Source organism: Nesoenas mayeri (genome assembly GCF_963082525.1).
Source record: "Nesoenas mayeri genome assembly, chromosome: 1".
Lineage (NCBI taxonomy): Eukaryota > Metazoa > Chordata > Aves > Columbiformes > Columbidae > Nesoenas > Nesoenas mayeri.
The window spans coordinates 33,705,795-33,777,883 of record NC_137541.1 but is presented as its reverse complement, the minus strand read 5'-3'; the positions used below and the strand labels follow the sequence as shown (position 1 = coordinate 33,777,883).

General features: G+C 38.1%; 2 protein-coding genes across 6 annotated transcripts; one reads left to right on the top strand and one right to left on the bottom strand.

Annotated features, from left to right (window-relative positions):
* Positions 1–26,036: 26,036 nt before the first annotated feature.
* On the bottom strand, positions 26,037–32,006 carry ATP23 (ATP23 metallopeptidase and ATP synthase assembly factor homolog). Of its 2 annotated transcripts, none has more exons than XM_080363758.1 (6): positions 31,819–32,006; positions 31,217–31,262; positions 31,028–31,109; positions 30,620–30,757; positions 27,484–27,567; positions 26,037–26,529 (listed from the first exon to the last, which is right to left on the bottom strand). In XM_080363758.1, exons 1-6 carry the CDS (start codon positions 31,997–31,999, stop codon positions 26,326–26,328), a joined length of 735 nt encoding a protein of 244 aa, XP_080219884.1. In that variant the 5' UTR covers positions 32,000–32,006; the 3' UTR covers positions 26,037–26,325. The 2 variants fall into 2 exon arrangements, with proteins under 2 accessions (XP_080219884.1, XP_080219885.1); XM_080363759.1 differs by having other exon boundaries at positions 31,217–31,315; positions 31,819–31,835.
* A 226-nt stretch (positions 32,007–32,232) lies between these two features.
* RPAP3 (RNA polymerase II associated protein 3) lies at positions 32,233–49,547 on the top strand. 4 transcript variants are annotated; one of them, XM_080348825.1, is made up of 17 exons: positions 32,233–32,310; positions 34,574–34,732; positions 35,321–35,461; positions 35,942–36,064; positions 37,162–37,289; positions 37,861–37,982; positions 38,352–38,422; positions 39,385–39,516; positions 40,836–40,963; positions 42,620–42,741; positions 43,168–43,238; positions 43,386–43,502; positions 44,065–44,276; positions 45,477–45,672; positions 46,344–46,441; positions 47,835–47,935; positions 49,029–49,547. In XM_080348825.1, the coding sequence occupies exons 2-17, from the start codon at positions 34,580–34,582 to the stop codon at positions 49,121–49,123; spliced, it is 2,010 nt and encodes a 669-aa protein (XP_080204951.1). In that variant the 5' UTR covers positions 32,233–32,310; positions 34,574–34,579; the 3' UTR covers positions 49,124–49,547. The 4 variants fall into 4 exon arrangements, 3 of the variants coding, with proteins under 3 accessions (XP_080204951.1, XP_080204950.1, XP_080204949.1); XM_080348823.1 differs by lacking the exon at positions 32,233–32,310 and adding an exon at positions 32,463–32,597; XR_013922436.1 differs by lacking the exon at positions 49,029–49,547 and having other exon boundaries at positions 32,253–32,310; positions 46,351–46,441.
* Positions 49,548–72,089: the final 22,542 nt, after the last annotated feature.

Sequence of the window (72,089 nt, the reverse complement as noted above, 5' to 3'; positions counted from 1 at the left end):
AACACAGGACATGGTTCATGAGACTGTTTCATTTCTGTGCCATGTCAGAGCTCCTCCACCCTCATTCTGTCTATCCAAAGCAAACATTATAAAACTCCTTAATAATACCTGTAGGAGAAGGAAGGGAATTTCCAATCAGAACTACAGCTACAGTCTTGGCTTCTTTACCAACCACTCTAACCAATAATAAGGAAAAATATAAAAGATGGAATTTCTGAAGGCAGCATTGAAAGAAGTTAATATGTCTTCCCTAGTCAGTTATTGTAGGGATATATTAAGTGCCCAGACAGCTGGCCAGAGGAAGAATGTCATATAGAATGTCAGACAAATTCTTATTAAAAAAAAAAAAGGCATCATATTAAATTATCATGTTAATGATTCGTCTCTCAACAGTTTCTTGTGACTGATAAACCTGAGCCAAGCTTTTCCTAAGTGTCACATTTTTGTATAAAACTGTTTTGTCATAATACGCCATGCTACCTTTGTCTATGTCAGAGTTCTTTGAAATGAAGTTTCAGGTTCAGAGACTATACGCTTAGGAAATCTTTTATCAATTATAGGAAAATGGTCATGCAAAATCCTGCCTGATAAAAGAGATGCAGATTTAGGTAACTCCTCATGGAGTTATCTTCACTGTGATCATGATGGACTGATAAAGTCTACTTTTAAAAGGATGTGCACTGAGAAACCTCTAGTGTTGATAAAGGTTTCCTGAAGTGTGCATGTGTGTATGTGTACAAAATAAATACCAAATCAGTAGATAGGGACTATAAATTGCTTCTTAATGTAGCTTTGATCACCCCTTAATATGTGATCTTCAATATTTAGAGCTTATTTACATCTATTTGAAATGTTTATTTCAAAACAAAGCCAGTCTTGAAGAATGCTGTTTTTATGCAACTATGTCCAGCTAGTAAACTTGCTGGCTTGTAATTCAGGTTTTGGAGTACCATTGACAACCAGCTAAAAAGTCAATTTTCAGTTTATCATTCATTGTTTGATTCAATTAGTGGAATCTAAGCTCATTTTGCAGCACTTTTTTTTTTGTTGTTGTTTTGTTTTTTTTCAAAATACACATCTGCTAGTCACTAGACAATAACTATTCTTTAATAACATAATTAGTTAGGCTTTGATTTGCATGACATATAACTTGAAACCATACAATTTCCAGGATTCCAGTAATTATTTTCAGTTCAGACTATAAAAATTCCATGCCATATTAACCAGCAAGACTGGGAAAGAAGCCAAAGATGCAGTTTAACTTTTTATGATTAAAAAAATCTTGTTTTCCAAACTCTATTCAACTCCTGGTTTAATAGACAATTTTCTATGCAGATATTTCAGTGCTAAATCTGTGAAGGCTAGTCAGCACAGGATTAATATGAAACAGAATCTCACAAGTAATGTCTTTCATGGGCCAGCTGCTCTACGGACATGGTATGAGAAGGTTTAAAAGGCTCCAGCTCCAACACAGTCACTTGAGGGACTCAGCAAAGCAGGTCACTGTAACCAGTGAGTTAGTGAAGGCTACTTTGAAAGACTGGGCTGAATTCAGCAGATATCAACAAAATCAAGATTGTTGCATTTCATGTCCAGCCTTGAACAGTGTGTCAGGACATCTTTGTCAGCTAAGGAGAGTTCCCTTAGATCTGTTGCACATACATATTTCATCAATGCTTATTGCTCTTAATCTTCGTATTGCACCTCAGCCTTTGTTTTCTCCAGCTTAAAAGAATAAAATAAAATAAATAAATAAATAAATAAATAAAGGACTTGAATAGCATTTCTCTTTAGGGAAGTACTGAAAACCCAAAACTGAACTTTTGGTTACAACTGGGCATTGCCTCAACTATTCCTTTAGGATGTAAAGATAACAGATCTTTACTTAACTCAATCAAAGGCAAAATTCAGAGACGCTATTTCTCCTGTGCAAGAGAAACTTGATGTATTGAGAGACCTTTGATATCAGCCAATATTATCCATTTTAAACAACCCAAAGGAAGCAACTACTCTGGATCTGAGGCAGAACTGCTTGACTTACCCTGCAGGGTTTTTCAGTACTCAAAGAATTTTAAGGGAGATGCCAATTCCTTGCATAGGAAGAAACCACTGCTTTTGATACATACTCATTAATCAAATTTGTACAAGTATCATTGTAAATACCTCTTTGATGTAAACAATTAAATTTTTGAGGAAAACCATTTGTGTTTTCAATAAGCACTATGTGCACAGAGATGCATCCTGACCTACTAAATTCAGTTGATTTATGTGGAGCACACACAAACTGAAAGTCGAGCAGAGTTCTGCCTATGAATGCATGACTTCCATCCATGCCTATACTAGTCAGCTGCAATTTTCCTGAGCCCACTATGAAGGAACTGTTATTTACTTCCAAAATTTTTAAGCAAGTCCATCTTATGCATTCACTCATTCACTAAGGGGCTTTGTTCACTCACACACTCACACCCACTTACTCACAAGCACCATGCATTTACTCCCAGGTGGTTTGTCTACAGAGGATGGGGGACAATGGCTGTCAGGACGTCATTGGGACTCCACTTGATTGGCAATGAGTAACTAGTGTTTGGACAGATATTTCATTTCTTTTAGGAGCAGTTGGCGGTGATAGTGACTTTCTTACTTAAAATTTTTGCTTAGTCCATAAATCTTAGACCATGTTGTGGCACATTTTCTGTTTTCCCTTGTTTGGAAAATATGTTTGAAATATTATCCCATAGTTAATTTTCATGTTGAGCTAGGGGAAAAAGCAAACATTTAACAGGACATGCTGCAACTTTGTCACCATCCTCCTGGCATGAGGGTGCAGACTCCCATTGACATGACATCCGAGCTGGGATATTATCAGAGTACAAGCTGTGTGACCTCAACACAAACATCACTTTCCTCAATCTTACTGCTTTCCATGGACTTAAGTCTTTTGAAATGCTGTCCAACATCTAGAACCAGGAGTTTATTGATGGTTAGAAGAGCATTTCTTATTCTAATCATCTTGCAATAAGTCTACCTATTTTATTTATTTTATATCTTACTGGAGCCTGCTTTTCAATTCAAATTGAATTTTTAAAATTTCTTGTTTATTTGTTTGATTTTATATGTTACTATTTTATTTTTTAACTCACACTAAAACCTTATCTTTTATAGTCTAAACCACTGATTTATAACTCACTTTTCATGAGCAAAGATATTATGGGTTTCCAACTCCATTTTATTTTCTCTTAATTATTAACAACTTAGACTCACCACCATAAGAATGCATATAATCTGTTGTCAGGTATTTTGGCTTTGGTGATGACAATAGAGCACACCAAATCTCTCGGTCAATTTGCATGTTAAAGTACGGTACTCATACAAGTCTTGTTGATGACCAGAAAGCTCCTCTCCAGTGTCAGTAAACTTTCCTGAATCACAGAAGCTGTCAGTCTAAGACATATTAAATGCACTAAAATCTTCCTTCTCTTTGTAACATAAATTGGTAAAATCTCTGTTACATAGACCCTGATGTATGATACTGTCTTTCTTCCCTCAACTCCAGGCAACTCAGTGGTCTTCAACATATTTTCTTTAATTTTTGAAAGTATGGCAAAAGTCTTCATGGCTGTTTAAAAAAAAAAAAAATAATTTGTCCCTGTTTTCCCAGTTTTAGATAGTACCTGCATATCACTTTCTTACTGTATTTGTTGAGCAGAACTGAAGAAAAGTGTTTGACTTTATGCACAAAACTTCTCAACATGAACTTTGTGATAAAGTGCTTTATATTATTAAGAATTGTGAAATTACTACTGCACATCAGTTTGATTATGTAGCTTATTTTAAATGGTGCAGAATATTTTAACAGTCCAAGGAAAGACATATTTTATAACTTACAACTGGAGATATATCTGCATTTTTTCCATAAAATATGCATGAATGATTTTCAGCTCCATTTAACTAATGCATTTTGGGAAAGTCTTTGCAATAGTAAATTAAACAAATCTCAGGCAAGATGGGAAGCAATGTATAAGTGTGGTCAAGAGTAACTTTTCATTTTACAGTTCAAATTTTGGACCAAATATATCATTATGTAGATAGCCTCAGGAGAAGCAAGGGTTAGTTGGTACTGCCCGGTGCAGATGAGAGCTGTCTACAGTCTGTTAAAGTCTCAGAATCCACAAAACATTTAGGCCCGCAAGACCAAACTGTCCCCTGTCCATCTCTCACACATCTGCCATACAAAGTACCTCACACCTTTCCTTTGGTGTTATCCAGACAAAGATCAGCAGTACCAGGACTGAAAGTGTTCCCACACTCTGAAGTCAGTAGGAACAAGCCTGGTTCCTAAAACTGAACAAAGTACAACAAATGTAACTTTGCAAATAATTGATGAGATACAGCAAAAGCACCTTAAGGATGCTGTTAGTAATTATCTGCTCAAAACAGGGAAATTTGTCACAACAGGAGTAGATTGCTAAGGTTTCAAAACTGCAAAAAAAATTCCTGACCCCAGAATCATTCAACTTAACTCAGGCATATAACTCAATGGAACCAGCTCAGGAAATGAGCATCGCAAATGCTCTCTAAAGATCAATAGGTAGAGCTAATCACCTTCATAGAGTAAGTCAGAACACCTAAAATCTTAATCTGCCAGTGCTCGGCCTCCTGGAAGCGAACTGATTTTTAAAACAGACCATGGGAAAAAAATTAAAACCTGTTCCAGACAGAGGGAACAGAATGCCAGTTCTGCTTCAACCCTAGTGAATTTGTAAACCACTCACTGAGAAATAAACCCCCCTTTACCTGTTTCTAGGTCTGTGGTTTTTTTCACTTGCAGTTTCTCAGAAACTTAGTTTCAAGAGACAGAATGAAGCCTATTTTTGCTCTTGATACAGTAAGTCCCATAATTCTGGAACTTGATGAAGCAGCTATTCCTGGAAGCCATTTCCAGGCACATTAAGGAGAAGAAAATAATCAGGAATAATCAGTAAGGAGAAGCCATACTTGACCAATTTGTTAAACTTCTATAATGAAATTTTCTAGGTGAAAGAAGAGGAGTGGATATTGCCAACATGGACTTAATGAGGTCTTTGACATTGTCTTCCAGAAGATCTTCAAAGGGAAGCTATTGATGTTTGTGCTGCATGAACACACAGTGAGCTGGATTGAAAACTGGTCAAATGGCTGGGTCTGAAGGGTGGTGATCAGTGGTGAGCAAAGTCTATTTGGAGGCCAGTCACTAGCGATATATCCCAGGGGTCAATACTGGACCCACTCCTCTTTAACATGATGGGACATAGTGTGCCCTCAGCAAATTCACAGACAACAGCAAACTGGGAGGAATGGCTAATACGCCAGAGGGTCACCCTGCCATCCAGAGGGACCTCAACAAGCTAGAGAAATGTATTGACAGGAACCTCATGAAGTTCAGCAGGGAGAAGTGCAAAGCCCTGCACGTGAGGAAGAATGACCATGCACTAGTATGTGCTGGAAAGCAGCTTGGCAGAAAATGTGGAGAGTTTTTGGGCTGTATGCTGTGAACAAGCCAGGGCTTGTTGTGGCTGTGGTGCACTAGGACCATGCGGAGATAAACAGAAGCTGGTCTGCCCTCGACCCAGGCTGCAGGAGGGCGCCGTCGTCGTCGCTGCGCATGTGGACGGTGCCCTGCAGCTAATCACCATCGTGGGATGGGAAGAGTGACTGCATGTGTAACCAATCGTAGCCTGTGCTTGCTGCATGGCCTTTTGGGTATAGAGTATATAAGGGTTGGAAAAACGTGGTTTCGGGGACATTGATATTCAGTGTTGTTAAGAGTTCATTAAAGGGTATTGATGGTAAATTCATATTGAATTAGATTCTTTACTCTCGCGGCCCGCCCGTCGTGCTCAAAGAGGTCCTGCCGGCAGTTTTGCATTCTCCACGTCGTCTCACGACAAGAAAAGGCACTGGGAGTCCCTGGTGGTCACCAAGTTGGACATGAGTCAGCAATGTGCCCTTGGCTGTATCAGGCAAAGTATTGCAAGCACCCACTTTTGCTTGTTGTTCTCAAGTTAGCTAATGGCAAACAGCGTTATCAAATTTAGGAGATATGTCCTAAAGAATAAACAGTTCTTAAACGTAAATATTCATGCATAGGACTCAGATCACATCTGCAATTAGCTAACGTGGCAAGTAAAGAACTCTCAAAGTGTGCCATCCTTCAGCTCTGTTCTATGGCCAAATATCACACAATTTTCTCAAGAGAAAGCCTTTGACTTTAAACCAATGCTGTTTAACTAACACAGAATCACACAGAAGGTTAGGGATTGGAAGGGACCTCGAGAGGTCATCTAGTCCAACTCCCTCACAAACTTTGTACATCTGCAAATATTGTCAATATATACATTTTTTTGGTGTTTGAAAAGCTGCCTTGATATAGTCCTTTTTTGCAGATATTATAACAAATAATGGAAAAAAAAGTATGAGAAGCATGACATGATACTTTACATGACTATTAGTATTGAAGTGAAAACATAGTTATACAGCCATCTTACTTCACTTTAAAAACCTGAACATTACTATTCATGGAAAGGTGAGATTGAAAATATAGCAGAGAGTAGAAGAAATATAACATATGCAATGGCAATGCACTATTTATTATATGCTAAATTGCCCCATTAACATGACTTTTTCCAACCTTGAAATATCACACTGAAGATAAAGAGTAGTTCTGCATCAATGCTTGTTGGTTTTTGCATTTTGTGTGGAAAATGAAATGATAGCTGGGATAAGTGTATCTGTTGCTACTCCTTGTCAAGAACATACATTCAGCATAATATTCAGATAAGGAATGTGTGAAAGAAAGGTCAACTAAACAATATTTGAGGAAGTATAGACTAGAGATTGATCTAACATTCCATTTCCTAGGACGAGAAAAATATCTGAGGATTAAAGGATTATAAATAGGTGTGCAAGCTATGTGTCACCTCTGCATGTAACAGAGATTTTAAGATCCGAAAGTAAAAGCCACCACTACCTGGAATGTAGACCTTACATTTGTTTTCTTATACTAGTGGCAGATCAGGTTAGTACATATCCAAAAGTCTGGTTGTTCCCCAGAAAACAAAGAAACAAACAAACAAACAAACAAAAAACTATGACTCTCTTTTTTTTTTAAATGTCCCTGCTATAATTGATGGTTGAGCTCCATCCTATCCAATTTCTCATCAATACAGTATTATCCACCTCAGTGTTTCTGATTTAGCTGTTTTTTCCAGTGGGAATAAATCAAATGGCTAAGAATTAGGTCAACAATGTTAAGTATTTCAGTGCCCTGATAATAAAGGGATGAATGGAATAAAATTATGGAAATATTTTTAACTAATTAATTTTACTGTCATGTAGGATAGGTGTTGGTGGTTGATAATTTCCATTTTCTTTTCCATGCAGTAGGAACTCACACCCGAGAAGAGCAGCAGTCTTGAGGAACATTTGGCAGATTTCCCAATATTACTCCCCTCTAAAGGCAAAATTAACATCAACAAGTTAGATATAGTGTATGACAACAACTGGGATAGAGCCAAGCCAAATGTTCTAGGCATATTGCCTGGATATATTCAGATTTCAAGGAGGTGCTGTCAACATCACTGAGTATTTAGTCAGATGCTTATAATATGTTAACAATTTGCTCAGATAAGAGCCCTGTGTAGCAGACACAGAAAGTTTCATTTTTTATTTCCTATAAAAATTATCAATAAAAAATTCTGTTTCATATTAAAATTTGAAAGCACTTGTTCAAAATCTTGCAGCACTAGAACTGCAAGTTAAAGCTTCAGTCCAACTTCCAATTCAATATTTTGAAGATCTTATATGGATATGTATATCTATGTATCTGTGTGTGGGAGGGAAAGAGTGTGTGTATGCGCAAACACACATCGCTGCATGTAAAATAAAAGGTACATATAATATAGAAAATGACACTTTAAAAAATGGTGATGTTGTACTGTTGATTTGGAACGCTGAAATAAAGTCTTGCATATAAATATATCTTTTATACCAGATTAGTGCCAATACTTTATTCTGAACCAAAACCACACACAATGCAATGTCAGTAACAAGACATTTCATTTAAATATGAATTATATTCCCTCTCTTCCCCAAGAGAATTATCTTTTCTTTTTTTTTTTCTTTTTTTTTTTCACTAAGGAAAAGATTTCAAGGAACACAGTTTGCAAATGATATGTTAGAGGAGCTTTTCACAGTGAGAGTGAAAGATATTAAAGACATTAATTATCCTCAGATTAAGGTATGGATTTATAGAGGATATAAAAATCAATTTGGTAAGAAAATGTGAAGTTAGTATGAAAGTTGGATATGTATCTTAAATTAATTTTTTGCTATCTTAAGTATTACTCTAACATTGGAAAACTGTGATTACTTTCTAATATGAAATTGGTATACTCTTATTCCTATTTAAAGTGAATTACTGGGCTTCATTAAAGTCCTTCAGAATTTTTATTCCTAACTTGAATTAGGTCATCTCTTCACCTTTGACTTTTCTAAGATACATTTGATCAAGTTATTATAAGTCATACCTTTTTCTGTTATCGTATATGTTAATATGTCAATAAAGAATTATAGGAGAGTAGTATTGTTCTCTTTCCCCAATTTCCTCTGTGACATTTGGTAAAATTTAGTTCATCACTCTATAATACACTTAAGGAACCACATGAGTAACTTTGTTCTGTCTTACCATGCTCTGGTGACACCCTGAGTTTTATATAATATTTCTTGGACCAAGAGAGGATAAGATGACAAAAACTCTTGACATACCATCACAACAATGAATGTAGAGTTGAGATTCACTAGTTACCTGGTGATTGCACGAAGGAGCAATAATAAAAAAATTTAAAAATAGTAAGTATGTGTTTATCATTTCTCTTTTATCCCTAAAGACACCTCAGCTTGCAGCATTTTGTAACCACATTGTCATTCAAATCTCACACTCAGTGAAATGATCTTTACCAAGGTTCCATGTCTCATATGAATGACAGAGCATAAGAGCCCCAAAATGTTTACCTTGTGGCAGAAAAGGATCAGCTTGTTCTTTGATTATGCTGTTAAGTGAACTTTTCATGCCAAGAGTGGGTTCTAAAATATCTTGGGATTTTTTTCCTCATAACCATTTTTTGTAACTGAATATTAGGAATGCTTTTCCACATTACATCAATTATATAAAACCTGATGTATTTCTTGAAAAAATTTCCAAATAAATTATATGCCTATAGCCACCCTCCAAGAAATCATAGACAAAAATCATGTTTCTTTCTTTCATTATTTAGACTTCAGGTTGAGGAAAGAAGACTCACTTTTAAAGGTATGACTTTCTTTTTACTAATAATGAACACTTTCACAGCATGTTTCATCTACAGTTTGTTCTCCCTTTGCTGGGGAAACAGAAGTGCAGAGAGCATTCCATCATCCTCCCCCATCCGCAGAGCCAGGCCATGGTAGCAGCACAGCTGGAGCCCACATCCTCATCCCTCGGTTACTAAAGCATTCTGCCTCCCAAGAACCAATTTTTGGAGGGTGAAATATATACTGCACCTATCAGCATATAAGAAGATAATTTTCATTGATCTTTCTTGTGACACAGTTTTGCTTCAAGAAAAAAAAAAAGAGGAAACAATTACAATTAGTGAATGTCCAGTCCATCATCTTGGAAAGGCACCCTAAGGTGAGGAAGATGTCATAAACACTTCCTAATTTACCTAATAGACTAAATGAAGTAAAACTCATGCTCCACTTTTTTTTTAAGAGTACAAAAACAGATGTAGAGTTTATGTCAAAATGGTTTAAGTACAGGCTAAACACAATACAAGCTGTGCTGTTATGTGTGTTGAGCTAAGAGTTTTGGGATCAAGTAACATGGTTCATATCTAAATTATTCATGCTCCACCTTAATGCTTCTCAACCCCCTGTACATGGCAGGTAATATTGCATTATTAACGATCTTTTTCATTTTTGCTTTTATCTCAATAGTAAATTGCTGGCAAATCTTTCAGATAGTCTTAAAAAGATACTCTTAAAAAATAGATTTAACATGCATGAACAAATACAAATTGCAAGTGTTTGGCCTTGAGAGTATTTCTTTTATGTATAACTTTCTTGATGCCATGAAGAAAGATAAATTGGTGGGAATATTTAACTCACTGCTGACAAATTTATTCATCCAAGTTTTAAATGAAGAAAGCAGAAAATACTACTGTCAAGGACTGAAGTCCTAGCCACTTTGCATATCCATATGACACTAAACTTTCATTTAATTAAGGTATTCTATTCACAAACAGTGAAGCTGAAACCTCTGTAAAGCAAGAAAATAACTAATGAGAAGCACACAGCGGCTGAAGCCTGGTTTCCAAATAATTTGTCTTGGCTTTACAATGCACAACAACAACAGATCTACATCTCCCTACATTTTCCATGAACATTTTATTCTCCCTTTATCACAAAGCTCTCAGCTTCTTCATCTTCTACCTTCAGCACTACCAGCAGCACTCTCAGGGCTTCCATGTAATGCCTCCACTTTTCTGTGACCCATACAAATTTATTCTCAGCTACCTCTCACATTCTCAATTCTCCAATTCTCTCGCTTTCTCAAACCTTTTGGAACACGGGAAATGGATAGAATGGATGGATGGATGGATGGATGGATGGATGGATGGATGGACGGTCACACTAGCAGCATGCACTCATAAGCTGTATGAGCCCATTAGAGAATTGGGCTGGATGGGGCTGCCCACTCAGTATTTTAGAGGCACCCAATTCCACAGAACAGAGGTTGGCAGCTGTACCTCAGACCCCACTTACAGATCCATTTCCTCCAGCAGTTTATTTAAAATTCCCAGGCTCTCAGTTCAATGCACTTCCTGAAAACTCAGGGTTCAAAGTGTGTGCATCTTGCAGACCTGATGGCACAACCCTTCTTTTGTCCATATAGACCCATAAATATCTTTCAAATAAGTGCATCACAATAAAACCTGATGTTACCTGCAATATCATGTTATTCAACACATCACCCAGGGAAAAGACTGAAGTAGAAAGTTGCACCATATCATTACAGCATGAATTTGTCCACTTCCTCTCTGATTTGTTACACAAGTTAAAGAGTGGATATGCTGGAGTATGCTGGGTGCTGTGTGGGTGCTCTGTGCAGCTAATCAGCACACGCCTCACAAGCCTTACTAAGGACAGTTTTAGCACATCCACAATGTGTGAGCAGACGGGTTCTGCAACACCTACACAGTGGTCAACACATTCACAATTCAAGTGCATACCCAAGGGCAATCAATTGGACTAACCAAGCATGCAAAATATAGATGACCTGAACACAGACACCTTTCATTTGCCCTGCTACAGTTTTGCGTGGACTGCTGGGCACCCAGAAATCTCAGAGAAAATGGCTAAAGCTGGTAGGAGAGCAAGAGGTGAGACATAAAAGCAATCAGCTACTGCCAAAAGCAGTGACATTAGCAGGTGCATATTCCCTCATCCACTCCTGAGGCAACCTGGAGAGGACCATTGTGAAGTTATAGGCAGGACACACTATGAAGCTGCAGCACAGTAATTACTGTACAATACAAAATCTTGTATTCAGTCATTGTCTAAAGCTACTGTGGTTCTCACTATAGAGAAAGAAGTCATTAAAAGTTAAAGTAGGTAATAGAAACATTGCCATCAGTTTTGTTCCGTGGCAAAATTACTACATAGGACCTAGTTAAAGCTCTTCATGGCTGTCTAAGAGAAGAATTTGGCCTATTATGTCTCTAACAATTATTTGTCTGTGCTCTCCATGCTTATTGTTTCACCTTTTCAGATTGATTTTTTCATTTACTTTAGTGTTCACTCTCAGACAGGTCTTAGTAACAGCCACCATAAAATATTTCTCAGAATTTGTTTTGTTAGGTTAACCATTAAGATCATTGTGATTCTTCCTATTTTCATTATCAGAACCAATACTGGGATGCTAAACCCCAAAACACTCTGGTGTGCATGACTTAGGTATTTGTATGCATATTAATATGTTTTTCACATGACACATATTGAAATGTAGCAGATCACACACAAAATATGGTAACATACTCAGAGATATAGTATCTATTTTTTAAAGCATGCAAATTGTGTGTTTGTCTCAATAGGTCACAAACAGATGGATTGTTGTCTTCAGCACATTTCTTCAGAGTTTCTAAATCTGCCTGATGGGAATTCCACTACCTGCACCAGCTGTACAGGTGACCTCTTTGACTTCCACTTGTCAGGCTCTGAATATATGAGGCAGTGCTGGCATGTTTTTAAAATAAAGTATATGCAAATTTGGACATATTTGACATGTTGCTGTAGTGCCTATTTAAAATGTATGCTATCTGTTTTAACCCTTGCACTCATAATTATAAAGTGTTTCAAACTGTCTATGCAAAAAAAATGTTTTTATGTCTTTCTCTTGATTAATCTACTTTAGGTTTTTGTTGTTGTTGTTTTTTTCTCTTAATCAGAAGCAATTAAGATTTCATCTTTAATTATGAGTCTTTTTTGTTTCATTTCACTATGAAAAGTTACTACTGTACTCCTAGGGCTGAATTTTCCAAGCACTGAATGCCTACTTTCTACTCTAGGTGCAAATGCTCAGGAAGGTCTTCAAAGACTTCCAAATTAGGAGATTTATTATACAAGAAACAGGACACATTTCTTGCTTTGGTATAGCATATATATAATACAGGACATAAAATATTATCATTTACTTCAAAATACCAAAGGAACACATCCACTATATAATGTTTCAAAGATATAGTAAGGCCCATATTGAAAAATGACCAGTAGTTGTGCTGGTGTCTAGTCATTTTCTGGCTAAGAGCAATCAGACATTTGAGACTGTCCCCCTATTACACAAAAGACAAAACGGTCCTTTCCTAGGAGTATGAATAACCCGCATAAGTCAATAGGCCCGATTTTAAGAAAACATATACCTGAGTCCAGCTGATTTTGATGGGTTTCAGGTGCTCACACGAGTATGGTTTTGAAGGAGGTTGTATGGCCCCAATAAGGTTATGGTTGATCAATGCAGTACAAGTTAATGAAAACGTAATGGGCCCCAGCAAATGGACCAGCCCATGGAAGAAGGCTCTCTCCCTCTACATGAAGCTGGCCTCTGGAAGGACTTTTGAAAGGTTAGAAAGCCACAGTAATAAGAAGACAAAACCTCATTAGTTCCTGGAATTCTGCTTATGATCTTTTTCCATTTCCAGTAGTTAGTGTTGCTATGCTCAAATTTTTGTCTACAAACAAAGGGAAAATATATCTCATATGTAAAACCAAGAATTTGCTCAAAACCATAACAGTGTAATCCCAGAAACATTATTGCATTTAGATCTAATTATTGCAGAAACAGAAAGACTCATTTTCTATTGGGAAAAATGTCTCTCATAATAATAATAATTTACCACTTTTATACTCTTAGTTCCTACTCCTTTTTCTAGTGATATACACACCCTCTCCCTGCTCCTGCAGGTCCTGAAGTCAGTGATTTCAGCCTAGTGGCAGTGGTGGGTATTATGATGAGTGTTGATACCTGGAGTCCTTCACTGGGAGGAATGTTGGTGATATGTTCTCCCTTTCTCTATGATATTACTAGGGACTTTTCTGTATGTTTGCCAATACATTTTATCCTTTGTTCCTTCTCCACTGTTCTGAACCTCCATGTTAGAACCAAATTTACTATATATAGTGCCTATGTTAGATACTATTTACTTGTTTTCTTTGTTATTGCTAAAAGCAGTTTTATCCAGCTCCAGGCTTCCCTTTCTTTAACTGCCCACTGGTGAGTTGTTTATAGCCCTGGAGTCTCCAGTGCCAGCCTGTGCCCATGTCTTACCATCCCATGTCTTCCCTCCTCTGTGCCACATCCTGTGGCTCCACTTCTCGATGTTGCTGCTATCCTACCAGGCTGACATGTCTGTATACTATGTCTTTATGGCAGTTTTAAATACCTCATTCTACAGAGAACAACAGCTTAGTATTGTTATCTCAATAAAACTATGGTCATACTCTATGAAGAAAAAGGAAAGTAGAACAAATTAGTGACCACTACCTAGTTATTGGGAAAATTGCTGTTAAAGCTAACCCAAGTAAAACAAGAACAACAGTTCAGACAAGGTAAGTCTGACGCATTTCTATCCTGGGCCTTGCAAACTCAGTTTGAAGCCTATGGCCAGGTAATGGCAATGTCACTACTGAAGTGCAGGTCTGCAAGGTCACAGAGTTAAATATGTGTTTTGTAACTATAACCATATCTCATGAAAACCCACCAGAGATTTTGTGTCATGACAGTTGCCTCAGATCACTTTGGACTGTGTTAAATTCCTGTGCTGAATTATTGTCTGGCAAACTTTCACACTCTGGATTTTAACACAGCTCTTCTGATCAGTGTGCAAAACACATCCTGACCTAACATACCCCATTGCTGCCTCGAGTCCTCTTCTGTCTCCAATACGCAGACTGTGAGACACCTGCCTCCCTGCTGATGCATCAACTGGGACTAGAAATTTGCACAGTAAAGTGAAGACAGATACTCCAGGCAACCTTAGGAAAGAATTGAAAAGAAAGTGATGTGGGGCAGAAATAGGACAGAAAAAAGGATTAAGCAGGTTTTAGGAATAGGATAGTGGGAAGAACAGGAGGTGGCAAAGAGTCTGAGCTCTCAGGAGAGGAAAAGACATGATCAGCAAGAAAGCAGCTAAGTGTCTGTTACGTATGAGGGAGAGAACTCATAAATGTAGAATCAGCAACGTGTTCACCTTCAGCTTCATGATTGATGTCACTGTGCAAAGTATAGGGTTAATTTACATAGCAGTTGCCAAATAATCTTCATAAAATATCTAGATGAAATATCAGATTTATTTTCTACATGAACTGCAACAAACTCTACAGATCTACCCATAACCTGAAACATAATAGATTTCCTCTGGCTAGCATTAACCCTCTATTTATGTTTCTCAGCACTAGTGAATTTGAAAAATATATTTACTTTCAATGTTAAAACTCTCAGGCAGTAATAATTCTAATCTAAATTTACAAGGATCAAGTAACTACTTATGGAAAGTGCTCCGTAGGTATTGCAGAAATCATTCATAGTTTACAATGGTCCAACAAATGCAACAAGAAGCTATGCTTGTAGACCATAAAAATGAAGTAAAAATTTAAGCTTGCTGCTATGAATTTGAACTATTGATATAAAATCAATCTTTAGCTAGTGTGGTCTAGAAAAGTGATTGTAGCATTTTTATTATGAAGTCTAGATATTGCAAAAGTTTTGCACAGTTTGATATCTAAAAGTAAAAACCATAATTCTTTAATTTACTTCAAAAAATATTATTTTCTATCAAAAACCATCTGAAATGTGCAAGGATTTATCTACCTTTAAAAGCACCTTTAAGCAACAGCAGTAATCCTTTCTTAGATGAAGAACATTGAAGCTACCTGTAAACCAAATTGCATTTTCCACACATGACAAGGCAACTCAGTATAATGGAACCCAGGTGTTAGACTAATTTCTAATTTAACCATAAATGAAGAAAAGAGAAATATTAATCCTCAATGCAAGTTGTTGTGGTATTACAGAATCCATCATAATGAAGAAATGACCTCACTTTGCACAAAGGTTAACTGTACAAATGGTACTGCATTGACAAAAATGTTAATGAGTTTGTGTGGCAGCAGGTAAGCAAGAGCTGGCAGAAGGAAACTATTGTGATAGGCAGATAATTACAATGGAAGTCATGTCTTTGGTAATGACTAGGATTCACATCACATATCTTTTCAGTCACAGTACAATTTTGCTAGCTCTGTTTATGGTAATCTATGGGATTATTTGACAGCAAGGTGACACTTTGACTTTGGAACAAATTTCTTTCACAGACAGCACAATTACTGATATTGTGACATTCAATTAGTTACATCACTGCTGTATAATTTTGATTTTAGAAAATATACAAACATGAGGTATATTTTCATCAGTACATGAAGTTCTTTGGTTCTCAGTTCAGGTTTCATCATGCTAAATGCTTTGATCTTACTAATGTGCAGAAACCACGAGAAATTTAATAGCTGTGAGCTGTTAACCATTCAACTGCAGGATTAATAAAGAAAAAGGAAAAAAAATCCATTCCAATTATTTAATTATCTTAAAGAGGAGGAATATAGATTTCCAGGCACTATATAACAAGTACAAAATATGCTTTTTGGAAAGGAATTCTCTGACAGTAGTTACAGACATTATATCACATTTTAGGCCAAATCTCCAGCTAATCTATTTACCTCCATCTCACAAAACAGCTACAAATAGGAAAATATTCAGGTAAATAATCAAATCTCTGTCGCTCATTCTTCCCTTTATGGAAGGAACGTGAAATAACAGGGAGAGGATAAGACTGACAGCAAACATTGTGAGTGGCTCCTGAAGTTTCACCATATCCCTGGTCCATGGTGATAAGCAGCACCTTACTGTGAGCATTTCATTGCAAGAGCAGAGACTACAGCAACCCATCAGTACTTGTGTGTAAGTAAAGTGTTCTGAAACCATAACTGATAAAAGATGTGCTTCGGCAAACAGACAGCAGTTTTTAAGAAAAATGTTTTCTGTTTGAAATTGTTCAAGAAATGCTTTGTGCCAACAAACTTTGGCTTCTGGGATGCTCATCAATGTTTTCTCCTTGTGTTTCATGTGCATGTTTCAGTGCCTGAGCTTGTGTGATTTGTCACCTAAAGTACATTTTGTTACTTCAGTTCTTTCAGTGGCTGACATAATCTTCCACAACTGCCTCACCTGAAGTCTCTCTAGCTTCACAAAGTTGTATCTTCACAAATGTATCATTGTAAATATTAATTTTACGGAAGAAAAAACATAAAAGAAAGTAGAATATAAAAAGAGGTATGAATATATCAGAAGCAAAAACTTGTTTAGAAGACATAAGAATTTCTACAAATACATTGCATTACTATTAGCACGGCTCTTGTTTTACTAGTGATTTCCACTCCCACCTTGATGTAGGTTTTACAATCTAAAGTTTATGTATCCACCTTCTTTGTAACCCTCAATCTATGTGAAATATTCAATATCTTAAGATATGTGAGGTAAGCATTAATCAAAGAACAGCATTAAGGAGCAATAGCCATTCTTACTCTGCATGATGTCTGCATCACTCCTTCCATTGAACTTAGGTGTAAACTTTTATTCTGCAATTGGATTAGAAAAGTTGGCTTAAGTAACTTATTTATAGTCATGATGTGGAAAAGAACAATTTGCTGTCAGTATTCTATTATTTCCAGTTCTGCTCAGTAATTTGTGACTTGAATGAACAAAACTGAAGGCTTTAATGGGATGAGAATGTTGCTAAGATTTGTTAGTGCAGTCACATTTTTTCTCTCCAAAGAGACAAGTTGCAATCATAATGATCTTACATTTGTAGAGTGGTTTTCATGCCAAAGGACCCCCCAAATGCTTTAAAAAATTGGCAAATTACATACAGGAATCTTACCATTCACCACTGAATTTCAGCAGCCTCTGTTGTGAAAGGTTTTTAACAACGCACAGTAAAGTTTAGTTCACTTTAGGACAAGATATGACTACTATAAAGCAGGAAGACTCTCAGCAGGCAGGCAATAACACTTCAAATGGAAATGCAGAGAGACCACTGAAGTTAACATACTACTTAGAAAGTGTGGCACATAGATTTAATGACCTTCCTTTTGTGTTTCAAGAGGACCATCCATTCAATAACTCATTGAACAAGTCCAAGTGCACTTGATGCACTTAGAGCACAGTTCTTCAAGGTGCTGAGTACTGTGGTTCACAAGACAACAAATGGTAAATCTGTAAAAATGACATGAATAAATGTAAGTAAGTGCTTAAGTGCTTTACTGATGAGAACTTCCAGAACTGTATGAAAGAGTCTGTGTCCCTGAGAGCCCAACTTCACATCTTGAAAGCAAGATATCTGAAGGAGAGAAACAGAAGCAGTAGAGTGGTTGGTATTTTTCACTGGCACAGTTTACAAGGACAGAAAAAGGTAATTCCCCTCTCGTGCATTCTTTGAGAATTGGCTTTATGATGCTACAGCTGAAGAGGACAAAGGTTCTGTTATTTTATTTTTTTTTTAATTAAAAGTACTAAAAAAAAGCAGAAGCTATTTAGACAAAACCCAGATCTCTAAAAACTTCTACCCAGTTATTAATCTAACTGTGGAGATGCCTATTTCTATAGACATCTCAGTGCTGCAGTGAAGCTTGTACATGAGGGACGTCTACCATAAACAGTAGTTTAAGAAGTATCTCAGATGGAAGCAAATGTGCCTGAGGACAGATATCTGGTTCAGACATGGCTGATGAAGGCACATGGTGATGGAAAGAGCAGGCAGCATTCTGATGAGACTCTCGGGAGATAATAAGCATGTCTGAGGGTCTCAAAGAAGCAAGAAGGAGGGTCACCACAGGGAAGGATGATTTTGAATAGGAAAATCTGTTATACTAGTATTCTTCTAAAGTTCACTCATAGGTGACTCAGCCACACTTTGATGATCTTGGGCCATCTGTCCTCAGACATCCTGCCTCTGAGACCACAACCAGCGAAAAGGGAAAAGAAGGGTGGGCATCCTTTACTTATACACACACGTGAAGAAGTCGAGGAGGAAAGAGGAACAAGTGTCGTGTGTTCACTGAGAGGAAACTCCCTTAAACAAGGAGAAAACAGCAGGCTGAAAATGGAAATGAAGGAAAACCGTTCAACTATGAAGCCTTTTGGGGAGAAGGAACGGTGTCCCTGAGGCTGCTCCACTGCATGGGGAAGGAGGGAGGAGAACCAGCCAAAGTTGCTGGATACCAGAGGCTTCCAGCACCCTCTGCAGCCACCACTTTGCCCAACCTGTCACCCAGGTCTGCTCAGTTTACAGCTTTTTCCCTGGCTGATGCCTGCAAGTGGGGACCGTGGGTGTAAATCCGGCAAGCACTTCTGTACTTTTGAGTAGAGCAGGAGCTGAAACCAAGATCTCTCTTCATTTATTGGTTCCTTACCCACCAGCACATAGAGTCCTTTGTACATACCCTTCTTCTCCTTTTTCTTCTTCCCATCTTCTTTTCAAGGAAAGTGGGAGTAATGGTTTCACTCTCTCCCAAGATCTGAACAAATTCCGCATGTACCATTAAAGAAGTACAACATCAATTTAAAAAACCCTATTGAATAAATAGATTATGTAAATATGTGTTTTCTAGTTTTCTTTTTGATCAAGCTTACAGGCAAGCTAGAGGAGGAAGGATTGTCCATGAATTTGTGTGGAGTTCTGATGAATTATAACCTCCTGGTGCCGAACTTTTCAGTTCTAACAAGAGAAAGCCCTGAAAATTTCTGAACTTTTCACTATATCAGAGTTGTACTTTTATGCTTACTGATTATTTTTGTTGCTTTCACTTATAATTACTATTCTCTAAAACAGTTCTGAAAAACTACAATCAACAGATGAAGGCTTCTGTGGTAACTGGCACACATCCATGCAACTGAAAACTAAATACTACAAACTTTAGGAATACTTCTGCCAAGGAACTATTCAGGGAAGTATGTCATGGCTAGCACTTCTTCTCTAGGAAAAAAAAACATCTGGACTCTTTATTAGATTACTCTCCTTCGTAAAATTGTATCTCTTTACTATTTGGACAATGATGATCTGTTTTCCCTTCTTTTGGTTTTGTCAAAAATTTGAAATCTTTCAGATATAAAAGACAAAATTAAAATGTGGTGGAAATTCAGGCACAAGGAACAAGGAATTGAGCTAATTTAAACTGCATGATTCTGATTACTGATGATGGGTCTTCATAGCTTGATGTTTTATTCTGCTGAATAAACCCCAGCATGTGCCCAGCACAGATGGCAAAAGTACTTCCATGTATGTTTTGAGGTGGTCTTCTAAAGAAAGCAAATATTCTGAAGAAGCAGAATAGTTATACTGAAATATGTTTAATTTTTAACCTATTTTAACATTAGACTTCTGCAAATTTGATTAAAACAGAAATTTAAACCAAAACCGAACTGCACACTGAGCAACAGCTGTGTATGATCTGCAGGTGGTTTTCCACAGCAGCACACTATTCCACAGTCCTTCAGCTCCCTCTGCTGCTTAATCAGTTCCCTTATTTTTCAAATTTGCCATAAGCTTTTTTACTCATTTAACCTTTGTTTTGATGATAAAAAATGATGCAGATTAAAATTGCACCTAAAGCAAAGAAATGATTGCTTGAATCGATAAACAGTGTGTGCAAAGTTTCATGTCATTATTGTCTCTTTTCAGGGAGAGGCAGAAAGCTCATCAGATTCTTCTGATTGCTTTTTGGTGACTTGTAGTGCATATATTCTGCCATTAAAATTTGATTTTATGTAACTGGAATGTATCTGTTGCTTAAGCTGACATTTCCTGGTTATGCAATTTTATTTCATACTGATCATTTTTTTAAAATAATTATGCCTTTATATACTTCAGTGTGCTCTTTATTACGAATGTCTCTTTCTGACATCTCTCGAATACTTTCTTTCCCAGATTTTGATGGTGTTCACTTATCAACAATGCTAAAGAAAAGAAGCAGCAGCTTGTGTGTTTGTATATTCTAGACTTTATTGCTGTATTTTCTATTTCTAAATAGACTTGACAAAGCTTATCCCAGATAACAGACAACCATATATATTCAAACAATGTGTTGGTCAAAATGCAATATAAATGCAAAAGACATAAATACACACACACACACATTCATTAAAGTAGAACTTTGGTTAATGAGGTATAAAGAAGGGAAGGAATTATCTGCCAGAATATTTGTGGGAAGTATTATTAAAAACCTCAGCATCACACATCATACTGACTAAAATGGGGACCTGGAAAACAGTAAAGGTTAAGGGAATATTAACACGCAAGATTATGCCATTCCAAGGCACCTCTGATCCTCAGGGGATTTTCAAAAACCCAGTAGGTCTATCTAGATTACATCAAAGATGGGAAGCTTAGAATTCAATGTGTAATTTTCTCCATAGGTATGTAGGGTATTATATCAATTTTTCTATTCAGTTATTCAGCCATGCGATTATATCAGTCGCTGACAGAATTACCCCAGGAAAACAAGATTATGAATTCTCCATGTGAAATTCTGCAAAACTATTGAAAGTGCAAGTTCGGGGAATCTTGGCTAAGACTTTACTTCCTCCAAGACAATGAGGATGACTTTCTGAGAGATCTGCATTAATGCTTAGCCCCGAAAGCAATGGCACCTGTGTGTATGTACTATGCTACACCTGTGAATAAATGCAATCCATCTGTAGCCCAACATGCACAGAACAATTCAAACAACTCAGGCTTGATCAGACTCCTCAGGCACTGTTTGGATGCACGGCTTTGTCCTTTGTGAGGACAGTGTTTATATTTGAATCTTTTCAAAGTATTTGCTGCTGTTCAGGAAATGGTGACATGCTGCTGCCTCTGCTCAGGGGACAGGAAGCGGTTGTCTTCACTATCACCTTCTTCACGCAGCTTATTTTAGAGTGACAACTTAGGAGCAGGACCATTGGACTGGAGATTAATTACATGACTGCATACGTCTCAGGAGGACATTACAGAATGACAGTCGCATCCAAAGGATACAGGCAAGTGGAATAAAAGGATGGATGGCAGGAGCCCAAAGCTGAAGTCAAACAAGAGTACTTCAGAGGATGCCGAATTTCAGAGGTATTTGGGAGGACCATCCCATCTCCTTCCAGCCTTAGAGTCTGTTAGGCACTTGAAATCCGTGCATGTCCTGACCTTCCCTAGGCAGTTCAGTGCCTCACTCCTGCTCAAGTCTCACCATGGAGTCTGCTGCTCCACAGCAGCTAAACCCAGCAGTTATATATCACCTGAAAAAGCTTCATACATTGACAGTCCCATTGTCACAATATATATAGGGACACAAACAGGAGAAGGCAACACTGATCATCATGTCCAGTACTCCACCACCAGCAACAACCAGAACATAAGCAGCAATTCAGGCCACAAAGGAATCAAAACATAAAAGCTTTCCCATTGTTGACAAATATTAGACCTGCAGTAAAAAGGCCAACGTCCCAGCTGGCACGTCCCATAGTCAGGAAAGAGAAAACATTTGAGGTCACAACAATGAGCTTCAACACAGCAACAAGAAGTACCATCACTTACCATGAAATATTTGGGCAATTCAGATGGCTTCTCCTTGCAGGTCTGCCTTTCTCTTTGGTCACTATGGGCTCAGGAAACTTAAGTTCCTACTGACACTCTGACGTGCAGGGCAGCTCTTACTGCACAGGTGTGACTGCCTACTTCAGAGCCCCTGTCAGAGCTCATTTCTGAGGGCCAGACTCACACAACCTTGCCACTATCTCAGTTCAATTCTGCACTGAGTCATGCAGGACTCTGTTCAGAGCAGGAGTATCAGGCTGCAAATGTAAAGCTGTGCACTGCTGCCTGCACAGCACGAAATAACATCCAGCTGCTCAACAGCTCAAATTCAAAGAATTCAAATCAACAGCTCTTTATTATGTGCATTTAATTAGGTCCTTATATGTTATATCACACTGTTTATCCTACTATTCACAGTCCCCTCCAGGCAATTCTGCTCTGCTCACACCTAAGTACACATGCAGACATCAGCCATTAGCGGCACTGCTATGTTCCACTCATGCTATATATTGTTATATGTGAATGTCTTCCTCTGCTCAATGTTATGGGCGACTGGCATGGACCTTAGCTAGCCCTTTAATTTAACTGCTTCCCTACCCACACATTATCCAGTTTCTCATTCCTTCACTAGAACAGTTGCAGTAACTATAGTAGCTCTTCTTCAAACCTTTAGAGTACTTCTTCTGTCTTCTTAATACTACAGAGTAATGGAAAAGAAATATGTCATCCCTGTCAAATTAATAAAGGAAAATTTTGTTTCTGATCTCAAATTTGGTGATTAGTTTAACTCTGAACATGTGAGTAAAATACACCAAGGTGGCACTAAAAGAGTTTAAGATCTCAAATCCATCAGATCATACTAACTCAACTGTACTCAGCTTATCACTGCAGCCTCCCCACTGCTGCAAGGGAGGGCAGCAAAAAACTGGAAACCAAAGTCATACATCTTAGGGGATGGAAAGGACAAAAGAAGCAGAATAGCTCTTTCCTTTACAAACATTGCCAATAATTAGGAGAAACCCTGAAGTACGGGAGGATTACTACAACAGAAATAAAATGCAAATAAATGTGAACACACTGCAATTTAGTTTCAGTTCATCCATTTTGGAATACTAAAGGATTTAATGTTTTTCATTCTGAGATCAAACCTTTCACTAAATTTTTCATCCCTATTACAAACAATGCATGTTCCTTGTCCTCTATCTTACTTAGAATACTTTTACTCTTCAGATGCTTATGTATCATCTTCTCATTTCCTATTTAAATTAACTGTGATAATTTTATAACTGTTTGGTGTTGTACCACGACTTAAATTCCCTCTCCCAATATATTTATAGACATCACTTCCACTCTCATACAATTTTTCTTGCTTTCTTTCCAGACATTGTAGAGAAAGAGAACTGAGGAAAGCAAAATGCACAGGGCCAAGAGCAGAACCACAAAATTATGGCCCTGTGACAGGGACATTCTCTTGGGGGTGGGTGAGTGAGAACCTGGGCATCAGGACCTGGATGTCCAGGTCTCCCAGGACTGCTTTTGCATTTTTATAATAAACAGAGAACAAAAGAAAATGTCTGTACATACACAGCTGTTCTTCCAGGTGGTTAAGTCTGAGCTCTGGGTTCAAACCGTGACTTTGCATGGTGACCTTACACACTGTTTGCGCCTCTCCAAGTAGCTGGTGTTACTCTACTGCTATTTCCAGATAGTTTTAAAACTCAACAAGTAGCAGAGCTAAGCAGGTTTTTTTGCCTGACTGAACTCAATGTGAACAAAACATGAGCTGATTCTTGTTTAGGGCCCAAGTTCCAGGTACTTAACATATAATTACACCTACAGCAACAAATAAAACATGCCTGGAATGGTTTTCTGACACTTAAGGTAAGCAAACAGAACAATTCACATTGATATTTTCAAACTTTTTAAGTCACCAGACAGCATGTATACAAACTACTCAGCTGAAATGTTCCAAAGTCCATCTTGATTCTTTAACCATATCTAGGGCTTACTCACTTAAGTGATGTGTTCCAGGTATTGGTACCAGGGTCAATGCTGTTCAACCTCTTCAGTAACAACCTGGAACACAGGAGTAGTGCAACTTCTCCAGGTTCACAGACAATTCAATACTGGGGGGCATGGGAGATACACTAGAGCTTTGTGCTGCCATTCAGAGACCTCGAGGTGGCAAAGAGAAATCCCAGCAAGTTCCAAGGGATCTGACAACTACTTCAGTTCAGGAGGAATAACCACAAGCACCAGCACATAACACGGACAGATCAACTAGCTGGATAAGAAGCTTGGCAGTAAAGGTCCTGGCAGTGTTAGTGGACACCAACTTGTATTAAAGTAACACAGCCTTGCCAAAAACAAGGAAGAGTGTTGCCAGCAGGTCAAAGGAGGTGATTTTCCACTCTCCTCAGCACTGGTGAGACATCTGGAGTGCTGGGTCCAGTTCTAAGCTTCCCAATACAAGATATGAGCATAGTAGAGTGAGTCCAGCAAACTGTCATAAAGATGATAAATGGATTGGAACATGTGACCTACAAAGAAAGACTGAGGGCTAGGACCCTTTAATCCTGGAGAAGGGGAAGTTCAGGGAGATCTTATCAATGTGTACAAATACCTGATAAAGCAAGGGTGGAAGTAGAGAAGACTGAGTCAGAGTCTTCTTGGTGGTACCCAAAGAAAGAACACGAGGCAACTGTCACATTGAAATACAGGAAACTCCATTTACACATAAGGAGAAAAAAAATCCTAAACAAACCAACCTGCGAGGGTGATCAAATGCTGGAACAAGTTATCCTGACAGGCTGTAGTCTCCATCCTTCTAAATACTCAAAACCCAACTATGCACACTAATCAGCAACCCGCTTTAGGTGATCCTGCTCTGTGCTGTGTGGTTGTAACAAGCGTCTCCAGAGGTCCCATCCAACCTCAGCAATTGTTTCTGCAGTTGTGTCTAAAATGTTTTGCAGTTTGCATGAAACAGCAACAATCAGGGCACCATTTCATCTTCTGTGGAACTAAACTTCCCATGTGAGTCTGGATCCAGTAACTGTTACAGCAGCTATACCTACAAACCTTCGACTGGGGAGCCACATCTCCATTACGTTTGTGAACTGCAGCTGTGGTTGAATCTCACCTTTAATCTCAAGAACGAGAAGAAAATGTGTTTCTCTTGCATTCCTGTGTAACCTCATCTAGGTGTTCCCGCACTGGCAGGAGGATTGGACTAGATGATGTTTTGAGGTCCCTTTCAATCCCTAACATTCTGTGATCCGTGACAATTATTATAATACCTTATATTTGGAAATAATAGAGAAATGAGACAACTTACCTCAGTCTTAGGATGAAGCTAGCAGCTCCTTGCTTTCCTCAGACCCACCTAACAAGTACAGGAAGAAGACGATAAGCTACACCAATGTTTTGAGCACGGCTCAACCTGGTGAATGGACTCTCACCAGTGCTTATCTAGCTTGCAGGTTTGATCTGGTAAGCAAAATTGTCAAATTCCTAAAAAGCCAAAGGGTATTATGTACTTGTAAAGTTAAGATTAGATGAGCTGGAATTCCAAGAATTTCAGGAGATGCTCAAAAATAAATGTGGTGGTTTATTAAATTTGGGTTATACATAGCTATTAAACCTACACCTGAGAGCTGTAGTTCAGGTGTCCATCTTTAAAAATGGTATGATGAAGATCATCAGGTTTGTGACTGTGTATCAAAGATAGTGGAAATGTAAAGATTTTATGAAAAGATTTATTTAGCAAGAACAAAACTTCTAGAAACCAAGTCCTAGTCAGACTGAGCAGAACTAAATGTGCATTGAAATGTGCAGATCATTATTTAACAAGTCATTTGGTGTACTAAATTATCTTGCTAGAATAACAGGTGAGGAAACAGTTTTTAGTCTTGTTCATTTACTTTGTTTACTTTCATAGAAGCTGGTTCCTGGAAAATTTACAAAAACAATTGATGCATTTGATAAAATTACCCCTTCCACCAGAACTTTGCATGCAGACTTTAACTCCATATGTCACAGAACAATCAAATATTAAGGTAATTTTTAATGTTTTTTTGCTTTACAAGTTAGCATTGTAACGATCTCTGTTCTGAAAGTCTCTATAAGCACGTTTTGCATCTGTTTTACTGTGTGGGATTCTTCCAAAAGGTTCCAGATCATTGAAGCAGGCATCAAAAACTTCATCCACAGCTTTTTCTGCCGTTTCCTTGCTAACTTTTCTAACAGCCAGAATGGATCGAATTGCTCTGTCTCGTACACACGTCTAAAGTGGGAATTAGATAAAGAAAAATGTCAGTATTAGTGTAAATAAATTTTTTTTCAGATTTTATCAAGTATCAAGTCCTACTACGTATGCAATAATTTTGTATTACAGAAGAGTTAAACAATGCCTGTAATAAGCTTTAAAGTACACTTTTGTTCCATCTGGTGTTAACTGTGTGATTTAGTTTTCCAGTCAGGTAAGTAATCGATGTTCCTTAGAAGAGGAATTAAAATAGAACTTGGCATTTGTTGTAGGTATCAAGAGTTTGTACAACTTAACTTGAACACAAGAGAAAAATATGCCAGACAGAAATAGAGAAACGGACAAATGCCAGTTAGTACTTTTCTAATTGAAAGGCTATAAAACACAAAGGAACGACCTCTCTACTGGCCTTCATTCTGATACCACTCTTTACGGCTACTTTTGCTTACATGGTTTGTCTACTAAAACATGAAAAAAAAAGATGTAAACATCCCCAGCTACAAGCTAACTGCCACTCTAGCATGAGCAACTAACAGGGACTCAACCCATAGTTTTTATTACTATAAAAAAAATTAATTCCTTTAAGACTTAACACACATGGTTATTTAGAACTCTTGTCATCCTCCTTCCTTCAGTTTTCAAAGACTTTTTAGAGTTTTACTCACTAATAGCATGTAAGGTATTCCCACTACATTTCCTGGAAATTCTGGGGTATTTTTGGTTCTTACTAACCACCCACTGTCAGGGTAACACTCTACAATATGACTAAGTATTCAGGAATTTCATTCCAACAAAAATAATAGTAAAAAAAAATTAATATGAATTATTAAAAGTTATGAAAGCTTAATTAAGAGGAAGCAGCAAGTCCATGGCATCTACTTCTTCTTCTTATATTTTCAGCTATGAAAGTGTATAAGGCTGAGATTAAGTAAGTAAAGATGGCTCATGTACTTCAACAACTACAGTCTTTACCTGATGGTGTCCTTTTAATCCAAATTTAAACCTGGCTATTTCATTAATCAGTGTACAGTCTCCACTGAGATTAGCAGCTCGAATCTATTGAGAAAAAAAGGCACACAATCAGAAAACCACATGGAAACACACAATGAAGAAAGCTGTAAGAAATCTTTTTCTTCACTATCATTCTGGAAGCTGCTGGTAGAGAATATTCCCAGGGCCACATGTGCTTATTAAATACATATTAACCTTCCTACCTATCCTCTCGGGCTCAATGAACTGCGAAGTATTACTATAGAACCTGTACGTTTCTCCAGGGATCTAGTCTCACATATTCCCGAAGCTTAAATGAATGAGCAGAAGAGATCGTATGTATGTGTATACATATATCTATGAACTGCTAAAAGAACATGGAAAGTAATATTCTCCCCAGACTATTTATACCAGAAACTGATACAAGAATCAGTCATAAAGGCAATTACCTTTTGAAGACTACAGCTTCAATACCCAGAAGAACACTAATCCACCTGTTTTAGGAAATGCCACATTTAAATAAGCATTTATGTTTCAGCTTGTTAACTATCTTGTCCTGTGCACTGTGATTTCTTTCGTCTGCAAACTGTACCACATCCTGCCCCCTCAGTGAGGAAACGTAACTAAAACTAGACTTCCTGTAACTAAGAATCACATTGAGAATAAATGTATGGAACATATGAAATGGAAGAATTAAAAAGCTAACAATATAAGTTGTAAACACCATGTTTATATAAAGTAAGTGCCAAAGAACTGAAGCAAACAATCTCAACAAAAGCAAGAACATGCACAATCTTGTTTTATAGATTTTCTCTAATTTTATGTTTGAGGCTTAAATGTTACATATGTCACTGTACAAATGCTCAGAAAAAAATAGATAATCATTAATAATTCTGAATTATTTTACTGGGTTCATGTGGCAGGATGTTGGCAGCATGGGGCCTGGTGGGATGACTTCTGTGAGAAGAGACAAGGGGCTGCCCCCATGTCAGACAGAGCCAGTTCCAGATGGCTTGAAAATGGATCCACTGCTGGTCAAAGCTGAGCTTATCAGTGATGATGGTGGTACCCCAGTAATGACATATCTAAGAAATGGTAAAAAACACTAGATGGCAGCTGTGAAAGAAAGGGGTCAGAAAAAAATGATACAAACAGCCCCACAGACACCAAGGTCAGTGAAGGAGGAAATGGTTCAGGCACCAGAGAAGAGATTTCCCCTGCTGCCTCTGGAGAAGACCATGGTGACACACGTCATCTCTCAGCAGTCTGTGAAAGAACACAGCAGAGCAGGTATCCTGACTGCAGTCCAAGGAGCAGCCCATGCCAAAGCAGATGGACACGAGGAAGAAACTTTTTATAATGAGGGTGGTAAAACACTGGCACAGGTTGCCCAGAGAGGTGGTAGATGCCCCATCCCCAGAAATATTCAAGACCAGGCTGGGTGTGGCTCTGAGCAACCTGATCTAGTTGGCGGTGTCCCTGCTCATTGCAGAGTCGGGGGACTAGATGACTTTTGAAGGTCCCTTCCAACCAAAACTACTTTGTGATTCTATGACATGCTCTGAAAGAAAATGCAGCCCACAGAGAGCCCACCTAGAGGTTTTCTGGCAGGAACTGTGGCCCATGGGGAACCCAAGCTGGATCAGGAGTGACCTCACACTGGAGCTGTGAAACAGCACAAGGAGGAAGCAGCAGCAGCAGAGACAAAGTGTTATGAACTGACCACATTCTCTATCCCTCACTCTCCTGTGCAGTTTGTAAGGAAAGGAGATAGAAGAGCCAGGAATGAAACAGCAAAATTGAGCCTAGGAAGAAGGGGAGGTGGAGGGAAGGTATTAGTTTTATTTCTCACTACCCTACTCTCTCATTAATAGGCAATAAATTACATTCATCTTCTCCAAGTTGAGTGTATTTTATCCATGACCTCCATGCCCTTACCTTGATCCACGAGCTGTTTAATCTTATTTTTCTCCCCTGTCCTACTGAGGAGAGAGAGTTGCAGATTGGCTTGGTGGATCCAAGCAAGCCAAGGTCAACCACCCCCTGGCCCCAGTTATATAGAATGGCTTTACTGATACCCCATAAGGTTACTTCATTAAGTTTTATCTATAAAAAGATAAAGATAATATGTAACTGTGTCTCTCTTCCACAGCAAATATGAATTCAAGTAACTAATTAAAAATTTTTATGAAATCCGATTTTTTTTCTGTACCAAACTCATAATTTTGCTTCTCTCACATACTATTACAGGCAAAACCTGTGCACATCTTAAGACTGGAATCAAATATGTTCTCATTAAAAACAAAGAAAAAAATCCTACAACTAAAAAGAAAAAAAAAAACAAAACAAAGCTAATGTAACATTTTAATATAATTTTATGTATTTTTTAAAAACACTTAAAAAGCCACCTAATTCACACAATAATGTACTTCCATAACACTAATTATAAGGGGATGTTTTTCTGTGACCAAGTGATTTGGATTCCATTAGAAACCAAATAAAAGCATGTGAATACACACAAGTTGTGTACACAAGAGAATCTTTACTAGCATGTGCTCAGTTTAATTTCACCTCCTAATGCACCAAATTTTAAGGCTTTTCAAACAGCAAATTCCTTTGTCCGCTGTAATGGACATGGAGTTATAACTATACTATTATAATAGCAACACCACAATAATCAAAAATGTATGTTATAGGAAAAGACAAGTCTGTTGTTAGCAAAAAAAAAAACTAAACAAAAAGGTTACTGTACTGCTGTGATAGCTACCCACTATACTAAGATTTGTAGGAGAGAAAAAGAACCCGGTAAACTTTTGATTAATGTGTGAATGCGTTTTTACCTCTAACTACTCTCATTTGTTAATATCCACTTTTTGTTATGATCAAACGCACAGTGATCACATTCTACTTTGTATGACACTGTCTTATTAATATCTGTGAAAACTAAATATTTGTTTTCTGAATTAAACTGCTCAGGTTGACTTAACAGAAAGGACAAAATGTATTAACAGGATTAAACCAAATGAAGTCTGAGTAACAGCATGACTATTTAAACATAAAGTATCAAATAATCAGCAGTACTTAATATAACGACAACATTAGAGGTATTTTAACTTACCTCTGAACATGCCAAATGTTTGACATTTTTAAACCAGTCAACATGTGCGCGGCAGTGATCAAAAGCATGTATCAATTCATGTGTGACCACTCGGTTCATATGGGATTGTTGGCGAATGTTGTTCTGACACAGAACAATCTGTAGAACAAAAGATAAAGGTTGCCTTTTCACCAAGTTTCAGCATCTCCCTTACTTCTCAGAGACTCAGCACATATCACCTACAGCATTTAGGCTCTTCAGATTAGCATTTTTCAAGGTTAACAGCCTTGTAATTCTGCAGTGGTACCATGGAGCATCTTTCATTTATCTTGTTTTAATGACTTTAACTTAGATATCAGCATTAGTAAATTTAATACTAGTAACAAAACACTAAAAACTGTAGTCCTTCGAAAGATGTGCAGTGCCTACCTGAGATGTAGCAGAATCAAAACCTCCACTGACACAGCCATCACAGTTTTCACAAGAAAAGTGCCGGTCATTGAAGACAGTGCTGAAAGGCCCAAGCAAACAAAGTTATAGGGAAGAATTTGAAAAAGACGAGTAACTCCATGTAATAGTGTTGCCACTACATAGAACACAATAAATTAGTTTACATACCAACCAGACTGCTTCATAGCCTCAAGAAGAAGTTGAGCATAGGGATCTAGAAAAACATTGCTGCAATAAATTTCTCTAGACAATGGTTTTGAAAGTCATCTATAATTCAAATACAAAGACAAGTCAGTCTGATGTTAGTTTATTAGTAGGCATTAACAGAGTGGCTTACTGTGACAAATGTCTTGAGTAACCTTCGCAGTCAACATAATGTAATGAAAAAGAAACAAATGAAATAAAAAACACTAGATTCACTCAAATTTTCATGACAAAAAGGAGAGGACCTGCTGATAGAAAAAAGAAAAAAAGCTCACAACTACTTTTTGTGTTATATTTATATTTCCTTTGTCTTAACCAAACCCTCAAGCAGCAGCCCCATCCGGCCGCCCCGGAGGGTCGTGGGCAGTGAGCCCTGGGCCGGAGGGTGGGCAGCAGCAGGGGAGCAGCTCCAGCCCCCGCAGCGGTTCCCGGAGGCGCCAGGGCCCAAGGTCACCACGCAAGCCACGGCCAAACCGTTCCAGCGGGGCGCACGGATGTCCCCAGTTGCACTCGGGGCGCCCTCCGCTACGCCAGGGCCGGGCCCGGGCCTGCCGGGAAGCGCTTACTCGTGTCCAGGGTCATCCTCAGCATCAGCTGGCACTTGTTGTGGAACGTGAAGAGGCTGCGGACCAGGAAGCTCTGCGGCTTTTTGTTGCGGTCCGGGAAAAGCCGGTAACCCAAGTCATCCTCCTCCTCTTCCCCCGCCTTCTCCTCGGCCGCCGGCGCAGCAGCTTCTGCCCCGTCCATAATCGGCCCCTGCACCTCCCCACGCCCAGCGGCCCCAGCCCCGCCGGCGGGGCAAAGGGCGAGGGACACAGCAGAGCCAATCGCCGGACCCGCTCACTGACACGTGAGGCGGCGGGGGCGTGGCCAGGCAGCGCGGGGGGCTGCGGACCGCGGGCCGGCAGAGGCAGCGCATGCGCTCCTGTGCCACCGCGCTGCCCCGCCCTCTTCCCCGGGGTTTGTCCCGCTGCGGGGCCGCGGTGCATCCTGGGAGGAGGCTCGGCTGCGCGGGGAGGGCGTCCGGCGGCGGCGGGAAGAGGCGGGACCCGGCGCAGGTGAGGCCGAGGCTGGGCCTGGTCTCCGGTGCTGCCTCTGCGCAGCCTGCGGCTCGCCGGGCCACGCGGGGCTGCAGGCGAGGGGGGCCCCGTTCTGAGGGACATCGTCTGTAACGGCGGGCGGTGCGGGGGCGGGTGTCGGAACTCAGACGGGCTGGTTTTGCCCCGGGGCCTTTTCGGCGTGAGCCCGGGCCTCCGGGGCGCGGCCTCGGCTGCCCGCCAGGCCTCCTGGGTAACGCGGCTGCTCCCCCGTGGAGCCGCTGGGCCAAGGCATCCTCGGGCGTTGGGTAAAGCAAGGGAAAGCCCTGGCGCTGAGATTCTAATAAAGTTGCTTTAAAGCGCCTAAGAGCCGCCCTGCCCCGGAGCCTGGGCCAGCGGGGGATGAAGGTTGCTGCCAAGCTGTAGGCAGCAAACAGGCCAGTGCACGGGTGTCAAACTCATTTTCGCCTCGGGGGCAACATCAGCCTTGCGGTTGCCTTCAAAGGGCCGAATGCAATTTTAGGACTGTATAAATGTAACTGCTTGTAGTTACCCTGGGCTAGTGGGTAACAGGAGCAGGAGTACACCGTAAACTTGTGCAAGACACTTTAGAATGCCAGAAAACAAACAGCTAGATTTAATATTAGATTTTCACATGTATGTGAATATTATTTTAGTTAGTGATAGCAAAAAGGACAGTTCAGCAGATCACAATGTAGTTTCTTATGCCTTTTGAAGCATCTTGTTCTAGCTACTGTTACCTGAGGTGTGCGAAGTGATACAGAATATTAGGTGTGTCCATGACCAGTTTTCATGAAATGAGCTGGCTAAATATTGTGGAGACAGTTCAGTATGGGGGAACAGTTGTAGACAGAAAAGTAAAAATAACACCTGAATTGGAAAGATGATGAAAAATACCCATTTATTTGGGCTTTACCTAGAGTTTCTTTCAGATTAGTTTCAAGCAGGCAAAATATTTAAAAGATTTCAGGAAAAATATATTGCTAAGGGTAAGCATGTTACCACCTATGCATAGGAGGTAACTAGGGAGAAGCACAGCTTTTATATCAGGGCATCTGCTCAGCTGCTTACTCCTGAGATCCAAAAACTGCTTTTGCTTTGGTCACATTACTTCATTAGTAACATGCAGCATATTTTTCCATCTTTTATGAGACTTAGTCTGTAATTATGGACAGTGTATTGTATTGCGGAAATCATTAGCTTGGTTTGTCTTGTATGTTTTTATATTTCTATAGGTTATTGTTTCACTGGATGTTAAAAATAATTAAATAAAAATTTGGTCCTTTCTCTCCCTTAAAAGTTGTGTGTACTATCTATAAATAGCTTATATGAGGATTGTAACTGATCCTGAAATTCTTTCAGTCAAGAAGTTATAGTATCAACTGTTCATAGCTTTCTTTGGCTAAGTCTGTAGTTAGTTCACCATGAATTACTTATTCATGATTGTTTTCAAAATAATTTTGGCTTTTTGTGCTATGGAGTGTACAAATGTGGAGATTTTTTTTCAGTTGTAACCAAGAGTTTTTTTAAGGTTGCTTTTTACTTGTGACTTGATATTTCTGTGAAAATAAAACATCTTTCATTAAAGACACTACAGTTAAGAAAACAAAATTTATGAAGGCTATTAAATATTAATAATTATTAAGCAGTATTTTAAGGATTTGGGGGGCACATTCAAATAACATTCTGGATTTGTAATTCATTGGACTTGGTAATAAAACACTTCATGTGTTTACTCATTCCTGTCCTAAAAAATGTGTGCATATTTGAGCTCACTTACTGGTAGCAGTTGAAAGTGCTTTTGGGGTTTGTTTGTCAGATGATGTGTTTATGTTCAGATACAAGGCAGAATGTATACCTTAATTGCCTTTTTATGTTAAAACTTAAACATTAGTGTGTCAAATTTTATTTCATTCCGTTGTCTGGGAAACACTGCAGAAGTTGATTTAAACTCAGATCACCTTGTTATCATTTTAAGCATTTTCACTGACTTGTTGGGCCCTTTACTTTACACTTAGTTAGGAAAGCATGACTTGGTGTTCCAATATACTTTCTTTTATCTAAAAAATGTGGCTTCTCATTGTTTTTTCAAAGATATTTAAATTATGTTTCTTCTTAGTCTCTTATTATATTATATTCCTACTATGCTATTGGGAAGCCTGTTTTACATGTAAGTCAGATTTGTCATTTTGAAGTATCTAGCTTCCTTCAGTACATATTTTCCAGTTCTCTTTATAAAGGTTTTTTCCTTGAAATTTGACAGATCACAATGAGTTCACCAAATAAAGCACTAGAACTACAGCTGCAAATGAAGCAAAATGCTGAAGAGCTGCAGGATTTTATGAGAGAATTGGAGAGCTGGGAAAAAGATATTAAAGAAGTGGATTCTGAACTCCGGAAACAGAGCGGTGTCCCAGAAGAGGTAAAAATCACAAGTCCAATGTCAATATTAACTCAGCCATTCATGTGATCGTGTTTATAATAATTACTTTCTGCTTCTGCAAAATTACATGTATTGACTTAAAATATCTGAATAGAAGGTGTGAGCTGACTCTGATGATTTGTTCCTCATCTGAAGCAGACCAAAGATTTCTCTGTAAACAGTTCCACCAACAGCTGTGGGGCAGTAGCCTCTGGAGGTGATGGGGCCAGTAAATTTTTAATCAGTTCCAGGTAGATCTAGAACGATATTTATGTTTGTAGCATCAGTATTATTTGTGGCTGACTTTTAATGTATTGATGTTATTATTCACTGATACTCTGCAGACAATTGTCTACTGAAGCTTAACTTTATATCCTACATGTAATATCTGCTATTATTATGTATTGAAAGATAGAAAACTTGCTGTCCTTAGTGGTTTTGTAGCATTCCTGAGAATAGCTTGCTGGGTGAATTTCTAAAATAAGCCAGTAGACACAGATGCTATATCTAGTTATGGGTATTACAGATTCTTCAGTACAAGTGACTTTCATGCATCTGTTTTGTAATAAATTACTTATTTCAATTTAGAATTTGCCACCAATTCGAAATAAAGCTTTTAAGAAAAAGAAGAAAAACAAAAGTAAGCTCCCTTCAAAGATAACCAGCGTGGAAAACAAGAAAAACAAGATCAAGTCTTATGATTATGAAGCATGGGGAAAACTTGATGTGGTGAGTCAGAATATTGGCTTGTTAACTTAGTCCTGTTCCCAGTTGATTATGTCTTAAATGAGATTTTCTTATAGTGCTGGAAGTTCAGTCCGCAGGTCAGTATCTTACTGGGCTGGGTACTATATAAAAACAAAAAGCAACTTTCTTCCAAAAAGGTCATATGTTTAAAATTTGGAATATTAAGAAATACTAGTTTTCTGTTGACTGTGCTCTCAACAGCAAATCAAATTTAACTTTAAGGAAAAAGCATGGTTGAACTATAAATCTATTAAAAGGTCATAATTCTAATAGAATATAAGACTAAACATGGTTGGCAGTATTAGAGGATAGGTCTCGGACTTTGAAAGTGTGGAATGCTCCTTGGTAAAGAGGACTTGAGCAGTAGAGATTTTTAAAAATGCACTACTAATTCTCCTAAGGTCTTACTTTGTTTTGTATCATTAAATTATAATGAAGTTAATTTATTTTTATCTGTTGCAGGATAAAATACTTGAAGAACTTGATAAAGAAGATAGTACTCATGATTCTGTATCTCCAGAATCAGACTCAGAGGAAGATGGAATCCATATAGATGCAGAAAAATCTCTTGCAGAGAAGGAAAAGGTGGTAGCATTATAACTGTTTATTATATTTGTTATTTGGGCCAGTTCTGTTTAATATCTTCATCAGTGATCTGGGTGAGGGGATCAAGTGCACCCTCAGTAAGTTTGCAGATGACACCAAGTTGGTCGGGAGTGTTGATCTGCTCAAGGGTAGGAAGGCTCTGCAGAGGAATCCGTCCAGGCTGGATCATTGCCATATGGATCAAACTGGTGTTTACCTCAACACAAGGGCTGAATGCCCCAAACTAAATTACTGAGAATTTAAGATTAGTTCCTTTGCAAGGCCAGTACATCTGGGAATGATGGGCAAACTTGTCTGTCTTCCCAGCCTTGGTAATGGCAAGTTGGTACCACTTCAGTGTTACCTTATTTTACAAGTAGAATACAGCAAAGCTTATCTCATGCTTCATTGCCATGTGAGTTACACCAAGTCAGTTGTATGGCAACTTCTGTAGTTCTGAGAAACTTCTTTGTTTACAAACAATCACCTAACACCATATGTCAGTCCATACTTTCCTTCAGTAGGGTTTCTTGGATTTTTTTATTTTTTTTTTACCGTCTGCATGGGTGACATCTGCCTTCTTTCCCTGCTGCTGTAGAAATTCCACAATTTATAATCTGCAGTCTGCACTGAGAAACTGAGATATCTTTGACTATTATCGTGTGGGCTGCAGTGAAGCATTTGATGGCACACAGAATGAAAGTTCTGTCCCAAACGAGGCAGAAATGAGAATATTTACCTTGGAAAGCAAAGATGCCTAATCTAGTTACTAAAAGCTCAAAAAAACTTAAGTAATTCTCTTTGGCAATGTAAGCAGTTATTATGTGCGTGTTATAGGTGTCTGGAAATGACCTACAGGTACTGAAATTAGGTGTATAGTAAAACACTCCTATTGCATAAATCTTGAGAAATAATATGGGATACTTGGAATATTTTAGTGAAAAGTAATGTTTTACTGTAAAGGAGTACTTTGTGAGAGATGTTAAACAAAAATATTTGAGCATTCTAAAATACAAGATCGAATTTTTTCACCAAAAATTATTAATATGTCTTTGAATGTACAACAATTTGCTAATAAGAGTTTCCTCTGTTTACAGGGTAATAACTACTTTAAACAAGGGAAGTTTGATGAAGCTATAAAATGCTATACTAGAGGGATGCATTATGATCCCTACAATCCAGTATTGCCCACAAACAGAGCATCGGCTTTTTATAGAATGAAAAAGTAAGGCTTGTTAAATCCTTAAATATTTTTTTCTTTCAGATGCTACCTTCAGATTTTCTATCTGATAATTTATTATGCTATACTACAGTCTGAGTAAGACTGCTATTGCAACCTGCTTTGCAGTTTCAAAGCAAAATACGAATTGATGGCATAAGGAATCTGGTAGTCTCTCATCTTTTTTCCCCTCTGCTTTCATGCTGGATGTTCACTGTCTTCTCTGTTACAGTGTGAGACTTCAAAAAAAGAAAAGAGAGTGAGATAAAGTTCACTATCTAATTTGCCTTTCAGATTCAGTAATCTCTGAGGCTTTAATTTGTTTTGAGAGAAGAAAGGGCATAGGAGAGTTGGTTATTCTTTCTTTTGCCGCAGAGATTGTTTGCCTCTCTTTCCTTTCCTGTTTTAATGACTTCTGAATTGAGAGATGTTTAAGTACTTGTTCTTTGCCCCTTCTGAAGCATGTAACATTTCCACTTTAAAGAAAACCTGTAAAGCTTCAGAGTAAGCTAACTTGCTGAAGTTCTGTTTTTTGTTACCTAGATGTGTCCAAACTAACTCATTCATATTTTTATAGGTATTCTGTTGCAGAATCTGACTGCAATTTAGCACTTGCTTTAGATAAGAATTACACAAAGGCGTATGCCAGAAGAGGGGCTGCTCGCTTTGCTTTGAAGAATCTTCAAGGTGCTAAAGAAGGTGGGTCTTGTTTCAATTCTTTCCTTATAAGAGATACAAACTGTTCATCTTTCTGCTTGATTAAAACTTGTGTGATTTGTTTATTTGGTGTAGGAATTTAATTTTCATTTCCTGTAAACAAAGAAATGATATATGACATATTCTTCTGGCAAGGTAAAATTCAAACGGCAAGTCTAAATGGTTACTGTAGGCATTAGAAGTTCTATAATAATTCAGTGTTAAATGTTTTAGAACAATGTGTTCCTTTAATATCTCAGGCTTTTTAGGTAACTACAAAAAAGAGTTCTCTGAAAAGAATGCTATTATTTTATGTTCTGGTTACTAACCTATAGTTCCTAACTGAAATACTGTTTTCTGATCTTTTGATAGATTATGAAAAAGTTTTAGAGCTGGATGCAAACAACTTTGAAGCAAAAAATGAACTGAAGAAAATTCATCAGGTAATAAGATTAATAGGTCCTAACATAAGTTAATGCAGATATAAACTGAAGAGGGTGTATTAATTTATCACAAGAACTGAATTCATTGAACTCTTATGTGCTTTTTCTGGCATTTAAACTGCCTTGAGGTACAAATCTGTAATTGAGTTTCTTCTGGATTAACTAGCATGTATGCAAACATCAGTGTGATGGTGGGTTATCAAACTAAGACTGGATGCGTGTACTGACATCTGTGTTTTTTTTTAAAAAAAATCTTCCCTCAGATGTTTTTCTACCTCCTGTGTTAATGTTTTGTTTGTTTGTTTTGCTTTTGTTTTTTTGTTTTTTTTTTTCAGTCATGCTTAGTATTTTGTAGCAAGGTAGCACTACATATGAGAGAACCTCAGTGTTCTCTTGGCAGTAAGGCTGAACCCTTAACCTGCTTGTAGCCCCACTGATTTCTGTGGTCTACCAAAACAGAAAGTAGCTTTATGCCTATGAGGACATAATACTCTACTGCAAGTCTGATGACAGGGAGAGAAGGTTAATTATGATGACCTCAGTAATTATAAGCTCACTCGTCATTACTGTATGAATATGTTTATACCTCTTCACCTGTAGTTTTGAAAGTACTTGAAAAAATGTAGTTTCAGAATGAAGACCCATAGTCTCCATGATTGAAGAAATAAATTATTTGTGAATTGGAATACATATAAACAGGTTCACTGGGTTATTTACATTGTGCTTCAGAAATAACATACTTTTTATTTGCCAATATTCTGACTCGCAGTCCCTCACTGAAATACATTTTTGAGAACAATTTAGAATGATTTCTTCAATTTGCATTCAACTTACAACACAAGCACTTCTGTTAAAATGCTTGGTGATTTTTAAATCTTAAAAGTTCAGAATTTATCATAATTTTATGTTATGAAAATCTGTAAGTGGGAGAAATACTGAGTAAAAAAAATACATATTCGCAGGCTCTGTCATCAAAAGAAAGTGCAGAACAAAAAGAGCTTGAAGATACAGTCAGACCAGAGTTAACAGATGAAGAGAAGAAGTGCATTGAAGACCAGCAGCTCAAGCAGAAGGCTATTACAGAAAAAGATCTGGTAAGTCACAGGTGGTGGAACAGGAGAGAACTAGCAAAGAAAAATGTTGTGTTGTGCTATTAGCTATGCGATTGTGTTAATTAAACTTGGTACTGTCTTGAACTTCGTAAATACAATGTCCTTGATATAACCTTAATTGTTTCCCATTTTGGGCTATATAGGGACCAGAGGGGAACAGTAAGTTCTGTTTGGACTCTTCTGGAGGAATAATTATACAAGGTAGCTTTTACAGCCCAAATTGTACCTGATACATTTTAAATTTGTAGCAAAATAAGTAGAACTTGAACTGTATCTTACAGAGATCTCATTTCTCCAATATTATATGCATCTTGACCCCTGCTTGTCCAAGTTGAGTTGTGGACTATTTCCCGTGTTTTCAAATCTCTGATTACATGGTCAAAAGTAGTTATAAAAAGGACTTGAGGGAGTGCAGGCAACATTGACAATAAAAATGTATTTCTGGATACATGGTCTTGATTCACAGTTAGTTTATTGATTTCTCCATCTCCCTAGTGCTGCAATTAAGAAATAACATTAGCAACTAAAATATAATTTTGTTTCTGTTCTCTTTTCTAGCTATTTAACTTCTGACTTTTTATCAATATTCAGATTTCCTACACTGGTTGTAAGAGGTAATTAGTAGGAAGAGAATGAAAGCATACATTAAGTAGGTAAAACAGAACAAAAGTTTGAAAAGGTCAGGGAAAATAAATTTCAGTCTAGTGCAATACTTTATTGGCAGCAGAGTTGAGTAGTAGCGGACAAGATAACACATGGCTTTATGAGTACAGAGAAGCAAAAAATAGTCTCTTGGAACCAAACAAAAAACATAATGTAATTTTCTTGTATGGAACATTATTTAGAAAATAACAGCAACATTTGGGCCAAACTAATATTTCAGGATAACAGTTTCATAGATGTAGCAGGATAGAGAAGGTTTTGTGCAGCACAGAAAGGTGTCTTGAAAGGGGAATTGTAAAGGTTCAGCTTGCGTTTAAATTCAGGAGGTACATAATGACTTATCCTGCACATCAAGGGTAAAGAAAAATCACAAGATACGGACTTATAAATCTGCACTTGATCTATGTGTATAGCATTTTTTTTTTAAATCCTTGAAGTTCTAGGAAAAAATAAGATATTTTTGTGGTCTGTCTCCAGGCTTAGATATGAAGAAATATGCCATAAATATCTGCCCTGATGTGGGTGTTCTTTGTGATCCATCTTCTTGATATTGTGACCCTGTCTACTAAAAGGGATAAGAAAAACTCATTGTACTAGATCTTTCTCAACGCTATTTTTCTCTAATCTAAATATTACAGGGTAATGGTTATTTCAAAGAAGGAAAGTATGAGGCTGCAATAGAATGTTATACCCGTGGTATAGCTGCAGATGGCACCAACGCGCTTCTGCCAGCTAACAGAGCCATGGCCTATCTGAAGATTGAAAAGTAAGTCAGGTTGCATGGGCTGTACTGTTTCTTTCTTTGTTACGAAGTAGATATTCACTGAAGTTGAGTTACTGTCACTCCTAATTCTTTCTAGAATTCAGTACAGGGTAAATGGTAATTTATCCTGTAAGGGAGAGAAAACAACTCAATATGTGTGATCTTACAATGCGTTTCATAGGTAAGAAGTTTCGAGAAAATAGAAACTGTAATTTCATACTGATGCTAAAGTTTGCTTTTCATTCTTTCATGTGTCTAAAACTTTAGATATTCACCTCTCTCAAAGGACTTGCCAGAAGCTTTATGTCTTTTTTTTAACCATAAAACCCAGTCAGCTACTAAATGTTGCACTGTAAAAAGAAGTGGATTATGACCTCTGAATTCAAAGGGAATGGAGAGGAGTTTTTTCTGGAAATGTTCATATTTTGATGTATTTTTCCTTAACTCCACTAATGGAGATATGAATGTGTAGTTAATTTATTTTTAATTAAGCTTTATTTAAATAATCCAGTAACAGTAGTAAATGCATTCTTTCTAGCAAATGAGAGAAATTTCATGTGATCAGTTTTGAAATCTGGATTTTTTTTGACTCCCCGATGGTATGGTAGTTTAAACCTTTTAAAATGGTAGCATAAGAAGCAGAGAGCTGAGCATTATTTTGATCTTCTGTTCTAACATGATGTGGTTGGGTATCTGTAGAGACAATACATTGATCTCAAATTATGAGAGAGTAAAATAGGTAGCACAGGTAATATTTCTGACGTAGCATCTGTAATTTAGTACTGAAGCCATAGAGGGCATCATAATGCAAATCATGTTCTCAGAGAATCAGGGAAGTGATACTTTAATTGAATTGACCAAGCAAGAAAATTGATTTTGTATGATATATCACTGTATCATGAGTCTTTACATTTCAAAGAGGACCCAAACATAAAACGAAACAGAAGCTCATTGGTATTCTTATGAACCTCTAGAATTGATAAGAACTGGAAAAAAAAAAATACTGTTCCCATAAATTTAGTGATACATTGAAGGAAGAGAAGAGGAATGAATGAAAATACTTAAATATGCACATAGTGGAATCATTAATATAACTGGAGTGAAGAAATTTGGTCTTACAGTGGAGTAAAGGACTTTAATGCAAGAGCATACTGACTTCTCATTCTTGAAGTAGTTAAGGACAAGTCACAAAAATTCAGATGTAGAGAAATTGTCATTTATGCTTGCTTCTCCTTTCTTGCCTCTTTTTTATTTTTTTTTTTTTTTGCAGGTTTCTTTGTAGTGATATTTCTGCTTTTTGGAAGTACAAAACTATGATACTGACTTTCATTTTAAAGCTATTTAGCGTTTAAAGTGGATTCTGGTCTGACAGGCTTTAAGCATTTATTTTCACAGAGGAAATTAATTTCTCTGTGATGATAAAAAGAGAATTATCAGTTTGCCATGAGATACCAAAAGATAGGGTGAAATTTCAAGGTACTGAGAATCCATATTTTGTATGTTGACTTTTATTTTGCATTTTAGCTCAGTGATGTGTATTTACATGTATATAGGTAATTACTTTCTGTCTTCATATTTTAATTGTTTTGGGTAGCTCTGTCTTTTCTGTTGAAACTGTGTTTTGAAACATCATTAATTATGTACTACTCTTTCAATGAGATATGAAGAGGCAGAACAAGACTGTACACAAGCTCTGCTCTTGGATGCCTCCTATTGTAAAGCCTTTGCCAGAAGAGGATCTGCCAGAGTTGCTCTTGGAAAGCTGGAAGAAGCTGTGCAAGGTATGGCTTTGAATTAGCCTAAGTGTGAGAGGTAAAGGATGAGTATAAGGACATCTTGATTTTTTTTGTTTTAATCTTCTAATACCAATTAAATCAGTTGCTGACTAACTTAGGCAATGGGGGCAAAAGTTAAGAACGATGGGGTTCTGTTGTGTTTCATTGAACCTGTGTAAAACTTTTTGTGTTGGTATCCACATGAATGAAAGACAGTTTTGTGTGAAATTACAACTATTGTTGCTTATGATAAGTAGTAACAAATAGTTTGAAAACTGTGTTTAAAACTAGGTAATGATATAAGCATTATGATGACTTACCTGCCTTTAATTATTTTAGATCTCTGAAAGGAAAACGCAAGGTTTAAAAATTTGTCAGAAGTACTTTCTAACTTGAAATGTCTACAGTTTTTGTATGTTGTTTTTCACTCAGATTTTGAAGCAGTTCTGAAGTTGGAACCTGGAAATAAACAAGCAATAAATGAACTCACTAAAATAAGGAATGTATGTATACTTGTGATTTTTTTTTTTTTGTGTAAGCCTGTAGTAATAGAATTTGAATGTTTTCATTCTTTATTATGTAGTTTTTAACATATCTTATAATTATTCCTCAATTTTTGTATCTTTTGGACAACTTACTATTTTTTTCAGGAATTGGCTGAGAAAGCACAGCAGACGCATCAAGAATATCCCTCAGTATTGATAAAAGAATCAGAAATAAAAAATATAGTGAAAGTGATTGATAATCCATTACACTTGAAATCAACAGTAAGTTGTTTTTTTGTGAGTAGCTTTCTATAGTGACAGGAAAATTAGAGCTTAAAGTTAAAATTCACTCCTTGCTTATTTATGTGGGCTAACTCCTGATAGATACAGCTTGCCTGTAAAAAGCCCAAAATTTACAGATTTATGCTGTTGATATTTTTCAATAACATAACTCCAGCATTTCCCTGTGTGTGTGACAGTAGCCATGGTGTAAGCATTCAGCCTGCAGTAGCACACACAGAAATACGGTGTATGCACATCTGTAATGTTAAATGGGGTGATAAGTGGGAAAACAGAAAGCAGATTCTGAGATTCTCTACAGTAAGGATAACCTCGTTTATGAGGGTAGGGCAATAAAATTATCATATAAGGCTTCCTGTAGAATGTCATGAAGTTTCTTTTTTTGCCATTTATCTTTATTTAATGTATCTTCCATGTGCACCACCAGAGGTGAAACTGATTATCATGAGATTATTTAAAATGAAACACAGCTGTTTATCTATGGGCTTTTATATACACTGATGTTGAGGCTAAACACAGGACATGAGGTTTGTGTTCTGTTTAGAAGCCTTTACGAAGAATACCCATTGAAGAAATTGATGATGACACAACAAATAGTGATTTGCCCACCACTGCTTCTTCAGTCAGTAACTGGAGGAATTCAATGAGCATTGAAGGAACAGAGAATCTAGATGAAGATGATCAGTTGGCTGCAATGGACATTCCAAAAGCAAAGCACTTGAAAATAGAGGAAATCAGTGATGCGTCACCTTTACAGTAAGTATAAAAATTCTGATTCTCTTTTTCTAAGGTAAATGTAGTTGAAGTATAATCTTCATTTTCAGATTTCTACATGTGATGAGGTATTAAACATATTTTGGACAATTTGAATGAAAAAGAAAACGTTGAAAGAAACTACAGTTCTTATGACTGCCTCTTTGATCGGGTAGTAATTAAGACAAATATGATCTATTTAGTGTCGGATGGAAAACTAGTCTCCTTACATTTCAAATATAAAAAAGTTCATCGTATTTCCTATATGCCATACTCTCTTCCTTGTGCACTTCATCTTCCCTAGCTATGAATTTTATTTGTCACGTTTTAGAGTAGATGCTGAGCAGAGTTCAAACACTTTTTACACACCAGTTGTGTGAGAGAAAAGGAGCAGGCGAGAGTGTCACCGCTCTTTTCCATGCTGAACAGGCAGCTGATAACTTCAGGTTTGGTCAAAGTTCCCAAGTTCCACTGTGTTAGCTGAGCAAACTCAAGTCTGGTTGACTGAAACTGGGCTCAAGTGTAGAAGCTACTGGCCTGACTTGATCCTACTAAGTGTTGGAACTCTACTTGTTGTCCGCTTAGGAGAGCGCTGTATGCGTTGGCATCATCTCAGTTCTGCTAATAGTAAATACGTTTTATGGAATTCTGATGGAAGAATTTATATAAGAAACACAAACACCAGCCTTTTCCAACTCAGTCAGGTGAATTTACTGTGAAGTGTTGAAGAAAAAAATATATATCTTAGCTGTTTTATAACTTCTGAAAAATAAATGGACTTAACTGACAAATTATAGGACAAAAAATAGCTCCACTGTAATCAGTGTTGAAAACAGTTTGTTCATTGGACATGGTTATTGTTTTGCATTGTGAAATTGCAGAAAATGTAATTTTTTTTTCAGTTGTGTATGGTAGCAATCATACCATAAAATGCAGTTATTTCCAGAAACAAAGTAGAGAAAGGCAGAGCATATTTGTAAGTATTTGCAGATGTATGTTTTTTCAGAAAAGATTGATTGAGTATCAAACTTCCATAATTTGAAGGGTTTTTTAGATACCTGCTTGAACTGAAATACATTATTTTTAAAAATTTTGATACTATTTTAGATTTTTTAAGGAACTGAAAGGTCTCCAGCTAGGAGGTCTCAGTGTAGGATTTTCTTAAATGTTTTCTTGGTTATGTTTTTCAAAATCTCTTTGCAGGCATCTTGCTAGTGTGAAAGGAATTTCATCGGTATTGCATCCATCTTTCCCTGTGAACAAAGAGCAAGAGAAAGAAATCAAAAGGTCATTCAGCTCTGCTTATCCAGTCCCTGCCATTCCTGCAAATTCTTTCCAGCTTGAGTCTGACTTCAGGAAGTTAAAAGACTGCCCAGAACATATGTACTTGTACCTGAAGGTATGAGACGTAGTATTGATTAACAGTGCTTGGACAGTTTCTTCAACTGACATGGAAGAAACAGCACAGGCTTAGGTGGAAAGGTTCGCTGTGTCTTAACAGTGTACAACAGTCACTTTTGTTAGTTGTCCTCACATAATGCTAAGGACTTTGATCCACATTTCAGTATTTGTCCTCTTGTACCTGGCTTTCCACATACCTCGCTTTGAGTACAGTCTTCGCATAATCTGTCTCTTCTTTCAAATGTAGACCCTGATTCTGTAAAGAGTTAAATGTACAAGTAACAAATTGTAGTTTTTCAAATGAATGCTTCTAGGGTAGTTAGACATAGCAACATTCTTATTTCTTTAGACTGGAAAATGGCTGAAACACATCTAGTTAATGTGTACTTCTGCTTATGTATATTTTGTAAAAAATCGCTTAGAATTCTTTTAAAAGAGATTAGCAATTTTGACCAAAAAAAAGTAATGTTCAGTGTCAAATAGTGCAAGTGATTTGTTTTTGTTGGTTTGGTTTGGGTTGGTTTTGGGTTTGTTGTGTTTTGGTTTTTTTTGTTTTTTCATGTATTTAGCATTGTTCAAGCTATTCTAAAAACTCATTTCTAATTCTTATGACTCAACTGTATTTTTTTTTTTTGCCTAAAAGTAACACTTTTTAAATTTTTTCCAAAGCAAATAGAGCCTTCGCTTTATCCAAAACTGTTCCAGAAATCCTTAGATCCAGATTTGTTTAACCAGATACTGAAAATTCTACATGATTTCTACATTGAGTAAGTTTAACTCTTCCTTTGTTTTACATTGCTTATTACTATTCTGATTTTTTGCCTTGTTTTGTTTTGTTTTGTTTTTTGTCCCTAGCCCCACCATTGGGCTTACAAAATCATTTCCAGCATGCAGCATTACATGAGCATCATGCAGTAATTGGAATGATTCAATTATTCCTTCTAAAGAAATTAAACATATCTTGAAAAATCATATAGAAAAGAAGTAAAGAAATAAATAGACTTTTTGTATGTTGTTGAATTCGGTTCTGCTAAATAGCATCGGAAACTGTATATTAGATTGCATGAAAAAGATTTTCATTACATTACTGTGCACATTCTGTTATGACATATAATTGCACAGCATTACCTTTCTATATTAACTTTCTAATGCTGAGAAATGCAGCGGGTTTCATTTTTGTGCGATGCTTGTTGTGGTGCATTCCAGCTTGTATTTTTAATTACCTGCTAGCATTTTAAAGCAGCTTGTAGTAAATGTGTATTGGAGCTACAAGTTCTGATTGTTACAAATACTAACAAGGCAGGACCTGACAAGTATTTTTTGAATTTCTGTCCAAGCTACAATTTGAGTCTTAAAGTATATTTTGCCTGTCAGAGGTAGTGTACCACTTCTCTGAATTACTCTGAGAGCACACACTCAGAGTGTTTTTAGGGTGTTGATTTACGTTTGCTTTTCTCCATGAAACAATGTTAGCCATTTTCTCGCTTTCTTTAAAAGTAAATATCCATCATGTGGGTAGAACATGACATCTTAAAGAGACGTAGTCCTGCATTTGGTGGTATGACATATAAAGGCTAGGAAGTTGAAATTGTCTGCAGTAAGGTAAAAGCCATTTCTTCTGGAGGGAAACAGGACAAGTTATGAAAGAAAAAATACTATTTCTTGTTAGTATTTGTAACAAAGACAGTGTCTGTTTACTGTGGACCAGAAAAATGTAAAATTAACGCAATCTAGGCATTTTCTGTATAGATAAAAATGATGGTAACTTTAACGCGATGCTTTTTCCTGAGCTTCCTGTGACCACTTGCCCTCACATACCCCCATATGTGTAAAAATGTTGACGTTATGGCAAGCTGTAAGCATTAAATAGCTATTCTGTACGTGAACAGCTGTCAGATTGCATCAGTCTAGGTTTTTATATTTCTTCACTCTTGCTCTATATCAGAATGATATTTACATAAAGATTTCTGGATGTTGACTTCTTGCTTTGTGGGTGGAAGAATGAACAGGAAAGATGAGAAAGGCAGGGAATATGAGAGAGAGAGAGAAGGGAATTCCATTGGTCCTTTAATTTCTTGTTCCTGAAGTCTTTAATATTGCTTGCTGCTACTGAATCTAATCAAGAGTAGTTATTTTTATATTTCTAATAATCTTCTTTAGGAAAGAGGAGCCATCACTCATCCTTGAAATCCTCCAGAGGCTATCTGAATTAAAAAGATTTGATATGGCGGTAATGTTTATGTCAGGCTCGGAGAAAAAAAGTAAGTAATTCAGTAGTGTCTTTTTAAACTTCATTTGTGATACTGTAGAATCTAGTGCTATTCTTGTTGTTAAGTCCATGTAATAATCAGATAAGATTAGTTAGTTGTCCAGCTTTTTGATTGTTTTAGAAGTTAATATGAATGTCATGTAATTTTTCTTTATCTTTTGATTCCTTATTAATTGTTGAAAACTACACCTAAATAATCTTGTTTCTATCGGTAATACCACTGCATTTTAGTCTGATAAAGCAGGTTCTCCAGCATGTCAGTTTGTAGCTGGTAATGTTGCCAATATATGAACTTGTATGACATCTCTTATCAGAGATGCAAGATATCCAAATTACATAGTTTCCACAGTTTACAACCATTTCTTGGCAATCCTGACTTTACTGTTGGCAAAAAGAATGCAGACATCTCTAAACCACTCAGCCTGGTCATCTGTCCTGTTCTGAGGCATCACTTAAAATTAGTTTGCAATTCAGGATGACATTGGCTGGAGTTCATGATTTAAAAAAGTAGGTTTTGTCTCAAGCATCTTCTTTATTTAGCACACCAGACAAACTATGTAACAGTGAGACACTTATAAGCAGAACATTTATGTGGGACAAAATAATATCAAATTTACTGTCTACAGTAAGTAAGTTTCACTTATAACTATTATACTTTCAAAATTTTGATATCTCAATCTCCTTAAAATAAAATTACTTGTTTTACTTAACTGAAGTACAAGTAAATTCCTCTTATGAATTGCATTCACACCTTTAACCTGATGTAAGTTTTATCTGCCATCTGGCACTTTTATCTGCTGCATTTAATGGCATAGTGCCAAGATAGTAAACAAAATAAAAGCTGTCTGTTTACGTTGTCAGGATTATGTACCTGTTTACAGAAGTGTTACTAGGCAGCTCATGGGCACCAAAACAAAATGAGATTCCCTTTGCTACTTTTTTTCATCCTCTCAGTAGTTCTGAAAATTTACTTGTGTTTCAGCTATATAATCCAACTCTTACTGTCACTGAGGAAAGAACTGGACTAATTTACCTTAAAACTGTGAACTGCAAAAATAAGTTTATGGTGGGATTTTCTTTTACAGTCACACAGGCATTATTCAATCATGTGAACCACATGGGACTGAGAGATACTTCTGTTCAAGAACTGGAGAAGAAATACGGCATTTTCTCTCAGTGAGATGACTGATGTACATTTCTGTTTATGCACTTCTTTCATGCGGAAATCAGCTGAAGAAGCCTATAAAGACTGGAATTTTGCTGCTTTTGTATAAATAATGAAACTATTAAACTTGGTTTAGCCAAATGGCAAGTGCCTGAAGAGGTAATTATCTAGTTCTGCAGGTACATTTGCTTTCCAGCACCTGAAACAATACAGATTTACATTGACTTCAGTAGAACCTGTTTGCCTAAAAAGCAATTGGGCAGATTGCCATTCAAGATTTGTAGATAGATATCTGTATTAAAAGGAAGAAAAAATATTTATAAACATGTTGTTGGTAAGAATCAAATGGTGTATCTTACAAATGTGCATGTTTTTTATTTTTGAAAATAAACTGAATGTGAAGTGAAGATAGTAAATTTTTAAGGAATTCTTTTTTTATTAAGGTGCCTAAATAATTTTTCTTTAAGGATACACCACATCAGAACATGTAATGTGCAAAGCAAACTTGAGTTATGATGGCCAAATAATTCTAGAATTCTTTTATTTGAGTTTACCCAAAAGCTTAGTTTTAGCATTGACTCAACTGTAATTGAAGAATAGAAGGAAGCCAAATACTGTAGAATTAAACTAAAAAGGAAAAACACTTTTTGTCTTTTTTGGTGAGTACTTTTAAAATAATCTCATGAAATTTACCTTTTGGGTCAGTTATTCCTAGGCTCATAAAGCCCTTAGAAGCCTCAGGAAGCTTAAGCAGAATACCTTTCCAGTATGACAAAGACAAAGGCATGAGATTGCCTGAAATTCTTAGATGAGATAAGAAATAACATCAGGCACAATATACTATTCATACTGATCACAGGTCCAGAAGGAAAAAAACAGCACTTGTCGAGTATACTGTAAGATTTAACTATAGTATCCAAGTAACGGCATCTAAAAATTTACCTGTGTCTTTAGGCTTGACTGCTCTCTCATTCATTCTGCTCATACTAATATTCTCTCAACTTGTTTTCGTCCTGATTCAGCCCTTGTGCTTTACTGATGCTTCTCTACGGAAGCCTTCTGACATTAACGCTTTTGTTTTGGTAGTTGTACTCTTTTTTTTGGAGGAATGGCAGCTGTAGCATTCAAAAAGACTTGAAACTTCCAAGGTTGCTTAATAAATAGGAAAAGGTATGAAGTAGTCAGTATTAAACTGATTTTAAAACGTTTGAAGCTGTGTAATGTCCTAGTTCAGATATAATCCAGTTAAAAAAAATGTAACTGAGCTACATCCTTGGGCAGGGTCGCAGCTGACAGAATGGAGACTAGATGCCTGAGGTAGCTTCCAGTTAGCCCTGGAACTGAGCACTGGAAGAATAGCTGGTGTTATTGGGAAATCAAAGAGATTTTGTATAACACTGCAGCTTACCTACAGTATGAACTGTTATTATTAGGTATGTCCCAAGTTACTTGGTAACTGGCTGTTTCTTTACCTTCTTGTAAAGCATTTCTGATAACACATGAGGGATGTTGTTGTGACTAATACAAGGAGGAAGGGAGTAGTTACCAAAGTGATTTTATACGTTTTTGGAGATACAGTATACCTTCTTATGGACTATTATGAGTTGTTCAGTATAGAGCAGAGGTATATGCCTGACTGAGCATTCACCATGTTCTCAGAAGCCACGTCTTGAAGGCTGTTGGATGAAAACAGGTGATTGTAATATAGATCCTTGATAGTAAAAGCAAGATGATAGCATAAAGGTTTGAAAACTGTAGGCCAGAAGTCACCTACAACTCCATCCAGTTTGCTGTGCTTTTAGTGAGAATAAGTTGCTGTATTTGGTTCTGGTCCCATTCCTAATTTTATGGAGATTTCTGTCCAGCATTTTTAGGTGGTAAGGAAGGCCAATTGATAGGAAACTGTTCAAGCCTGTAGAATTTGGTGGGGTGTATAGGTGGACCTGATGCACGTTGCTACTGAGCTTAGACCACCAAGATTTACCTTGCAAGTGGTACAGTACTGTAAGCTTTTGCTTGTATTTCTAAATGCAACATCTGATGGTGACTTGCAAAGTTCCTGAGGTTACTTTTCAGTGCATAGGAAACAGTGCAAAATGGAGGCAGAGAGCTGGTAGCTCCACTTGCTCCAGGAGGTGGCAGTGTTTTTCCCTTCTAAATTGTAAAAGCTTTCCAAATCTCTCAACAGAAGACTTTAATGATACATGGGGAAGATTCATAGATCTTAAGTAAGTCAACAATTCTTTGTGTGGAGAGAAGGGGATGGTTTTTTTTTACCCCAACACTCTTTCACTGGATATATCCCTGTTGTGTCTGGGGAAAAAAGTCCAAGGTAAATAGTCTGAGGCAATTAAACAATGTGGAATATTTTATAGCCCTTTGCTATATCACAGCATTCCAAGTGTCAAAAATCTGAGGTCATGTTTGCTGCAGTGACTGATTTGGATGTGAGCTTTGAATGATTCTTTTATTTGTTAGTATTAAATGTTATATTTTTCTAGACAACTTTTTAACTTGTCAAGATAATTTTTTAATTTTAATGTTGTCCTCAAGTAGATCTGGGAGACATTCAAACTGCATATTGTCTATTGATGTAATAATTTAGGTTATTGCAATGTTGATAGAATCGATCCTAGTACATACTTCTGCAGAAAGTCCTTACAGCTTTCTGTTTTGACAGTAGACTGTGATTTTCTTTTGTGATAAGTCTAGCTAACTCTGCATTCATATAGAAGTAGTTTCATCTGAGCTGTGTTCATCTTGCTTTATAAGAATGTCCTGTGATAGTCAGATGTCAAGATAAAGATACTTCATCTACTGTTTTTTTATTACACTACTGTGGGAGGATTTTAACATAACTTGTCCTTGGCTGACTTGTGTCGATTACTGTGGAAAGCATAAATGAGTATAGTTTGAGTACTTGTTCCAAAATATTTTTTAGATTTAAAAATTTAGATTTAAATCTTGAGTCTGGTCAAGAAGTTATTGCTTCTTCTCTTCTTCCCTGCCTTTCTGTTTAAAAATGGGCATTTCAGCATGCCAATTCTCAAATATAGCTACTACTGCTACTGATTTTGGGGCTACTTCTTTAACTTGTCATATTAATATGAGATTAACATACCAGTTTTTAATGTATCCTACAGAGAAGTCTTTGTGGCCCAGAGAACCTGTGAACATTGAACTTCAGGAAAGTTACGTTCTAACTCGTTCTTTTCTTTTAGTAGACAGAGATCTTTCTTCATAATAGGTGTAAATACAGTTGCTTATAGTTGCCATCATAGGGAATACTGAAGCAAAACCAGCCATCGAACAGTTCATTTCTAATGTCATCAGCTGTCTGTTGTTTTTCTTCCATCTTGCACAACTAATACTTTGTTTCTTTTCTTTTAATGAAGGTATATTTACAGAGCAATCTCTTCATACTCTTGTCAGCTGCTGCTTATTTTCTCCTCTGATGTGGTCCCTGTGTTCTCTTCTTGTTCCTACTTTATCATTTTTAAAAAATATGTCCTTGTTTCCATTACTTATATGCTTTTCTCTTTTGAGATTATGTCAGAGCTTTGTTGGTCAGGTTGGTCCCTTTTTACACTTGCTGTCCATTCTTTCAATTGGCATAATTTGGGCTTGTTATCTTGATACCATTTATTTGAGAACTGCCAGGTCTTCTGTAGCCTTTTCAACCCTTGGATTTTTCTCCCATGAAACCTTACTGAGCAGTGTTAGAACAGAGGAAGAAGTTGAGAGAAGATGAAGTACATGAAGCTTGCCAAGTTGGGTTTAGGTGCTGTGATGTCTAGGCAGCTTGAGATTGCTCTACTGTCAGTACTAGTAACTTCGGGGCACTAAATACACATCCTCTTTTCCCTCCTCCACCTATGTCATCTGATAGCAACTGTAAGCCAAGGAGGCTATGCCAGTCTTCTGCCACTCGTTTTTTGTTTTGTTTTCTTTCAGTAAATTAGTGCTTTCCTAGGAATAGCAAGAAAGGCCGTAATAAAAGCATAGGGCTGCACAATTGTTGACTCTCACTTCTCCCCAGGAAAGATTCATCCTGTAACTTTTCTTATGTAGCAGCTGTCAACTACACTATATTTTTCTTTCTTGGATCTTACAGAGCCAATGGTGTTCTTAACTGCATTGTATCACTGCTACCTTTGCATGGTGCTTTAGTAACTTCCTTAATATGTGTATTTCTATGGGTTGTGTTATTCAAAGTACAAAATTACCCTACAGAATCCTTTGTTATTGATTATCCTTGAGAGACCGGGAAGCTAGCCTGACCTCTCAGGACCACATCCTAAGTTTGTATTTAGCCTTCATTTAACATTAACAGATGCAAATCTGAAAAAAGACCTGGAGTTGCATTAGTGATTAATCTGATCCTTATCTGCTTTGCTGATTAGGCTTAGGGAGAATGCAACTTTTGGAACAGAAAATGAAATTGTATTTTTCACTGTCGTCACATCTCTGAAGTATGCAGTTCAGCCTGATTGCAGCAGTGAAGTTGTGTGGTTTTATGCATCTGTCTGTTCCTTCACGCTCTTTCACATGAACCATTTGTATCAGATCTTTCTCATTACATCTGCCTGAATTTCAGTCTTCCTTTTCACTGTGCCCTTTCTGTTTTCCATCAAGTTAAAACATTGTATTCTCCACTGCCTTCCCTCTGCTGTCCTTAGTTTCAAGCAGCTCTGCCTCTGAAAGTGTCCTCTGAAGGCTTCTTTTAGTTTTCTAAATATCTCTGCTCAAGGCTCTTTGTTTCTGAAAGCTCCTCCCAACAGCTCTGTTTCTTCAGTCTCAATTTTGTAGGAATATTCCGCTCTAATATCTGACTTTATAAAATGAAGCAAATACAGCATAGAAACCAAGGGAATTCCTTTTTTTTTCCTTTTTTTTTTCCTTTTTTTTTCTTTTTTTTTTTTTTCCTTTTTTTATCCTTCCTATTCAAGTGGTGGTTGAGTTTAGTTGTGGCTGGATACACTGGAAACTTCTTCTTTCTGAATAGCAGCACGAAGCAGTGATTCCTTTCCAGATGTCATGTTCAGTCTTCAGACCTTCCAGTCTCTCTTCTGACAGTTGTTGCATTAATGAAGTTTAATATGGTGGTGTAAAACATAAATTTGCGCCCTTGTTCCTTCATACCAAATAAGTCTGCCTGGATTTTAAAGCAAGAAATGTACCAGCAGGCACAAAAACTGACTACATTAACCACCAACTGAGTATATTAAAATCTTCCTTGTTCTGATGTCTGATGGGATAGGACACATTAATATTCTGTTTTAAAGACCTGGTTTGTGGCTACATACTTGAACCGGTCTGCCACAACAGAGTCTAAGTGAGAAAACCCACAAAAAAACCCAAAAAACAAATAAACAACAACAAAAAAAAAAGCCAGATTTTTTTTGCTTTTATATGTATTACAGGAATGACTGCTTGTACTTAAGGTACAAAGGGCAGGTACTCAGAGGCAGCTTCATCCCTGAAGCATCAGCAGTCTGTAGGAGTATCACCAAAAAAGCAGAGAAAGATTAAATGGTTGATTTGCCCGGCTGTGATTGTGGTGGGAGAATAGCATCTGACTCCTTAAGTCAAAGTCTGGTATCTTTCTGGCTGCCCTAGGCAGTTTGACAAGTGGTGCTTGAACTTCTTTTATAATGAATTGCTATCACTTTTGGAAAAATCAAGAACACTTTGCTGACTTCAGAAAAGTGTACTCCAGAGTCTTCATTGGGAAGTGGAAATGCTGCCAACTTTTTCTGAAATAGCCTGAAGTTCAGATTGTTGAAATAAGTAATGAGCTCCCGCTGTACACTGAAGCCTGAGTGTAACACCATGTAGCACATGAGCCTTGAGGACTCCAATTCTGTCCTTAGTGTTAAGATTTCTTTTCATTTTATGATTGAATTCTAGCGGTTGTGAAAATTAGCAAGGCTATTAAAGGGTTACATCTCATTAAATGCAGTATTTAAGTGTGTGTTTTCAACAGATGGGTAAAAACATCTTAGGGAATATTTTCTGTACAATCTGTAACAAAGAAAGGACAGGAAATAAATACTTAAGAATTTGCCAGTTCTCGGAGATTTTGTTCTGCTTCATATTTCATTCTTCTGTGGACGAGCTTGTCTGATTGATTGGTAAAGCTGGCATCTCTCACCCAAAAATCTGCAATCATTAATCGTGTTTAAGGAGAACATCATCCTTGTTTAAATTTGTATCATCCCTAGATTTTAAAGCAAGGGAGAGAAACAGATCCACTCATTGCACTGGTTTTCAACTGTCAGGCTTTGGCTTGATCTGACCTTGAGAGAGCCCTCGTCTCGTGTCCCAAACCTGGTTGCACTTGAAATACTGCTGCAAGTGACTTGATGCTGCCCTAAAATGGGTACAGACCACAGCAAGTGGGGTCTTAATGTGGCTGGAACCTTTTTGAGGAGCTGAGGAGCAACATCATCTATTTTTGTCTTAAATTTCCAAGATGGTATCTGGGTAAAACAAATTATTTGCAGCTTAATTGCCTGCTGTGCTCAAACTAACTGTGGTGCATGCTTTGAAATACAGAGCCCTGGGAGTCCCTGGGGACTTTCTGGTTGCCTTTCTGGCTTTCAGAGAGCCTCAGGCAAGGCAGATGCCTTGAGGATCTTGTACAGGGACCAGTGGTTTCTGGTCATGGGCTTATAGCGGCACAGAGTAAGTCCTTCTTCCAGGGGTTTGCAATCTAAATATACAATGTGTCGCATAGTCTGCCCTCTGTTAGAGACGTGGGACTGAATAACAGAGAGGCTGAGGTGAAACCTCCCTTTTTTCAGTAAAACCCTTTCTGTCCATGGTCTGTCTTGATGATTCTTCCCGAGGTGCAGTGGGAAGGCCTTGGCTGCCCAGCTGAGAGGGAAGAGAGATGGTACATCTCTCTGAGCTGTGATGGAGACTGGGCCATCAGGTGACACATCATGTCATTTGGGGTGCAGAAGAGGCTGTTTTACCAATGTGAGTGCCAGCTTGAAAGCAGGATCTCAGTGACTGTGAGACTCAGAGACATGAGTTTCCATTTCACAGAACTCAAAATCAGTGTATTTTTTATGACTTTTGTATTTCAAACTCAGTTTCAATATTCAGTGTTTTCAACATTTCTTTCTACTTCAGTAAAATCTAAACACTAATAAACATTTTTAACATGAGATTTGGAGAAGCTAGGAACAGAACAAATGGCACTAGCCCTTTCTGAGCCCCAGGTCTGTTTTAGTAACTTCAGCTAGCTTTCCTCTCTCAGAATTACATTTTGTCCTTGTCTTTGTCCTTCCTTGTTTTTGCCTGTCACATACCAGGTTTCTGTGAAGCCATCTGTACTAAGGACAGATTGCTGCGGTCAGTGTTCCCATTATCAGATTTTGTCAGAACAGCTTTGCTGGTTCAGAAGCGAAGAAGAAATTTGGCTTGATCAGGATACCCACGTGCTGCATATAAAACACCCAGAGAGTCTTCAGTTCTATTCCCATGGGGTTTGTGCTGATAGAAACAAGAAGCCAGTGTACCACAGGGCCAGAGCTCCAGTCTCAGATAATTTCATAAGGCTTCTTTCTCCAACAACAGCAATGCAAATGCAAAATAACATTATAGGGATCAGGTGCTGTATTGAGAGACTGACTAGGGGTCTTATTTATTCCTGTTCAGCTACCTGGGGTTACAACACAGAGCTCTTTATCCTAAGACTCTCAAACTTTAGCACTTGATCAGGGAAGTGTATCATTCTTGGTTGCCTACTGCATGAAACAGAGCTTGTTCTAATCTTCATTCCTTTCTGCCGCTTCCCTCTAGGCTGATACTTGCCACGCTTCATCCTGCCTGTGCTCTCTGTCATTGCCAGCTCCTGGCTGAATATAGCCCATGTGTTTATCAGAGCAGGAGGGACATTTTGAATGGGTCAAAATCAAATCAGAACAACAGACCAAAGCAGCCTCAGTGTATTCAACCTCCCTGTGTACAGGATTTCCCCAGGTACAGTACTGTACACTGACAGATTTCAAAACTTAACAAGATGGTTCTTTCCAAACTGATGAGTATCTGTTGGGAGGCTGCCAATGACCTAAGTGACAATTAGATGCCCATGTACCTCTGAATCTCAGGAAAAAGCAGCTGCATTATATAGCATGCAGTTGCAGTGCTAGGTCCAAATTCATGGCAGACTGCAGGGACACTTGGACTAATCAGTGCTTCGGCAAAGAAAGGAAACCAGGCGATGAAGTGAGTGACAAGAACAAACCCATCCATCATTATCTTCCATTACTATAATCAATCGCTTGTGTTGAGAACTGCCCCACGTCTGTGCACAGCCCCATGCCTCAGGCAAGTTCCATCCTAGAAATTAGTTGTTATCCCATTAGGCTCAGGATTTGGAATTTTTTGTTTTCAACTTCATTGGTAAGATGTGGCTGTGCTGTTTTATCCTTTTGCTCAGGCTTTTACTCCCGTGTTAGGTTTATGAAGGAGCAAAGCAGGTTTGATTGAAGTGATGTGGAAAATTGAAAAGACATAATCACAGAAGGTCTCTCTTTCAACAGAAATCGACTATGTCACTGTGCTAACTCTAAAACCTTTATCAAAGAGCTAATTTGCAAGTGTTGATAGTTTTTGTTTAGCTCTGTTTGTTTGTTTTATTATTATTATTGAAAGCATTCTGGGTTTGCCACCCCAGTGTCTCAGGCGAAAAATTATTAGAGAGCTTCCATAGGTCAATTATGACTAGAGACATGCAGAGAGAACTTGTTTTCCCTCAGGAAATATTTTTCAGATGTCTGCTTGAAGATAGACTGGTATGTGATTTCATTGTGTTTTTTATTTTTCTAGATTCTGATAAATACTCTCTTCCCTGGAGAAAATCATATTTCCAATAAATACTCTTTTTCCCACAATTGCTCTCTTCTTTTTTTAGCCTGTCCCGTTTTTTCACCTCCTATGTGCTGCCTTTCTGCACTGGAGCTCTGCCATGAGCCTCATGCTTAGCCAAGCCAGCTCCTGTTACGCCTCCGTCTCCCTGAATATCAGGTGGGCCCCACCTGTGTTTGGAGGGTGCTGTCCTTATAGGCTTCATTTTAGAAAAATATAACATTAGATTCCTTCTACAGACCTCAAGTGTTTGTTTAGCTGCCAGCCTGAAGTGAAGTCTTTCTCCAGGTTAAGTTCCTCACCTACATCTATATCTGCTGGCATTCAGAAAGACAAACATGATCAAAACTTTCCCGAAGTGAGCACTGAGGGGGGTGTCAAGCTGATGTGAAGATTCTGTCATGTCACCTGTACCCCTCCCTCATGTGCTGTCACTGCTGCCTAAGAAACAAATCATAAGTGTGTGAAATTGCAGTGCAGCGGTGGAGCTGGAATCTGCCGTACGCAGGAGGTGAAGCATCTGGGGCTGTTTGAGATCCCATAATTAGGAAGACTGTTGCCTGACTGTAAAAATGTGATTTTCTTCATTGCCAGGAGAAGGTAACAATGTTTTCTGCTGATGGGGAAGGCAGCTTTAGATCTGCAGGGAGAGTCAGGAATGGGGTAGGTGTGCTGAACCTCTCAGTGGGGCAGGAAATTCTCTGAGGAGCCTGAGGAAAACTGGGAATGAAGAGGGAAATACCTCAGAACAGCTTTTGGGCTCATGTAGCTAATAGTGCTACTCATTAAACATCGTATTTTATTAAATTTGCTTGAAATTTCCTTTTCCCTTCCTAATTCTAGAGCTGGCATAAGGATTCAAGAATATTCACAGACTATTTATGAAGTGAATTTTGTGAAGGGAAAGCTATAAGTTGTATTTGATCTGTTTAATTTATTTGACAAGCTTTGAGTCTGACCCAGCTTGGGGGCAAAGAAATGCTGGAAGAGAAAGAGCACAAGGCCTTCATCTTCACTGAATTATCTCTGCCAGCAAAGAAAACCTTTGGCTCTTCAATTATTTCAGTCCCAGCCTGATGTTTGTTTCCTGTCACCCAGCCCTGGATCATCTGACTTGTCATACAGGATCATGGTTGCGTTTTCAACCTAATGCTAAAAATGAAAAACTCAATTCCTCGTCTTACACAACAGCCTACTGATGAGGTGTGTTTTGACAAGAAATTTAGAAACTGCACAGAATTGCTATAAAATCCAATATCGGGGAAAATGATCACCCTTGACAGCTAGGGCAAACTGGAAATAGGTCTTCCAGGTCAATGTGTCTTGGGACATCGCTGTTGCTATTAAAGCGTAGCGCAAGGCAGTTAGGGATGCAGGGAAGGTGTGAATCCCAACATAAACAGATACATAGAAAGAGACAGTAGTGGCCAGCTCTTGGCTCATGGGCAGCTTTTCTTCTCTGAGCTCACTCACTGGCACTATTCAGAGTCAAGGGAAATAAAAAAGTTAGAAGAGAGCCACAGCTTTCTGCCCTGATGGGAAGAACAAATTTTGTCACAACTCCTTGCTGGTTTTGCCATGATTTATCCCAGAATCATTGAGATATCATAATAGCTGATTCAGCAGTTTCTTCTGATCTCTGATTCATTCTCTTAGAAAATGTTAAGTGTGTGCATTGATTAGTGAATAAATAGAATGCATTGGCAGTACTGGGCCTACTATATCGTCCTTGTATACAGTCAAGGAAGCAATGCTCTTTCTGAACAAGTAGAATTGCAAACTCAGGCAATCAAAAAGCTCAAAGTGTCAGTTATGCCCAAAGTGATACTTAGCCTTTATTCAGCCCATTTGTGTATTTGTCATAGCATAGTATAATGTTTAATTACATGCTACACCCCATTTCTTACCTTCTAGCAGCAAGGCTCAATATTTATCGTCCTGTAGTCAGTGGATTCTTTGAAAGACTGTGGCTTTTTTCCAGGAAGCTCTTTGGTGCCAGTATTTAGCCATTGAGAGTGTAACCTGTGACTGCTCTGGCATAGTTCATGCTTTTAAGCCTTTCATAATACAGTTGGGCAAAAAAATCTAATGATGAGTTGCAATCACAGGGAGAAAAGGCAAGTGAGACTAGTGGCCCTTGTTCAGCTGGTTGTTAAAAATTTCATGATGGCATCAATGACACCCACACAGACAATATTCTCCCTCTTGAAGTTCTCTTCTGTTTCCTGGCCGTTTGTCTCCAGGGAGGCACCTGTGTGACAGACAGATATACCTGTGTATGCACTGGCTCAGCTGGACTTCATGCCACGTGATATTTGTTTCATATTGAACAGACTGGGAATGAAAAATCATTATAAAAACTACAGCATCAATGTATTTTTTTATTAATTTTTGAGTGCGTTGCTTTTATAGACTTCCATTGTTTTTCTTCCAGTTCATTTTTGTTGTTCTTACTCCTTTAATATTCCTTCCTACTTTTCTTTTATTCATAAGTGCTAATTAACTATGCCTATGAGCCGTAACACTTTCCTAATGAACGAGCCACGGGCTTTGTGTGCCTCAAAAGTGCCTCAAAAGACAAGGAAAGAACCGCATCCAGCTGAGCCAAACCTAGCACATCTCCTTGTGTGTCAGCCAGATGGGGAGAGGGCGGCTGCGTTTAACAGCCTTTTGGAGAGCTGCCCGTGCTGTGTGATTAAAAGAAAGCCTGTGAGTGGTGAAAACACGGAGGGGGTGAGCGCCTTGCTGCGACCTATGCAGGAGAGACCATGCCAGGAGGAGAGGGGCTTCCCGGGAACCTGCTGAAGCTGCTCTGGCTCCAACTGGCGAGGTCGTCTTCTGACCTTGCCTGAAAACACACCACATTCAAGAAAAGAGAAAAATGCCTGAGGACAGAGTGAAAGGAAAATATTGGAGGGAAGAGCCAGCTCAGCAGGAAGATGTGAAGTTAGTGTAAATGGAGGTGCATGGGAGTGCCACACATGTAGGGGACTTTAAATGGAAAGGAAGGATTAGACCTTTCTGGGAAAAGGCAAAATGGAAGAAATGGGTTGATTTACTGTCTCTGCACTAACAGCAAATAAGATGTGTCTGTATTTCCATCCCTTTTTTTGCAGGCAGAGTCAAAAAGGAAACAGTGTCGTGCTCTTCAGAGCTTTTAAATTGTGCAACATAATAGCCAAAAAATGGCACTGGGAAGAAATAATCTAATTCATGCTGTTTCCTTATTTTTTATGCTTTTTAGATGAAAGGCCCCATGTTGGATTGTCCTTTCTATGTTAATGTAAGTACAAATAATGGAAAAGAGAGAATAGGAATGGACTTCCATTTGGAGAAACTAAAATCTTTTAATATAATACCAAATGAAATTGTTGTTATGAATCATTGTGTAACAGAGAAAAAAAGAATGGATGTTTGATTTGCAGAAGTTCCTACTTATCATTCATGGCAAATGAAGCAAATGCAGTTTTATTGCATGAAGGAACAATCTTCAAGTGACTTGGACTATTAAGCACTCCGTTTAGCCCAGAGGCAAAATGAGACACACAGCAAGAAGGAATGTTATGTAAAATAGGCATAGGTGGAGGGAAAGCTGCAAGAATGAGGCAGCATGGGGCTGAAAAATGCCTGTCCTAAATTTTTCTGTTCCTTCCACTTTGCCCACAGAACAGGGCCTGGAAGAAACCCAGAAATGGCATCTCTGAGGCTGAGCTTGCTCTTCTGTGTGGTGAGCAGCACCTGTGTCAAGCGGCTGCAAGGAGGGAAGGAGAGGTCTGGTGGGCTATAAAGGAGCACTGGGACTCCCTCAATGGCTGTCAGACCAATGTTTGACCTTTGTACCTCCATGCTTGTTGAAATCACAGCAATTCTTCCTGTGGAAAGGCAAGTTTCCTCAACACAAAGAATGAATGAAAAACACTGCTTTCAGTCACAGAGCTGCATGTCACACATACCCCACACCAGCTGAGATTATCCAATATCATATGCAACACACATATTTCCCTTCTGGGCTTTCAAAAACTCTTTCCTCAGTTAAATCCACCTTGTGAAAACATGACAAATATAAATCTTTCATGATTCCTTGGTGCTCCTTTGGACTTTACATTACAGTCTTGTTCCCAACATGAAGCAAAACAAGGTTAGAGCAACACTGATTTTTCCCCATAATGCTCTTTTATCTGTAAACATAAGTGGAAGAAAAGCAAAGCAATAAACAGCTCTACAGAATATCTTCCACCAAAGGGGTCTTTATGCCAAAGAAAAAAAGAAAGAAGAGGTTAAAAGTGTGTGGTGAAACCAAAAAGTACACTGTGACTTTCTGTTTGATTGGTAAGTTGCGCTGCAAAAGCCAGCATTAAACCTGATTTAGTAAAGAAAAGCACAGGGAGGAATATCTAGTCGGAATAACCTGACTGCCAGCCTCAAGATTACTTTTGTAGCCCATAATTTTTTTCTAAATCATCTTTAAGAACATGAAATATACAAGAAGATATTATTAAAAGAAAAATAAATAAGGCAGGAAAGCACCCACAGAAAAACCGACATAATGAAAACAGTAACAAAAATAATAAAACTAAATCAGGCTGAGCACAATGGAGTGTGCTCAAAAGCCGAGGCTTTCAAAGTAAATTAGAATAAAAATGGAGTCTAGCTTTTTCTCTTTCAAAGTGTTCTACACTCAGCCTTCTTAACTTGTACAACTTGCACTCGTGAGCACAACTATTGCTATTTTGCATTCTTATTTAAGAAGGCTTTTTATCCTAAGTCATTAAAATTCCAATATTCCTGCTGGAGTCTCTCAAGTCATTTAATAATTCTGTGATTTAATTATTGAAATGATTGCAATCTACGTTCAGTAAGTGCAGCAGCATGTTGGTGATTTGAAGAGTGTGATATACATGTATTCTCAGTGGCAGAGGAAACACAGTCATCAGTCATGTTGGCTCCTCCACATAAAACAATGATAAGGAAAAAGGCTTTTTGAAGATCTAACAACCCTAAGAGGATTTGAGACCCAAATTACTGTATCAGATCCTCCTCTTCTCCTTGATAGGTAAAATTTCTTCAGCACATCAATTTCTCCTACTGAATTTTCACAATCATCTTACTTTCCTCACAGTGGGTACATGTAGACCACCAAAATCTGGGCAGGATAGAGTTGCACCACACTTACCCGATGCTGAAACCAGTTTGGGATATTTAACTCCCCTATCAACAGGGCCTGATCCTTGAGTTTAACTGTGCCTCAAGGGAAAACTTGGCACCCCTATGCACTCCCTGAGATCAGAGTGGATGCGCATTGACATGTGAAATCCTGGTTCAAGTTCCTTTCTCCATCTTCATAGCACAAGCCAGTGCCCTAGAACATCCTGGGACAGTGGGTCCTAAATCCCTCTGAAAATTCCAGTTTGCATGACCTAATTAGAGGTAATTATTTGCAATAAAATTCCTGGCTTGTATTAAAAGGAATTCATCTTACTCAAGTTTTTGCATGCAAGGGCAGCACCTTCAGCAGACAATGCTGTTGGCGCCACCTTTCTCTTCTTGCCACCTGAAGATTACTGTAGTCTGGTGGGGTACAGAAGAAAATGTAGACTTGGACAGATGGAAAACCTGAATTCAACTTCATACCATCCCAGGCATGTTTGCCCTGACTATTAGCTTATTTACTATGTCAAACAGAAAATGTCCTACCCTGATACGCTTTTAGAACAAGAAAGAACCCCTATAAAGGTGTTTTAAAGGCACTGAGCATTAGCAGGTAGCTAATGATTGTGTATCCAAGGCAGAGACAGGAATCTCAAACAAATGAAGTGTTTGGTGCTGTCTTCAAGGAAGTGGAACTTGAGTGTGTCTCTTTCTACACTTTATAATAATTGCTTGAGAAGTTTCTTTTCTCCTTCTGCCCAGACAGGACATGGACTGGTATATACCCGTCTAATAGAAAAAAGAAAAACACAGAAAATACTGTCTGCATGGGGAAATCGTGCATTGCAGTTAAGATTTACAAGATAGGACTACCACTTACCTCAAGCACTTGTAGGGCATGGATCATTGTTTTGAAAAGATGTGGAAGAACATGGTAGAATACAAAGATACAAAACTTTATCTCTCTACAGCTTCTTAGAACAAGTTTCATAACTAGTTCGTAGCTGCATAAATACTGGATTGGTTGCTCCAGCAGCAGTCTCTGGCATGTGGGACATATATCATGTGTAAAATCCTGTGCTAAAACTGGAGCTGCTAATGGAAAAAAAAACCCATGATGCTATCTGCAGAACATCCCTCTCCCCAATATTAGTTGTACCTGCAGCAGTCAGTCTTGGTGTGCATGCTGGCTTTCTGGCTCTCTTTCCCTCCCTTATCAATCCTTCTTCCTCCTGTGGAAATAAAACCCAGACTTAGGGGAAAAAGAACATGCAGAAGGTTCCAGGCAGATCTCCAGTCTGGATAGTCAAATCCCAAACTACCAGGTTATGGTGATACTCTGCTGGAGAGCCTTTTATAATAAATAATTTTCTTAAGGAAATCACTAAGGTCTGCACTTGTGTTGTAGCATTCTCACATCCATCTTTGATAACAGAGAAGGAAGAGGGTTGATGGAAAACCGCCAATATGCTGGGAACAAAAGCACGTGTTGCCCAATGTGTTTTTAGGCACAGCAGGAATCCATGCACGAACATGAATTTCCAGAGACAGAAAATGCCTCAGCATCAATGCCATGTTCAGTGCATGGGAGAGCCTCAATGCCAGCTCAAATATAGCACAGTGAGCAGATGTCTTTACTACAGCAGTCATACTTAGACCACCCTGGATTCACAGCAACAGCATAGAATTACAGTTTCTTTCATTCAGAAATTACAGCAAAAATCTGTGTTGCCGTTCACCTTTTATATAAGCATGGGAGGCTACAACACTCACCCACAGTGAGAGTTCTACAGTAAAGACAGAAAAGAACAGGAGAAATTAAAGGAGGAAGGGAACTATTTCCATTCTTCCCATTGAAGCCAGGTTTCCTTACATGGAAAGACACAAAATTCCTTGTAGACAAACTCAGGAGGTGTAAGACTGTATGGGGAGGCTACAAGATAGGTGAATAACTGGATGAACCTTCAGGTTTCAAAAGTCATGATAAATCACTTGAAGTCTACTGAGTGGTTGGTAGTGACTTGTGTTTCTCAGTGGCTGATGCTGGGGCCAATACTATTCAGCATCTTCACCTGGACAATGTGGTGGAATGCATTATCAACAAGACAGTGGTTCGCATGCAATGAGGATGCCAGGTGACACACCAAATGGCAAAGCTGCTCTTTGAAAACACCTTGACAAGCTAGAAGAATGGACTGGCAGGAACCTAGTGAAGTTCAGCAATGACAAATGTAAAGCCCCTGGAATGGAATAAACCTGTGCAACAGCAGAGACTCTGCATTGGCTGGGTAGAAAGCACTTTGCAGAAAAGGACCTGTAAATTGTTATCCTGATGGACAACAAAATGAACCTTGAGGCAGCAGTGTGCCCCTGTAGTGAAGAAAGCCAGCTTCATAAGATATTAGCAAGAATACAGCCAGTAGATCAAAGGAATGACTCATCATCTCTTTTTAACAGTTATGGGGTTGCATCTGTCCTACTGGATTCATCGTTGCACTGTAAAGCAAAAGAAACATCAACAAACTGGAGCAAGTCCAACAGAGGCCTCCCAGGCTTGTTGGGGCTGGAGCACTTGACCTGTCAGGAGAGGCTGGGGGACATGGGCTGGTTCAGCCTGGAGGAGAAGTGGCTTCAGGGACACCTAATTGCTACCTTCAGCTGCCTAAAAGGTAGTTGTAGAAAAGGTAGTGCCATACTCTTCTCATCGGTGCACAAAGGTGGTCTCTTCCCTAATAGAGTAAGAGGCAATGGACACAAGTTGTGACAAGAGAGATTTCAAATGCATGTATTGAAAACCACGTTCACAATTAAGGTGGTTAGACAGCAAAGCCCATTGCCCTGAGAGGTTGTGAAAGCTCCATCCTAACACACACATAAAAGCTCACTAGAAACAGCCTTAAGCAACCTGATCTAGCTTAAACAGATGGCCTGGCTCGTAGACCTTCACAGCTCCCTTACGACATGTTTTTCTTTTTTATTCCCGTGATGTTATGCTTCATAGACCCCAAGAGAGAAAGCAGGCAACAGAAACCCTAAATTCTTAATGTAATGCTCAAAACTTTCCCTGAGAGAGGCAGTTTCCAGGACGTGGAGAGCCCTGGTGTCTGTTTCCAGCCTTGATAGCAGAAAGGTCCATGCCTGAACCTCACAAGTTTAATAGCAGCCCTACATATTCAGAGATAATTTTTGTTCCCAGGCTTTGAGTGATAGTTTCCTGCTTATAAAAATCTCACAATTGTGAATGTTGTTTCTACGAATAGCTGTTAGGAAAAGCTTTGGGTTTGTATGAGGGTGACTGACAGTTATCCCCACCTTATCAGATATATAAGGATACGTTAAAATGCTTGCTCCCTTTTTACTGGAGAGATTTTCACAGCCCATTTCACAGTGTTTGTTTCTTTAAGCTCTGAACTACAAGCATCATGTCAAGTTTCTGGAAGATATTCCTCCACACCTACCCCTCTGGCTTTGAAATAGCTCCCCAGAGACAGTCACAGAAAATTGGTAGGTAAAGGAATTAATAAATACATAGCAACAAAAATTACTATGAATACAAAACAAGGCAGCAGGAGAAGTAACTATCATGTTTAATCCCCCCTAGCACCCTTCCTGTAACACACATTATAGGAGAAGCTGTTTAAAACTAGTTGTTGACATGCAGTTCTGTTGGAAAATATTATATAAAGCCTTACTGAGTATGACTTTTTTCACTTTGCCTCAATCCAGTGAAATACAGGTTGGGCAACCTTAATGGAAAACTTAATTTCAAATGAAACTCATTTGTGATTTAATATGAGAAGCTACTATTAATGAGCTCTTAAGAACAGGACACTAATATAAATTCTTTATTGAGATGTTGTCATTAAAAACTCTTCTTCCCATCTTAAAGCTGAATTACTGAAAAACAACACTGAAGTGTGAAATATTTCTATTTTATGATGATTCTGAAGGTATGGAATCAAATTTTTCTGAGAGATTTACTGTTTTTAATTAGAATCAAGACAGCAGACTAAGGCAATAGTTATAACAAAATCTTAAACTTGCATTAATATTTTAGTAGAGGCATCTGAAGCAATGATTTTGCCCAGAAAAACAGGTCAACTATCTGAATATTTGATTTCAAAACCTAAGTAGAACTAAAAATATTGGCTTAAAGTGTTAAGTACGTCAACCAGGTATTGCCTTGAAGAAATAGACTCGTGTGGGACAAAACAAAAAACCCCAATTTTTATCTTTTTATTAGAATGTTAGGAACAAATATATGGAATTCTAACTGAATGCATTAAGTCAGGCCTCTCAAATAATTTCATTTTTGTAATGTAAATGAAAATCGATGCTAATGTAGCATTTTCTGAATGGATACTAAAGCTATAATGCTTCATCTTTTTGATTATTCTCTTAGGCATACACTGCAGTTTACATTAACAATGAAATCATATATGAATTTACTGAGCCAAGGATGCAGCCTTGTCCTAGTTAAAACACATACTTTGTGTGCATCCATTGCCTATATCACATTTTGAAGAGAGGAGAATGGTTCTGAGCTGCACTGGTAGCAAAAGCTTTGAGCCTCTTTCTCCGCTTGCCCATCATTACTTGTCCCACCTCTTAAAATGCATATACAGTTGTGGGTAAAATTCAGCATGTCAACTGAATATGAAAAATAATCAGAGGACTTTAGCTTGTTGATGCATGTATTGGTTTGCCAGTCTCTTTTAATGTGTCATAAACAATATAAATTCAAGCTCAGTTTTGCCCTTTTTTTTTAAAGTATAGCGGGAATTTGAAGACACTTCTAAAGAAGTCATCACAAGGTACATGGGTGCAGCACAGCCTGAAAGTACTACCTTTACCTCTAAAGCCATGCAAGTGTGACACTGTGACCCAAGCAGACAGGCTGCAGCTGTGTTGCTCCAGACCACTGGTTTTTTCCACCGCCTTATGAAATATCCCATATACAACAAACTAGATTTCTCTTTCCTGTCCCTGTATTGAGACCAGTAATTGTATTTAGACAGAGCAGATCACAGGAAGGCATCTGGATGTGATCTGGAGACAGCAGGAGAAGGAAAACTGCCTGTTCCTTGGTCATGGTTTCTAAATTCTAGTTCATCACTGAAAGGGTAGTGCCTAAGATCTAGCTGGATTTGGGCTTAATTTCCAAACATTATTCTTTGTTTTGGTAGAGTAATGAGTTCTTCAGTACCTCTGATTTTCTTCTCCCCAAAATGTTCTTTGGTAATGTTTAAACTGTCTTGGAAAGTTTAATGAGCTTGACAGACTTTTATAGTGTCTCCCAGTACAACATCTTTTGCACCACTACCTTTCGATATTTAACATATAGAATTAATGATCAGGGAACATAGAATCATAGAATCATTTAGGTTTGAGAAGACCTTTAATATCATGGAGTCCAATCCTAAACAATAGATGAGAACATAAGATGAGATTTAAAGTACGGTGTAAAGTTTAAAGCTTCTTTGGTTGCATTCAGTCTTAAAAACCTCAGGATTAGTGTGAATATTATCTTTTAAATACCTCTGTCCATAAAACGTGCACATCAGTGTAATGCTTGAGCTGACAGAGATCATGCCTTTCATATAAGCTCCATGTTGAGCTTATGTCCCACACCAAGAACCACCACTGTGTTCTTCAGGTGGGGTTAGCTCCCACCACTCCCCTCAGGCAAGTGCCCATGTTAAGTTGCAGGGTGGAGCAGCGAGTCCTGTGTTAGCAGAAACTGAGCAAACACCAGAACCGTCCAGCACTGACTCTGCATCCCAGACCATCATCTTCACTGGCAAGAATGGGTGGCTGGCACAGACACAACTTTCTGACTGAAATCCATCTGACTGCTCAGTGCCACATGGATGTGGATATGAAGATGTTGGGCTGGGCTGGTGCTGGCTGGGCTGTTTCTGAATAGATGCTCCCAGGTTTAGGAGATGATCCAAGAAGGACCAGCTGTGCTCAGTCAAGAGCTCAGTTTGGAGTGCTCTTGACAAGTTGCTACAAGTAATTCATTATCATCCTGGACTTCTTTGGCTTCCTTCTGTATCTTCCTTGGGAGCACTGCAAAAGCCAAAGGTGTGTTTACGTAGCTCTGTTCCACCTTGCAACCTCCTTATCTTTTTGAAAACGGAGGCATGAAAACTGAACGCTGCAGGCACATTTCTAGTAACCTTAACTTTCTCTATCCATAAAACAAGAGGTATAACAAGTGGCTATTCTGCCTTCAGCCTCTTTTTTTTTGAAAATAGTACTGGAAAGGCTCACATATTCTGTATCAATTAAACAACATACAGATGCCATGAACTGACCCAGAAAAGGACAGCAATTTACTGGAATCTGGGCTAGCATCAGAAAAACCTACAGCCTATTTCTAATCAGGGCTTATTGTGCAGTGCCTTGAAAAGGATGGATGGGATGAACAGGGTTGGTAGGGAGCCTCATGAACCACAGAAAAGACCACGAAGAGTTTCCCCTTCTGAATCCCTCTCCTTCGTTCAAAGGATTGTTTTCATCACTCTGAGCCTCTTTCAGACACAGATGCCTATGACATTTTCCCCACAAGACATGCCAAAGGCAAACACACAATCTTTTTATGGCTGGAACAGCTCAACAAAGAGTAGAGTAGAGTTCAAATCTTTCCTTTGGCTTGGGGGCGGAGATTCAAAGTCATATCTCATATTTCCCAGGTTAATGTCCTAGTTGTTGCCTAACTGTTCTCTATTCATTTCACTTAATAAAGCTTCAATTAGTCTGCTTGAAATGGGAAGCAGTAAACGAAAGAGACCAGGAGCCTCTTTCTCTGCCCAGTTCACCAGAGTGGCTGATAGTTTAGAGATCAGGTGAGATATGGAGACTGAATTTCTCCAGAGAAGAGACTGAGTAACCTAGAGATTCCATGTGCTGGGTGACTCCTCTCATTATAGAGCTATTGAATAATAATAGTAATAATAAAAAAAAAGGTTAAGGTGCATTTTTTCATAGTTCCCAACCCGACTGGAGCATTTTTCCAGTCAGATGTTCCACTACCCCCTGACCAGACATGAACGCTAAATATGTTTGCTCAAGTTTTCTTCACAAGAGCAAGTTCCTTCCTGAGACTTCTCCATATGGTTGGTGCTATATTATAGTAATGACCAAAAAAATCTCACTAAAGGAAAATAATTCATAAGAGTATTTTCAAGAAACATCCTGCTATCCTCATGCTACCCTCAATTATTTTAGGTCAGATGTTTGTGAGAAAGGTTGAGGACCCTCTTCTTTCTGGCGAAAGAACTCTGCCTAATTAAAAGAACATAATCTGGAAAAACAGACACAGATCAAGCAATAAATGGTATAACATTAAATTGGATCACAAAACAAGAGAGCAGGTTTATATTTGTCACCAAACCAGTTTCTTACCTCTTCCCTTTCACCAATGAGATGTAGTTTAGCCATGTTAAGTGTTTTTGCATTGCTATCATATGTGATATCTAGATCACTCCATGAGCAATTTTTACATTGCACAGCAGAATAAACAGCTCTCAAAACATACCAGAGAGACACCTCCTCTGTATAATATTTTCATGGCAAAATTAACTCTTGCAAAAATAAATTGTGAAGGGAATCTTACAGAAATTGTTCTGAAATAGTGTGCTGTGAAAACTGAAGTGTTGTTATATAAAACCTTACACTGTCTACAATGTTTTTAAAAAATCAGTATGTTTTCTAGATGGAGAATTTGCAACACTGGCCAAAACACCTAAGCAATGCCATAGCCATTAATTTGACTTTGTAAATGTTATTTTCATCCCTCTTACTGCAATTTCTTTAGCCTATTATTGAAGGAGTACATGTTGTTCCTGAGTTATTCCCTGCACCTCAGAATTTTCAGTAGTCTCAGAGGAACAGATTTGTTCTCAAGCAATGTAATGAAAGTAATGAAGCCAGAAAACTTTATATGTCATACCAAACTTCTTCCAGTTGGATCATCAGGCCTGTCAAACTACTAAACTCTTGCGAAGGAAGGCAGACAACATTTGTGATACCGTTGTGACTAGCAATAATGACAGGATGGAGGATTTAGTTCTAAAGGCCTTCAGAGAATGATAGGAGGCTTGAATCTGTCCAAAAGCTATTAGGCTAAGTTGTCTTGCAGTGGAAGCATTTCATCATACACAGAGTAGCTCCTGAACCTCTTCAGCCTACACGATGGCGTGTTCATCTACCCCAGAAGAAGCTTTGATTTAGTTGTGTGGGCTGACACTGAGGAGCTACACATGCGGTTCACTCGTTACCACAGAGAGGGCAGGATGACCGTGAAAGGGGTAAACAGGCATGGTGAGCAGCCATCTCATTTTAATCTACTTCTTTGTGTGCAAGTCATCACCCACAACTACACACTGAAGGAGAAAAGAAGAAGAAAAATAGCACCATGCAAGACCTGATGACAACAGAGGAGGAGGAAGCCCTCTGGCACTCCCATGTGACTTGCTGGTCACTCTTACAGTGAGTTAAATCAGCATTCGGGCTGGATTGCATCAATTCTGGTATGTCATGGCGTAAATTCATTGAAAAAGCAACCAAAAGCCATTATTTAATAGAGGGATTGATCTATGCGAAGACATTTTGCCTAAATTGTGGTTATTCGTTCTCCCACTATGTGTATCAGCTCTGCAAGATGTGTCTTCATTCAAAATCCCAACCCTGTCCAGCAAGAAATATGCTCATCTCTTCTGATGTGATTTATTTTTACTGCTTTGTGTCAATATTAAACAAGCTTCTTAATACTTTTGGAGCAAGTAAGAATGTGATAAAGAGAATGGCAGTTTTTCCCTATTAAGTTGCCATTACCTAAATAATTGTAAATGTTGTGCTATTGCTTTCATAAAACTTAAGATACTGCTATATAGACAATATTTCACTATGTGATCTTTAAATCTTCCTTCAACTTTTATAAAGTCAT

Excerpts from the sequence above, each read along its gene's own strand:
- ATP23 (XM_080363758.1), bottom strand. The coding sequence starts at position 31,999 with ATGGACGGGGCAGAAGCTGCTGCGCCGGCGGCCGAGGAGAAGGCGGGG. Across the intron at positions 31,110-31,216 it reads GCTATGAAGCAGTCTGGTTG|CACTGTCTTCAATGACCGGC; the intron begins GTATGTAAACTA and ends TGGGCCTTTCAG. Across the intron at positions 26,530-27,483 it reads GATTAAAAGGACACCATCAG|ACGTGTGTACGAGACAGAGC; the intron begins GTAAAGACTGTA and ends TTCCCACTTTAG.
- RPAP3 (XM_080348825.1), top strand. The coding sequence starts at position 34,580 with ATGAGTTCACCAAATAAAGCACTAGAACTACAGCTGCAAATGAAGCAA. Across the intron at positions 37,290-37,860 it reads GCTTTTTATAGAATGAAAAA|GTATTCTGTTGCAGAATCTG; the intron begins GTAAGGCTTGTT and ends ATATTTTTATAG. Across the intron at positions 46,442-47,834 it reads CTACATGATTTCTACATTGA|GAAAGAGGAGCCATCACTCA; the intron begins GTAAGTTTAACT and ends AATCTTCTTTAG.